This window comes from Clupea harengus, chromosome 21 (assembly GCF_900700415.2).
Source record: "Clupea harengus chromosome 21, Ch_v2.0.2, whole genome shotgun sequence".
Lineage (NCBI taxonomy): Eukaryota > Metazoa > Chordata > Actinopteri > Clupeiformes > Clupeidae > Clupea > Clupea harengus.
In genome coordinates, this window is record NC_045172.1 from 470,633 (window position 1) to 542,721 (window position 72,089).

General features: G+C 42.4%; 1 protein-coding gene across 1 annotated transcript; it reads right to left on the bottom strand.

Annotated features, from left to right (window-relative positions):
• Positions 1-10,554: 10,554 nt before the first annotated feature.
• LOC105896548 (coagulation factor VII-like) lies at positions 10,555-36,052 on the bottom strand. Its single transcript, XM_012823316.3, has 8 exons — positions 35,903-36,052; positions 35,414-35,577; positions 29,191-29,215; positions 21,756-21,869; positions 20,824-20,970; positions 19,169-19,260; positions 18,094-18,214; positions 10,555-11,217 (listed from the first exon to the last, which is right to left on the bottom strand). Exons 1-8 carry the CDS (start codon positions 35,994-35,996, stop codon positions 10,658-10,660), a joined length of 1,317 nt encoding a protein of 438 aa, XP_012678770.2. The 5' UTR covers positions 35,997-36,052; the 3' UTR covers positions 10,555-10,657.
• Between the last annotated feature and the right edge of the window lie 36,037 nt (positions 36,053-72,089).

Consider the following 72,089-nt stretch of genomic DNA (forward strand, 5'->3'; position numbering starts at 1 on the left):
TGTCTCATGGATTAAAATTTTATACGCCCACCCTTCCTCTTCCATTCTAACAAATCAAGAAAGGTCAACTCCATTTCCATTACATCGTGGGACGCGCCAGGGCTGCCCCCTTAGCCCGCTCCTCTTTGCGATTGGTATTGAACCCCTTGCTATTAGTATCAGGCAGCACAGCTCTCTTGAACCCATTCACCTGGGAGATGTGGACCACCATCTATCCTTATATGCAGATGATGTTGCAATCTTCATGTCACAGCCTCAACAGTCTATTCCCATTCTGTTAGACCTCATGAAGTCATTTGGAGAAGTTTCTGGATACACAATTAATTGGCAAAAAAGTGAATTTATGCCTCTTGGGGATAACCATGAAGCAGAATTTCTGCATAAACTCCCATTTAAAGTTACAGACAAGCTGAAGTACCTAGGAGTTACCCTTCCAAAGGATCCTAAATTAATATTTAAACTGAATTTCCATGAAAAGGTGGAAAAACTAAAAGGAGATATTGGCAAGTGGCGCACGCTGCCGCTCTCTATGGTGGGTCGTATAAATGCTATCAAGATGGTTTCACTGGCAAGATTCCTATACCTCTTTCAGAACCTTCCTATTTTTCTCACAAAGTCATTCTTTAAGTTACTAGACTCAATAATCATGCCTTTTATCTGGGGTTTTAAAGCTCATAGAATATCAAAAACTCATTTTCAAAAACCCAGAGAGAAAGGTGGATTTGGGCTGCCATGCTTTCAGCATTACTACTGGGCGGCAAATCTTAGAGCTCTTGCCTTCTGGGGTGATGGCTACAACCTGGAGATTTCAACAAGCACCCCTGCATGGGTAGCCATTGAAAAGAAAGACATCAAAGACAGTTCACTCCCAGCTCTTCTTTTTTCAACACCTGGGCTGCCCAACACAAAAGTGAAAAATCGAATAATTATTAATTGTTTGAAAATATGGCAGCAAATTAAGAAGTGCTGCAAGTTACCCGGTACCTCCATCTATGCTCCAGTGTGCCATAATCATGCATTTCCCCCTGCTCTCTCAGATGCAACTTTTTATAGTTGGAGACAAAAAGGCATCGTAGTTTTAAAAGATTTGTACATTGACAAACATTTTGCCTCATTTACTCAACTAAAAGACAAGTTTGCCCTTCCACAAACACACTTCTTTAGATACCTTCAGGTTAGAAACTATGTCCGCCAAAACCTGACTAAATTTGAATCTCTCCCTGACGAAAATAGGATTTACAGTTTCTGGCATGGCCCGCCGGATTCAAAATGCTTGATTTCAAACTTTGTCAGGGTATTCTCTGAACAAGTGAACTATGCCACCCACTCTTTGAAAAAGGCTTGGGAGGAGGAACTGGGTCTCCAGATTGATGACATGGTTTGGCAGGAGGGTCTCAGCAGAATCCAATATTGTTCTATTAATGCCAGACATCACTTAATCCAGTTTAAGGTTATGCATAGACTCCATTATTCGAAAACCAAACTACATAGAATATATCCTACTGTCTCCCCTTTGTGTGATCGATGTAAAGCTGCTGACGGATCCTTAACCCACCTTTTCTGGACATGTCCAAAGCTGTACGTCTTCTGGTGTGGAATATTTAAGTGGTTTTCTGAAATGTACAACTGTGTGTTCAAGCCTGAGCCAGAGGTGGCACTGTTTGGCTACTCCCTGTCTCTATTGCCTCAAAGTATCCCAGTACAGCACACCATCATGTACGGAATGTTAATTGCAAAGAGACTGATTCTAATGCTGTGGAAGTCAGAAACAGTGCCACTCTTCAAGACGTGGCTATCAGAACTTACTTCTCTATTACATATGGAGAAAATCCGATACAGTTTGACAAACAATCTTAAACAATTCTACAAGATCTGGCAGCCATTCTTAGACCATCTTGCTCAATTTGATGGAGATCTTGAGCAGCTATGAGACTCACAATAGGCCACTTACCTCTTCTTCGATGTATTTTGTGTACTAGTGATGCATCAATACATTTCATTGTCTTGAGTTGTACGCCCTGTCTGTTAGTTGTGTTTGTTTGTTTTTTGTTTTGTTTTTTATGCCTTTATTTGATTTGATTTCAATTGTCTTATTTTTCTTTCTCTTTTAATTTCATTTTGGTATAATTTCTTACTTACTCCTAGTATTTGTCTGTTTGTACTTAGAATTACCTGAAAAAACCTAATAAACATATTGTAAAAAAAAAAAAAAAAAAATGTTCAACTTATTAAGACCGACTGAAGCGTTTTTATTATGCTGTTTTAAGAAATTGTGTCTTAGACCCCGTTTACACGATGGGAAAACGCATATATTTTCATGTGTTTTGGCCTTTCATTTACACGAAAACGGAGGTTTTATCACGGAAAACGATCATTTCTAAAAACTCCGGCCAAAGTGGAGATTTCTGAAAACTCAGTTTTTGTGTTTGCGTGTTAACTAGGTCAAACGGAGTTTTAGGTTCTCAAACGTCACAGTATGTGACTAAAAATGCATCACATCATGTGAGCGTCCTATGTTTACAGTTAGTTTGCTTACTGATCATGGATGCTGTTAAGGTAGTGCTCATTTATACCTTAATGCAAATGCCTGTTTGTATTTACAAACACAACTGCTTTTCTATATGGAGGAGCAGAGGCGAAGAACTGCACGGAGGTCAGCAGTCTTTCTACTGCTTTCACTCCCAAGACGTAGGCTACATTGCCTGCCAAAAAAAAGATGTTGTGTGTACGACGTTATTTTTGAAAACGGAGGGGCAGAAATATTCGTTTCTGTAAATACCCGGCTATGTGTAAATGTGGTCTAAAAGCTGCTTCCCCATGTCTCTTTGTCCTGGCTTTTGGAACTGTTAGAAGTTCAGTGTCGGAGGACCTCAGGGATCTACTGGGTGTGTACCTTGAGAGCATGTCTGTTATATATTCAGGTGCATGACTATGGAGTGATTTATAGACTAGTAAGAGAACCTTGAAATCTATTCTAAAGCTAACAGGTAGCCAGTGCAGTGATTTTAATACTGGTGTGATGTGCGCTCTCCGTCTTGTTTTAGTGAGGACTCGCGCTGCTGCATTCTGTATTGTTTGTAGTTGACTAATGGCTTTTTTTTGGTAGACCAGACAAAAGCGAGTTACAGTAGTCTAGCCTGCTCGTGATAAACGCATGCATCAGTCTTTCAGTGTCAGCCTGAGCGAGAAACGGTTGCACCTTAGCAATGTTTCTTAAGTGATAAAAAGATGTTTTAATTATATTTTTTATATGGGTTTCAAAATTGAGATCTGAGTCAAATATGACGCCTAGGTTTCTGGCTTGGTGCTTGGTGTTAAGTGCTAGTGTTTTTAAGTGTGCAGATAATTTCTCTTTTTCGTTTTTTTCACCAATGTCTAATACCTGTTTTATCTTGGTTGAGCTGGAGAAAGTTTTGTGACATCCATACATTTAGATCAGAAATGCAATTTACAAAACAATCAATAGAGCTGTGTTGTTGGGTGTTACAGAAATATAGAGCTGGGTGTCATCTGCATAGCTATGATAGTCGATGTTGTGCCTCCTTATTACACTACCAAGGGGTAGCATGTATAGACTGAAAAGTAAGGGCCCTAAAATGGATCCTTGGGGGACCCCACAGGTTATACAAATGTTTTTTGAGTTGCGGTCTCCGAGGGCGAAAAAGTATTCCCGGCCAGTTAGATAGGTCCTAAACCAGTTTAGGACCGGACCAGTGAGGCCATCTAGGAGCATCTAGGACATTTTTTAACTGTTTAAAGACAATTTTTCTCCAGGATTTTGCTTAGAAAGGGAAGGTTGAAGAAGGGTCTAAAATTGTTTAGAACTGAAGAGTCTAAATTGCTTTTCTTCAGGAGGGGTCTCACCAGGGGCAGTTTTAAGTTCTGATGGGAAAATACCTGTAAGCAGGGAACAGTTAATAATGGCTAGAATGTCCTTAGACAGAGTCAAAGATGGTCTTAAAAAATGTGGTGGGAATGGGATCAAGAGGGCATGTAGACGGCTTCAGTTGTGACACTACTTTGCTCAGCATTTCTATATCAGCCAGTGCAAAAAAGCTCATACTGTTACGGCATGGTGGAAGGGGATCAGAAAACAAGACATTTGGAATTTCTTGAGCAATATTCTTCCTAATGTTCGTTATCTTATCTTTGAAGATTGCTGAAGAAGAATTTCAGGTCAGGTAAAGTACCCAACACGCTTTACAGGTTAATGCCTCACACACACACCAACAGTGGAGGCTACTATTCAAGGTGCCAACCTGCACATCGGGAGCAGTTAGGTGTTTGGTGTCGTGCTCAAGGACACACGAATTAAATATAAATGTAAAATGAAAAGGTTTCACACGCCTTAAATCAGTCGAATCAAAGAGTCTCTTAACGGCAGTTTCGAATCATTCCCAGGGGTCATTTTAAGTACATTATGTTTCGTAGTGCATATTGGAGCATTTAAAACAGCCATCAGCAGAAATTGTAATTGGCTCACTTTCAAATCAAATGCAAATTAAGATGTTTTGCAAGAGAAGCCTCAGCATTTACGGCAATAGCAGGCGGTGAGCACATCCTTCCTGGAAACATCAACTGTAAAACTGCAAACCTCAACATTTCAACGCAGTTTACTAGCTGGACTACTTTGGTAAATTAGCTGTCCTGTTAGCCCTTGGTACGCTAACACAAGGCAGCTTACACTGATAACGTTAATTCTGCCCATATTACGTGTAACTGACCACAGCACAAGACAGTTATTGAATTGAATTCGCCTATTCCGTTTGCGTTGGTTTGATATCAGCAAACAGCCCTAATAAGTTTATCACATACATTGCATACTAGGTAACGTCCTTGCATGCCTTTCAGCCTTGCCATGGGCATGCACCTCCATGATCCACACTCGTGGATCTAATCTAAACATATGCAAAACCCACACATTAAAATACAAGGAACGATTAGCATGTTATGCTGGCTGCTAGCGCAGAGTGTGCTTTTAACATTGCTTATTTTAAGTGGCATTATGCAGTAATTGTACTTCAGGGTTAGGATAAGCAGTTTTACCTTAAAATAACAGCTTAAAAACATTGGGGCGCTACAATGACTTTTAATATGGAGAATAGGCATATTACTGGTAAATGTAGGTTTGCCTGAAGCCGCCCGGTTTCTACTGTCTGCCGAACTAGTAACTCAGAGCTACCAACTCTCACGGTTTCGCCGTGTGACACACACTTTTGCATGTTTTCACACGCACTCACGCCACACATCCAATATCTCACGGTCAGATTTTGGGCCGAGAGGCGTTCGTTCCTTTTCAAACTCCCCGACGGTAAATGGCGCTAAGGAGCGCATCTGTAACGCTATTCGCTGCAGACATCCTATTTACTCCAAAGTCTCGAAGTAATAGCGACAGCAGCAGAGTTACAAAGAGTTACAAAGAGAGACAACTGCGGGAGAAACTCGCGAAGAGAATCCATCGCTGAAGAAAATTTTCATCTCCAATCTGAGCAGAGACTAGGTATGTTAATGACATGTGGTTCAATTCAGTACTCACTCTCTTATAATAATAATACAACTTTATTTATATAGCACCTTTCATGCAAAAGAATGCAGCTCAAAGTGCTCTTAAACTTTAAATCTTGAAAGAAAGTATTCGTTTGTGTTTGTTCGTGTGAACTTCATTTTGTGTGGTGAATGTAAACTCAGTTGTCATAACAAGCAGCAGGAGAGCACCTTGTTAACCTCGTGGTATACTGCATGCTCAAATCATCATAGCAGGGTTTATTTAGGCTGCTCACATAGCATTTATCTTTTTATTTACAGGCCAAAGAAAAGGACTCACTCTGAAGACTTTTCCAAACTGCACTTTGAACAGGTAAGATGTATTCCAAAGAATTTAACATAAAGACAGGAATAATGAGGTATGTTCACTCCTAAACTGCACCTGAGTTATTCTTATATGGCTTTTCCTCGAAGATGTGTATGAACTGCTGCTGGTTGATGACAATATACCTATAACTTAACAACCTGTAACTCTACGTTCATAAATAGGTTTCCCCATCTCCTCCCATACCATGGGCCAGAGGAGCATGACCACCTGGGTGAGGAGTTTCTGAATTATCAGACCATGCCAACAACCTCCCTTCAGGACGAAACTGAGATGGAAAGCTTCTGGGCTGGAATGGCAACACGGAAACATAAGGTATACATTTTTTTTGTCTTTCTTTTTGGCAGGTGTGGCTTGGCTACATCTGTTGCTATTATTGATGCATGCATATATTGTGTCATACATGATGCAAACTATGCATGTTGTCATAGGCGGAGATCCCGGGGGGGACGTGTCATTGGAAACAAAAAACAAAACATTTGAAAAATATAGTAATATGAAATAAAAATACGACGACACAAGCCGTGCTAATTATAGACGTAAAACTATGTGTTTTTTTAAGTGTTGAAAAATCATGTTCCCCCTATTCCTCAAAATGGGTTGGTTCACATGCTGTTTCCAACGGGCAGGGCTACCGGCAGCTCCGTGTTTCAGTTAATCAGCCCAGTAGCCTACACGGTCAGATTGTCAGACTGTTTCCTCCTCTGTCCCCTGTCGCTGCCGCTATGATACACGATATCTAAAGAGATTTACCTCATTCTCGAACGCAGTAAGAACATGTAAAGAAGAAGTTTTTTTTCTAAACTTCATTTACGAAGTTCCAATCGATATGCACAAGTATACATGAGTTTATTAATGGATTGGCATGACAACGTGAACGTTTGCCGATTACACACGCATGCCGGTAATTATCACCGTTAAGATAGCTAGCTAGACAGTCTAGGACACTGTCCTGTCAGGGGCAGGTTCATGCTAGTTAATAAACGTAGGTCTACATCTCAGTGCCTCTCCAGATTTGTTAAATGATCTGAAGGTAAATTAATGTCATCTTTTCCTGTGGTCCATTAACTATGCTGGTATTACGACATGGGGTGGCAGTGGTACAGGGGGTAGAGAAGTCGTATTACAATCAGGAGGTTACTAGTTCGATTCCCTGTCAAAGTGTCCATGAGCTCTTTTATAACTTATTTTGAGCATCAAGTTCTCTTGAACTTTAGACATTATTTGTCTATAAATAAATATTTCGTGTTAGTACATTTAATGCTGTTTAGAGAATTCTAAAATGCCTTTCTGTTTGGAAATGTGATAAGAGAATTCGGTATTTAGCAGTTTATGCTAGCTTTTGTGAAAGCAATTTTTTCATGTCCCCCACCGGAATTACTCTCGGAAATTTGACCATGTATTGTCCCCCCCTACAATAAAATGGGATCTCCGCCCCTGCATGTTGTATCTGAACTTTGTTACAGTATACTTACAGTATTAATCAAAACAAAATATGGTATGTTTTTCTATTTTGTTCTTTGTTCATTTTCAATAAGTGGCAGGAGCCAAAGAATTTGAGAGTCTTGCTGCTATCGCCAAGCTGGTCCTGGTGTTGCCACATTCGAATGCAGATGCTGAGAGGGTGTTTTCAGTTGTGGGACTGAACAAAACTAAGGCCAGAAATAGCCTGGCATTGGATGGCACCCTGTCTTCAATAATGGCCATAAAGATGGCTGACCTGGAGCCCTGTTTCAGATGGGAGCCCCCCTCAGAGGTCATCAAGGCCTCCAAGAAGGCCACAGGCCAGTACAACCTTGCCCACAGATCTTAGAAAATGACTAACCAGGTTCTGATCTGCATCTGATACCTCATATTTAGTTATTTTTGTCATATGTTGATCAATTTTATTGCTTAAAAAGGCTAGTGTTTAAGCATTTTATTTGTTGCACTTTTTTGTTTGACGGAACGTGTGGTGGGAGGCTTTGAATAATGAAAAATATTTCTCCCTAACTAATCTTGTGTCATTTTTTTGCTCTTAAATTAAGTGCTCATAAATCATTAAATACAATGATTAACAATATAGGTTAGGTTTCAGTTAAGAATTAGTTGAATACCATTGTAATCAAAATGTCAATCAACCTACCTTGGTAAAATCTTCACAGGTCTATTAATTAGGCTATATTGTGGTACATAGACAGTCATTGAGGCACAAGAATAGTTTTCTGGTTGAATGTTCAGCTCAAGTCTAAAAGGCCCTACAAGTCATGATCAGATGAACATGAATCAGAATAAGTTCAGGTATTGCACATCTTTAGCATACCACCCAAAAATCCACTAGAATGCAGGAAATAACATCTACTTAAACCAAAATGTCCTGGGGTGGACCTTCAGCTATGTCTTTGCTTCACAGAATGTAACCAATGTTGTCCATCTCCAGTAGGCCGCCTCTATTAACGACTTTGGGCCCCACAAACCAACAGAATGCAGAGCACAACATGGGTACAACGCCAAATTAATTCCAATTCCCTGATATTTGAGCCACCAACGTGTGTGGCTGCGTGCGCGGCAAAATGTTGGTCACCCCCGACAAAATCTCACTCCAAGGTTTTTTGAAAAGTTGGCAGCTCTGCTAAAGCTAACGTAACATTCATCTGTTTTGAAACTTCCGTCTATAATAAAAAATCTTTTCACGTCAGATTTGCTCATATAGTCTATTGCTGACACTTTTAAAAACTGTTTTTTGAAAAATGGTCTGATGCAAATAGATTAAACAGTGATAGATTAAAGTGTGGCTTGTTAATGTCATCCCTTTCCTAACAACAGATAGATAGATACATTTGTATTAATCCCGTTAGGGAAATTCACGTGGAAAAGGAGCAAGGTAATAGGAAGAATATTTTTTTTTTTAAACTGGAGAGCTGTTATAACTGGCTGCCAAACTCACTGCGCCATGGCAAACTATTCAGTTATTAAATAATGCCGGTTGTGTCCGTTGTTCTGGCTGGTCTAATGATGCGATCACGTGGGACAATCCGATTAGGTATGCGGATAGCGTGCAGACGAACACCAACAGCAATCGGATTCGGAGGTTACTCACTTTGGACCCCCGATTCGAGGGAGTGCGGATACAGTGTGCGGATACAGTGCGTTCGTCTGCACGATAGGGCTATCCGGACTCGGGGTTCACCGGGTTCAGACAAACTAGAGTCCGTCTGCACGGGGTGTGAGATTCCTCACACCTCCACGAATACAGGCCTCTGACAGATGCTCACAGCTGGATCTCTCAACTGTTGTGGAAGTTCTCTGGAACCAAAGGTAGCAGACCGAAACATATTCATGAAGGGATGGGGCTATGGGGTGACACCTGTTGCAATGGCTGACCTGATGAGACATAGGTGAAGCTTTTGAGTGAAACCTCTTTCTCTCTCTTAATGCGCAAGAATAAACAAGATTAAACCTGTTTCTTGACTGATTATACTCAGACTGTCTCCAACTAATCTTCTGTCACTAAAAAAATGACCATCAATACTTTGGGTGATTCCATGTCAGCTCCCTCAGATGTTTCTCAGATAGATTTTTATATCAGTTGGTGTAAAGTAAATCATTTTTATTTTATTTAAATTATTTGAAAATTCACCCCTAATTAAAAAGCAAGCCAGGAAACCTCAAGCAGAACCTCTTCACATAAGGGGGGGGGGGGGGGGGGGGCATCTTCTTGGAGCTGGCCAGGTAGAGCTGTAGAGATATACAAATATCACATGATAACTGATTCTGTTTTCCTGCACATCATAATCTGCCTTTTCAAAGACTGGATTGTGTTGCAGTAGGTTAAGACCAATGTGGTAGGTTAAGACACTTCATGGTGCTTGCATAGTGTCTGCGCAATTCATTCTTGCACTGAATATTCTGCAAGGCATTTAAATCATGCATGGCAAGATTTAACTTTATATCATAAACTCCTTAACTGCGCTTAAAGGCACAACATAATGTATTTGTTTGCACTGCTTGTCATTTATTCCTTTGTCAAGAGTTAGCTTGGTTTGCCATAAACTGGATTAGAGACATTGTTATTATGCTGATACTTTGTCATTTGACATCATATACCTAACTGTTTAGCTAACTAGCATCCAGGTGCTAATAGATGTTGTGTAGTGTGAAACCATTTCACACCCATAACGGCTAGTCCGACCTGTGAACATATAAATGCCTAACACACAATAAACTGAAGCCCTGATGTTCTTTTTCCTGATTTAGTAGAAAATGTCACTAATTGGAATGAATAACCAGATTTGATTAGCAAGGCTAGTTATTTATCTCCCTTACACATGGTTTAGTTTTCACTAAAGTCTGAATGAACCCAAAACCTAGGTGACGTCACTAATGACATTACATTTGAATCCATTTGCCTTAGACAACCAAATACTATGAAATACCGTTAATAATGTGAAAAATATAATATTGTATGGTGGCAACATTGCCTAGTCATACCTACAACGGGCATGGAAAGCTATAGGGAAGGTCGAATTGGAACACAGTTCTGGATCATTTCATCCAAGAGCATAGCAGCACCTTGAAGAAGCTAAACATTTTCACAAGCAACAAAATCATGTATTTTTATCTCTCATTTACTCCTTTTTATTGAAATTATTTCATACAGATAGGCCCTATGTAGAGTATATTATATATTCACACATTCAATCATACAGATTGGCCATATGTAGAGTTTATTATATATTCACACATTCAATCATACAGATTGGCCATATGTAGAGTATGAAACTTGTGTTGGGGCTTCTGTAATCGCCTTTAGTTCCTGCTCTTCTCAGCTGTCATGTGATTCTCAATCCACGGCAGGTAGTTTGCCACTCTTGTATAAATGCCATAGAAGTCAGCTGTAGCACACCCTTTCCCCCAGCTCACAATGCCCAGCAAGAAATAAGTGCTTTTGTAGCGTGTGACAAGAGGGCCGCCGCTGTCACCCTGGCATGAGTCACGACCTCCTTCCCTGAAGCCAGCACACAGCATGTTGCGGGTCACCTGCAGGCCTGTGTGGGCAACACACTCCTGTAGAGGTACTCTCGGGACTTGTAATCGCTGGAGGATGGTGGAGGGCGGTCCTGATTGTGCCAACCTACCCCATCCACTGACAGTGGACAGGCGAATAGCTGCCAGTGTTCGGCTAAAGGTACCCATCATTGGAGGTAGACAGACAGGGATGACGTAGGGGCCTAGGATGACTGGGGACTTCAGTCGGAGCAGGGCCAGGTCGTTGTCTTTAGAAGTGTGGTTGTAGTGTTCGTGAAGAAGGATCTTCATCACCCTACGCACCTGCTCTGAGCCCTCCTTAACTTCACGATTGTGTTCACCTGCAAGGGTAGCAACAAAAAAACACATTTAAACAGACCTTGTTTAAGAGTGACACTATTTTTGGGTGGAAAAAACTACAAAGATTTACGCTAAGCAAACAAACTGCAATTCCAAAACAATTAATGATGGTGTCATGGTGATTCTGATTCTGATATTGCTCACACTGGGTAATTCAAAGTGCCTTACAAATGAGCAGATAAAAGAACATTAAAACAGTAAACTGCCTTATATTATAAAAGACCATAGAAAAATGAAATAACAAATTTAAAATTGAGCTAAAAGAACATGGAAAAGGAAAACTTGAAAATGAAAACATTAAATGAATAAAAAGTAGAGTGCCTTCAATCAGTTAACGGAAAGCATCTGAGAACAGAGTGCTTTGCTAGCTATTGAACTTCAGATGAAATTATACAATGTTCATTCTGATATGCTAAATGTATCATGACAATTTGACCCATTACAATGTAAATCCATGCCTTTAGTGATTCATTGTAATTTTGAATAACAGGCCAGTGTGGGTTGTCTGGCCTCCAGCGCGTAGTACAACATTGTCTGCACTGTGTGGGGAGCTACAAAAAAAACAACTGGACACAGACCTGATGTCACGGGACTTCAGGACTCAGATAGATGGATGTTTTGGGATTAAGCAGAGTTGATTATGAATACAGCCAGGGAAAGGGGAATAGGACACAAACAGGGAGGACTAACAAACCAATGGGTAAACGCTCAGAAGTATACGTTTAACGATTTAACAAAATACTTTGATACAAAGATGATACTAAAACCTAAACCAAAATAAACAGAGTAAAACTCTGGAGTAACACGAAATCAGGTGAACGCTACTAACTCAGAAGGCTAAAGAGAATCAGAACCAAGATACACGGCGTCAAATGCCGGCAAACACAAACTGGACAAAAATTAACTAAGTGTAGGAATGTTAGTAGTAAATAAGTAGGTTTAATATGGGTTTATCTAACTCAGTATAAAACAAAGGGGTTAGGAGTATTATTTGAATGGGAAGACGGGGCTGCTTTGTCATATGATAAATAAAGGGTGGGTCTTCGAGGTACTAATAGGTTTCTGATTGGTGGAGTCAACGGGGAGGTCATAGGTTTCATTGGTTGAGCAGTCAGCCAGTGGAGGCATTAGGGGGAGTGTTAGTGCTAGGTTTAAATGCCTAAGCGGGAGATATTTTTGTCAGAGCGTCTTCGAATTCATTCTCATATTGTTGTTTAGCATCTTCAATAAACCTTACTGAAATACTCTACAATCGGCTGTCTCCACTTCGACATTTTCTGGTACCTCGCGGTAATTGTGATCGGACACCACATAAGGACTTAAACTACGGATACCACAATGGCTAGCAACGGATAACTTAGGAATGAACTCAGAACATATACATGAGAACGAGGGAAAACCAGCACGCAGGGGCGCGTAACTAAACAGGGAAAGTCACTGAGACCTGGGGTCGTAATCGCCGAACTCGGGGAGAATGCTGGGGTGGAATTCAGGTTACGTGGAGATCGCTAGAGCTTCGGAGCTTGTGTCGCGAAAGTGAAGCGCTTCCAGACGTAGCGCGTATCGAGGCTTGTATCGTTTTGCCGAAATTACGTCACTTGTGACGTCTGAAGCCTCATTTGAATCAAGTGCTTCACGTAGTGGTTCGTTCGGTCACTTTTGGCGGGACGCTTCGACTATACGATGTCCCAATTCCCATCTCGTATTCGTGGTTGTTGTTGTCAGTGGTTGGAGATTTAGCGATAGTTGGAGATTTAGATTGTTTGGTGTTGTTAGTAGTATAGATTATTTGAGTTATGGAGCCAGTTAGGAAGAGAACGCCCTTGATCCAGTTGCACAAAGCACTTTCGCCCCCTTTTCAGTGGCCTGCACTTTCACTGACTAGGTGTCCAAAAGCACTCTCACAACCCTTGGTTTTACAAAAGTACTGACCAGTATTCCAAAAGCACTTTAACTACCCTCTGTTCCAACAGCATACAGAAGGGAGTAAAGATAATTAGCAGGCGTTTTTATCCAAAGCATCGGGTTAAAATTCGCTTTGGCCAGGATTCGAAACTGAGTAGTCCGCGCTTTGAGGCGACGTTGCTACACCGATTCAAACCATAGGTCAAACTATTATTAGAAGAAAGAATAGAAAAAGAAAGCCTTTATTGTCGTTGTATTCGCCTACCATTAAAATTTGAATTAATGTAGGTACGTTTTTTTCACCATACATCTGTGTGCATGTTATTTTAGCAGGCCTTGCGCACCACAACAAATTGAACAAATTCACTGTCCCGAGAAAATCTTTTCTACACCGTATTTTTATTGACCAGCAGGTGTCACTAGAGAGCGAACGAAGCTTCGAGTAGTGAACCTATTTTCAACACGTCTGGCTGGAAAGCTTCGAAGGTTCATGAAGCTTCATTTCGCCATTACCAGTTGTAACCACGGAACTTGGGGAGAGCGCTGGAGTGGAATCCAGGGGAAGAGAAGATCGCTGGAGTGGAATCCAGGGGACGAGGAGAACACTGGACCAGATGACCAGGAGGCGGAATCCTGGGAACACTGAACGTGTCGGAAGCTGGCCGTCTTGGGACGTATCTTAGTCCATTGAGAGATGAGTCACCATGCATGAGTCAATGTGGATAGAGTTAGGAGCTGGGACCTTCTTGAGAATGCTCACAAGTGAGCAGTTTTTCCTTTCTGCTCACAAAAAGTCTTTATACATCGAGGTTGTAAAGCTTCTGCAGACCAAAAGTTAATAATTTGGCGCGACCTATACATAGGAAAGCATCTTTTTCTCATTGGGAACCTGGTAGATGGTAATGCTCTACTACCGTCGGAAGGTGGCGGTAATGCACCTAAAAGCTGAAAAAGAATGAACCAGAGACCGGACTTTATTACCATGGAAGTGCGTGGAGCTGTGAGATTAGATGCTAGCCTTCTGTACAAACCTGCCAAATAGTAGCTAGTTGTTGATATAAGACCAGCAAAACAATGTGCAGACTTTCTACTGGTAGTCTATATTTTGTCAGTCATTTTATCTAGCTTACAAACCAGCTTTCCCCAAGCTAACTAATGTGTAGCCCTGGGTCTAGCCCATTTGTTTAGTTCCGTAGCCTGGTAACCACATTGCCTGTCTCCTGTGTGAAAACAGCTTTTGTGTGTGTGTTCACGTGTGGAGAGGGGGTGTCGTATTTTTCCAATGCTCCCTTTTAATGTCTGCTTGAATTGCCCATCCCTACTTTATACAACAACTTTTAAATGACACAATGAGGTAACGTTTAATAAACCGTATTTCTTTGCTAATATGCACCAAAACAATCATCCACTCATTCTAGTGGTAGAGTATGAGTACATTAAGATCCTCAATATGCTGTAAGACCATTCTATTTGTATGCTGGCTTTACTCTCTTACTTATCTGTCTCCCTTTCAACTCCCTTTCTACACCCTGCAACCTTCATGTGTAATAGGTGTGATACATGATATAAGCATGTTGTTGCTGTAGTTTGAGCTCAGTGTTGTTCCCTGGTATATCTGCTTCTTTTATGAATGAATAGACTCGCCACATCCTGAGATCACAGAGCAGTGTTGGAGGTGAAGACCCAGGTGGTTGGCCGGTTGCACCTGGAAAATGTGAGTCGGGGAGCATGCCACTGAAACGTCATTTTGAACGCCATTTGAAGTTGGGGAGCTTGGAACAGTGCAAATTGTAGTGGTTTTAATATTACTGTTCGCTGCAAAAGACTTGACTAAAATTGCATCTTAAAGTTTTGATCTAAAAGTATGTTCCTGGGTCCAGAAATGTCGTTGCAGATGCTTTGAGCAGAGAATCGGTTGTCCCGTCTTGCATAAGCTGTCACAGAGCCACACATGGCTATCTTGAAGAATGTCAATGGTGTTGTTGATGACACTGTTTAAAATGCCTTCAACTACACTAACAATAATCAGATGATGCTGAGATCTGTCACACAATACACCCAGTGATGGATACACTCTTGACTTGTGGCCTGAGTGAAGTTATGGGAACAAGTTCAGCTGTCCCTCAATTCCAGGGTGTTGACATATCCATTCCCCACAGCAGCCTTGTAAACAAGTAAGGACAAAGATGGCACCATCTGCCGAGTCCTTTATTCCATTGAGAGATGTCAAAAGCCATCCAAGAGTGAGAGAGCAGATGAGTCCTCCAGTGTACGACGGCTCCTGAAATACTGGAACAAACTGGTCATCTATGGTGGTGTGCTGTGCAACGTGAGAAGAGACTCCAACATGGACAGACAACTTTTCCTTTTCACGGTGCCTAACTCTCTTAAGGTGCAGGTTCACCACAGGATTCATGATGCAGCGGGCCACCAGGGGCAGAGACGAACACTGTCACTAGCAAGGCATAGATTATTTTTGTTAATCTTTAGTTCGATCATGTGAAGAACGGTCATCGCTGTGTTGTTGGGAAAACACCCTTTGATAGCATCCGCACGTCAGAACCGATGGGGTTGGTCTGCATCGACCTTTGGTCTGTATCGACCTCTGGTCTGCATCGACCTTTGGTCTGCGGAGGTCAGTGACGGGAGGTCCATGGATGTGCTGGTCATGACTTATCACTTGTCCATGCGTTCCCATGTAAGATCAGTCTTCCAAGCAGGTGGGTCGAAGACTCTGAAATGACTTCATTCTCATTTATGACCTTCCCAAAAGGATTCACTCAGACCAAAGTGGTGAATTTTGAAAGCAAATTGATCTGGGAACTGTTGACCATGTCAGGTGTTGATAAATCCCAAACAACACCTTCTACATTGCTGAAAGAATCAATAGGACCATGATCAGGACTTAGCCTTCTAAGTCCAATGCAAAATGGTCTCAGATACACACAGAACACGAGACAGGCTTTGCACCTTTCAATCTCATGTTTGGTGGAGTCATTCGTCTTCCAGTTGACATTCTTTTTTAACATGTCCTCTCCGATGATGTGGTCGTGGATTACAAAGAGTTTGTGTCTAGTCTAAAGAAAGACCTGGATTGCGCAGAAACCCAGTCAGAAAGAACAGACCCGACATGCCAGACTATAGCAGGAAGGTCAAGGGCTCCCCACTTGACATCGGTGACAGTGCTTGTTGCAAACAGAGGTGAAAGAGGTCAAAGGAAAGTAGCTGACCAAATGGGAGTCTTCTCCATAAGAGGTTATGGCTGTGAATCTCTTTGGCTTTGAAGACTCTTTTGCTTATTTTGCTCTCTGTGAACTTCTTACCAGTCGACAACACGCAGTAACTTCACAATCACGGACACATGATGATACAAATGATTTGTTGGAATTTAATCCCAGGCTATACAGCCAACCCTACAGAAGAGGAAGAGGAAAAGGCAGAGGGGCAGGAGAGAACGATTAACATCTCAGACCTCCCTCCCTCAGATGGCTGTATCACTGCACAGTCTAAGGGCCTGTCATTCTCCCCCACTTATTCAGGTAGACATTTTGACACCAAGGTGGACCTTTTCCAGTTATACAGGAGCTTACACTTAAAGGTCTTGTACCATCAAAACACATAACCCAGTTGCCCACTCTACCACAACAAAAGTTATTACAAAAATATGACTGTATTTCAGGAGTTGCCTCCCTGCTCTCACACTCAACACCTGGCTTTGCCGACTCAAGGGTAATTTTTGGTGTGGTTATTTATGTTATGTGGTTGTAATTGGAATTATTGTGAGAGATGTGTCTAGTATTAAAACCTACCCTAGTTTCATAAGTTCTTAAACTACCCATGTCATGTAGCATCTTGACCTTTTGAAGACCCAACTCTTCAGAGAGCACCTCCCTTCCTAACTGGCACCTTGACTAGTGCTTAACTTGCACTTCAGCAGTTACATTCCTGCCCTTCTTTTTCTTTCTTTGTCGTTTTTCTATTTCTTATGTAAAGTAGTATTTATTGTTACACCAGGTTTTTATTGCTCTTAGCTTGACTGTTCTCTCACTTGTACGTCGCTTTGGACAAACGTGTCTGCTAAATGACTAAATGTAAATGTAAAATGAATGTATTTGTGAATGTTTTTATGTAGGCCTCACAAACGGGGCTGAGAGACAGTGACCATTCGTACTGGGAACTTGAATTATCCTATGAATTATACTACATGGAGGCACATGGGAGTGATTCAACCCTAAGTATTTGCGTTGGTGTGTTTTTTAATGACTTTAGCCCACTGAAATAAAATGTTCAAACCTAGTTTGATTGCCTGGACCTGGATGTTATGGTCATAATCCCTCCACACTTCTAGTGTGCCTGTGGATTTGGTCATAATCCTCCACACTCCTAGTGTGCCAGTGGATTTGGTCACAATCCTCCACACTCCTAGTGTGCCCGTGGATTTGGTCATAATCCCTCCACACTCCTAGTGTGCCAGTGGATTTGGTCTTAACTCTCCACACTCCTAGTGTGCCAGTGGATTTGTATGTGTATGGGTCTGGTTCCCAACCACATTTAATTGTCTCCATATGATATATGTTAATATATATCTAGCTACAAGGGACATGTGGAATACTTTTAGGCCTCGTCCAAATAATCTTAAATAACCAGCAAGAGAGTGCAATATGGCAGACATCCCAAACATCCACAGAACGGCTGCAGCTTTAAGTTCAGGTCAGGTTTCAGTTCTCACACAAAATACAGAGCCATAATGGTGTTACCTGGGTCTGTGTGGCTCCTGCCTGAGGGTTAGTTCTTAAACATGTTCTGATACTTTTAACAATATTTTGGGGACTGCCTCTAATAGAGGATAGACATCACACAACAGGACAACGCCTAAAACATCACGAGAAAATGGTGTAGAAACACTGGTGCTATAAATGGTTAACAGTGGAGAGGTATCTGCCCAGACTCACCCACAGTCACCTCTAGTTGAGCAGGATCCGTGCGCCACACACAGTGAGCTGCCGTCAGGATCCACTGAGTGTCCAGGATGATGGCTCCACACTTGTAAGTCCCACCATGTTTTAGTAATGCCTGAGATTAAAAGACAAAAGGAGTTGATTTAATTGTGTAGTTTCTTTACCCCTAAAATAACATAATAACAAAAAGTCACCCTAGAATTGAGTCCAATGCTACGTTGCTATGTTTCAGGATGGGGAATAAGTGGTGAAGGTAGCCTACATTATTTGACAGTAGGTGACCCCTACTGAAGAGTTTGTGTTCATAACACTCTAAGCCTGTCATTTCCCCATTTCAAGGTTTTCGAGACAGAATAGGCAGGCTTAGAGAATCAACAGAACAGAACCTATAAGCAGAACTGCAGAAGGTTTGGACAAAAACATGGGGCCCTAATGTCATTGATGGGCAACTGGCAATGGACAAAGCAATAAGCAAATCAGCCACACATGAACTAAAGCTGATTTACTAACTTGGCAAATTAATGAATTCCATGAGCAAGATCCTAATCACAAACATGGGTGGATCAGCACAATACTCCCACACTCCACACTCCAATAGCTTTAGTTAATGGGCGAGTTTGCGAGATGCTTTGCTCCTTGCCCGTCAATGTGTCAAACTATACACTTTTCCACATTGCCAAGACTCTGATGTGTAGTGGTGTAGGCCTGAATGTTTAATCAGTTATACAATCAATAACAATGTCCTGTGAAATATATGCCTTTACATGTTCTACAATTTATATAATCAGTTATACAATCAATAACAATGTCCTGTGAAATATATGCCTTTACATGTTCTACAATTTTCTGCTCAAGGTTTCTTCCAGTGATATTGTTTTACCCCTGTCACCTCTGTGCTTGCTCCAGGGGGGTTCAGGCTCTGGGCTCTGGAAAGCGCCTTGAGACAATTTGATTGTTTTGCTGCTATTTCAATTGAATAATAATTTGTCTTAAAGCTGTTCACAATGGACAAAATGCTTCCTAATACAAATGAATAAGTCTGATATGTTGTATATGAGACATACACTACCTGCCATGGACACTGTCCACGCGGACACACATCGCCTTTGACTATTCTGGGGCTGAAGTCCGACACCAGAGGTTTTCCACAGGCGAAAGGCACTGCGTACAAGAGAGAGTTTTGGAGGAGTAGGATAGCTTGTTAAATTTGTGTCAACTGAGCTGTGGCTTTTCTGATGGAAAACAGCAAAAATGATTAGAATGTAATAGATGTTCTTTGCATCTCGATCAAAATATATGTTAGAGTTCTTACAAATAATGAAAAGTCTACTTAATAAACAATCTCTCTTCCTGTCAAGATTTCATAATTCACATTAAGGTGGTTTTGCAAATGTGGTATCGGGTCCATTCTTCCAGCAAACATGCCCGTGCGGGCATACTATGGGTAGGTGTGGGTGTACTGAGAGGCAGTGTGGGCATACTATGGGTAGGTGTGGGTGTACTGAGAGGCAGTGTGGGCATACTATGGGTAGGTGTGGGTTTACTGAGTGGTAGTGTGGGCATACTATGGGTAGGTGTGGGTGTACTGAGAGGCAGTGTGGGCATACTATGGGTAGGTGTGGGTTTACTGAGTGGTAGTGTGGGCATACTATGGGTAGGTGTGGGTTTACTGAGTGGTAGTGTGGGCATACTATGGGTAGGTGTGGGTGTACTGAGAGGCAGTGTGGGCATACTATGGGTAGGTGTGGGTGTACTGAGAGGCAGTGTGGGCATACTATGGGTAGGTGTGGGTGTACTGAGAGGCAGTGTGGGCATACTATGGGTAGGTGTGGGTGTACTGAGAGGCAGTGTGGGCATACTATGGGTAGGTGTCGGTTTACTGAGAGGCAGTGTGGGCATACTATGGGTAGGTGTGGGTTTACTGAGAGGCAGTGTGGGCATACTATGGGTAGGTGTGGGTTTACTGAGAGGCAGTGTGGGCATACTATGGGTAGGTGTGGGTGTACTGAGAGGCAGTGTGGGCCCCATGTAGGTTAGCCACAGCAGTTTTGCCCTTTGGGGCCCGAATGTGAGTATTTTTGTGGACTAACCCTGTGGGTTAACCCATGCAGGGCCACAGCAGTCTTGCTCTCTCTGTTCTGTAGTTAATTATATGAATACTTAAAGGGCAAACTTCTTATTTACTGCTAACATGCCCAGTGTTGCATACAGTCAGAGGTCTGAAACAATGACAGTAAACTGTAAACAAGTTGTCCAAGGCATAACCGGTCCATCCCATATTTTACTAAAAATGCCCACAAGACAAGTACCGTCTCTACCTTTTGGTTTGTAGCAGCTGTTTCATATTACAGTTATGAGAAACCTGAGAAACATGTTTGAACCCGCTTATTGTTTAGTTTATACTATGTTTAACAATTGTTCTTATTCCAAAAAAGAATGAAGTAATGTTGTGGTATGTTGTTGTAGTACACCACAGGTACATATGCAAAGAGTGTGCATACTCTGGGTATGTTGTTGTAGTACACCACAGGTACATGTCCAAAGAGTGTGCATACTCTGGGTATGTTGTTGTAGTACACCACAGGTACATGTCCAAAGAGTGTGCATACTATGGGTATACACAGCTGCTATTATCAGGACCCAGACCGTAGCCAGAGGAACACTCACCTTGGGGTACACAGCTGCTATTATCAGGACCCAGACCGTAGCCAGAGGAACACTCACCTTGGGGTACACAGCTGCTATTATCAGGACCCAGACCGTAGCCAGGGGCACAGCTGCAGACATGAGAGGAATTGTGGGTCTCCATGCAGAAGTGCTCGCATCCTCCATTCCGATAGAGACAGCTATAGTTGACTGGCAACATCATGGCTTGTACACACGCACACAAACACACACCAAAAATGTTTCTAGGAGAAGTCACGATACACAATAAAAAAAGTCACAATAAAAGAAATATATTGCAAAGTAGGTTACTGATTAGAGTACTTCCAGTGTCAGTCTATGATGGCATTTACATGCATTTAAGCAATCCAATTACCAGGGAATCTGTGGTTAAGTCAGAAATGCAATAACTTAGTCACTCAAAAACCAGAGTATACAACAGGTAGTAGGTAGTCTGATTTCCCTCTCCTTATTATTTCATTCAGATTCTATCCTCCATTCAGATATTTAGAGATGTTGTAGCTCATACATGAAATCATAGGAATACTGAAGTCAGCTAATCACTGAAACTTTCAACAATCCACTTTCAAATGTATTGTAGTGTGTGACGGAAGTGATGTGTGAATTACTTGGATTTCTTATATGGTGTCTCCCAGGCCTTTGCTCCTAAGTTAGGAACTTCTTTTAGTCTCAAGATGATTGGGCCATTGTTTCATTTCGATCACAAATTAACAGTCTTTTGCTGTGCTAATTGCAGCAGAATATAACATTTCACTGGGGTTTTCAAGCAGGCACCTTCCTTCATCAGCATTGAAATAAAGCACAGTTCAAGCATTGCTTCCCAAATCCATATTGGTACCATAGAAAGGCTGCTTTTTCATTTCATTAAGGAGGATGGTTTGATGCCTATATGCCTAATCTTCATTATATTTATTTGAATTTGTATATGTTTCACTATTTTTCTGTATAAATGCTGTAAATAAATGCATTACCTTTATCACAGACCCGCCCTTCAAAGCCACTTGGACAAATACAGATGTAGGCATTGGCCTGGTCCACACAGGTGGCGCCGTTCAGACATGGCTTGGGTTCACATTGGTCCATATCTACAAAAGAAGAAAAGTCTCCTGACACAGACAACATACTCAATGGATGTCATTAACCAAAAGGAACGTGTGGATGGAAGAATTATCGTGGATGGAATAATAAGTGGATGGAATATTATGCGTTATCGACTACGCTACACTTTCATGCAAGGACTGCTCTGTGTTAGTAAGTTATCACTGGACTGGGGAAACATGGGCTAAATGTTATTCTACTGCAGGTAACGTTTTGTCCCTCTAAAAAGAGTAAATGTTATTCTTTTGATAAAGCTGTTTTCCCAGGGTCAATTATCTTCAATTTATTGTTAATATTTTACTCTTTTAGATATTAGTGTTTCTTGAAACCAACAAATATTTTACATAATTTCCTGACTTTTAACTGTGGTTTATACATTGATTTGGTAAAGTTTCTGCAGCCCTGCAGTTAATACTCGGGTCTTGGAAGTTAATAAACTAATTTGTGTATAAAAGACCTGATTGTTGTGGTACAAGTTGGGAGGACTAACCATTGGAGGTTCTATTTCGTTTTTCCTGACCGCCAGAGGCGGTGCTTACAGCACTGGATTTCCATCGCACGTACGTGCAGGTCGAGTGTTAATACCAACAAAGTCTCCTGTGACCTGGGTGACGTCGTCAATGTGCGCTAGCACAAAAGGCCGTCCCACCCAGCAAGCGACCTCTTGCATCTTCTCGCGAAAGCAGGTCGACATTCGTGATTCGAGGAAGACGCTAGTAGTTTCGTTACCCATTGTGGTCGGGGCAGTGGATATTCACCCTCCGAGAAACTGCGTTATTCTAAGTTGTTTTTTGTTCGCATCAAAGCGGGTAAGCTAACTGGTTGTTTTTCTTACTTGAAGTGTAGCCTGGACCGGAGCGGCCCCGCTCACTCGGCACAGGTGGAAATAACCCAGCTGAACGGTGTTGACGCCGGTTTTCTCTGGATATAGTGTCCTTAGTATCTTCAGTTAGACAGCTACCCGGCAGGCTACGGCCATATTAGACGAACGTTGATGGACAGAGCTAGACTTAGCTTAACAGCTAAGTCTACAGCACCGGAGTTGTAAGGTAGGTAAACTTGTTATTGTAAGTTTTGTTTGTGACAGCCGCTGTGGAGTGTGCTCGCTCCACTGCTGCAGTAGCCTGGTTTGACGCGGCTTTTTCATTTCGGAGTGTGTCTCGCTCTATGATTAAAGTAAGAGTCTGTTACGGATTTTGTTTTGTTTAAATTAGCGGTGGTTGGAAGCCACCGTTGGATAGCACAGAGCTTGAGGGTACTCGCTCTGTAGCCTGGTTTAATATATTTTGTTTTCATTCGGAGTGTGTCTCGCTCTGTTACTAAATTAGGATTCTGTTACGGATCTTTTTGTTTAAGTTAGCGGTGGTGGGGAACCACCGTCGGATTATACGGAGCCTGAGTGTACTCACTCTTGTAGCCTGTACTAATATATTTTGTTTTTCATTTCGGAGTGGGTCTCGCTCTGTGAAGAAGTTAAGACTCCTTATGAGTCTTTTGGCTTAAGATAGCATCGGTTGGGAAGCGACGACCGTCTGTCCACACCGGACCTGAGTGTACCCGCTCTCGGTCTCATTGCTAGAGCAGAGCAGGGGTGTACACGCCCTCACGTGCCTGCTAGCCCGCTAGCCTTTGAAGGCAGCCCCATCGGGCTTATACTAGTCTGGCTAAGTGCTTCTCGCTGGAAGCCAGAACTAACAGTACAGGGCAAGATGTTAACCATCTGTGCTAGCTGCCGGGCCCCTCTCGAGCCAGAGGATGGCCATATGGAGTGCCCCGCCTGTCTGGGCGTTGAGCATCTGAGGCAGGGGCTAACAGAGTTTGCCTGCATAAGGCATTGCCTTACCGACGCTGTCACCAGTAGGGAGTGCCCAGGCGCTAGATACACTCTCCACAAGGGCGTCAGAGAATTGGACATGGGACAGGGAGACGAGGCCGAGTCGTACGAGTCAGCCCCCCACGACTCTCAGACCAGCTCCCAGGATACAGCCCGGGGTACAGGGGTGGAGCCAGAGGCTGGCCAGCTTTCTATTAAGTCCACCCTGAAGGCAGCGTTGGCGCGTTTGGGGCTGGACCCGGTCCCTGTGGCGGTGCCCCCCCAGAATGCGTTTTTTAGAACCGCGGTACAGCAGACTGCCTTTGCGGTCCCACCCTCAGCTCCGTACATTGAGGAGCTGCAGAGGTGCTGGGCAGACCCCAGACAATTTTCCCACCTCCCCACCAACTTCAGGGTCCTGTCGGCCATGCAGGGTGCGTCCACCTATGGGCTTGAAAGGATGCCTAATATGGAGCCGTCGGTGGCGGCCTTAATACTGTCCCCCGATGAGGCGCTTAGGCCCCATGCTCGCTGCCCCCGCCCACAATGCCGGCTGACAGACGACCTCATTGTGAGGTGTTATGATGCAGCCACTCGTACGGCACGCATAGGGAATTCAATGTCCCACTTAATGCTGGCTCTCACCCAGCCACTGCAGGGCACAGGGGATGCGTCGGCGTCCCAGGGGTTGTGTGACTCCTCGCTACAGGCGTTTGCCTTTATGTCGAGAGAGCTCGGTAGGCTAATGTCATATTTGACTTTAGCCCGTCGCCAGATATGGGTGGCCCAATCCCCCCTAGCCGAGCCAGGCAGGAGGGCACTACGTTCTCTCCCGGTGGTCCCCGGGGAGTTGTTTGGTCAGGCTGCACAGCAGGCCCTGGAGCGCAGTGTGCAGGTCATACAGGCCAGGCAGCAGTTTGCAAGCCTTCGTCGGGGGAGCCAGACTAGACGCGGGCCCCCACCACTAAGAGCTGAGGCGCCCGCACAGTGGCCAGTCAGCCAGCCGCGGACACGGCAGTCAGAGAGGTTTCGCCAGCCAGACAGATCTCGCCCACCCCCCGCCACCCGCACACTTCGCCCTACACAGGGCGCCCAAGCCACGTTACCCCTCTAGGGACCGGAGGGGGAGAGGGGGCAGGCAGTGACAGCAGTACACCGGCGGTCGGCCGCTTCTCCAGGCAACATCTCAGGCGCTGGGAAGCGGTGACATCGGACCCCTGGGTACTGGCAACCCTGTCTCAGGGTTACAGTATCCAATTTCAAGGCCGACCGCCAAAGTTCCGTGGGGTCAAGACCACCACCGTCACCAACCCGGGGAAGGCCCTAGCCCTAGGTCAGGAGATCGGCGCTCTCCTCCAAAAAGAGGCCATCGAACAGCTCGACGCGCCTACACACGAAGGTGGGTTCTACTCAACCTATTTCATAATTCCAAAGAAGGATGGCGGGCTCCGCCCCATTCTAGATCTCAGACACTTAAATACTCATCTCAAGACACTGAGGTTTCATATGCTGCGCACCAAGGATGTTCTGCACAGCATTCGGAAGAACGATTGGTTCACGACCATCGACTTGAAGGATGCTTACTTCCACGTCCCAATCACACCACACCACAGGCAATTCCTCAGGTTCGCCTTCGAGGGTCGGGCGTACCAATTTCGGGTACTACCGTTTGGAATAGCTCTGGCACCCCGGGTGTTCACCAGGTGCGTTGCAGCTGCTCTGGCTCCACTGCAGGCCCAGGGAATGCGCATTTTGCCCTACCTGGACGACTGGCTTATCTGCTCCCAGTCGGAGGTACAGGCCCGCAGCGATGTTGCCGCGTTGATGGCGCATATCACGGGGCTAGGGCTCAGACTGAACCTCAGAAAGAGTTCCCTAGTTCCCCGTCAGCAGACTGGGTTCTTGGGCATGGCCATCGATTCGCAGGCGATGAGGGCTGTCCCCTCTCAACAGCGGGTCGACGGAATCCAGCAGCTCGTGGCGCGCTTCAGAGGACACAGGGCTCTGACCCTGAGATCCATCCAACGCCTACTGGGGATGCTAACATCAGCTGCATCCCTGATCCCACTAGGCCTCCTGGCGCTGAGGCCTTTCCAAATCTGGCTAAACAGCCTGGGCCTCCATCACGTGTGGCACAGACACAGACTGGTGAGGGTTACCACCAGCTGCAGGAGGTTCCTCCATCCTTGGAGGAGGAGGAAGTACCTGACCCAGGGAGTTCCGTTGGGCGCTATTCCTTCCCGGAGGGAGGTGGTGACCACGGACGCTTCCCAGATAGGGTGGGGCGCCGTGTGGCAGCGTCAGACGGCCAGAGGTCGTTGGAGCCCCCAGCAGAAGCGGCAGCACATAAATGTGCTAGAGCTTCAGGCGGTGCTGCTGGCTCTAAGGCACTTCCTCCCTGCGCTAGTAGGGAGGCATGTGCTGGTCAGGTCGGACAATATGTCAGCGGTGTATTATATCAACCACCAGGGAGGCACCAGATCGCTGCAGTGCTTAGGGGTTGCCCAGCAGCTCTTGCAGGAGACCCATCAGCACCTATTGAGCCTGAGGGCTATGTATTTGCCCGGCACTTACAACAGAGCCGCAGATCTCCTGTCCCGGGGGAGCCCCGACCCAGGGGAATGGAGACTCCATCCAGATGTGGTACAGGCGGTATGGGGTCGATATGGCAGGGCAGAGATGGACCTATTCGCCTCTCGAGAATCGACTCAGTGTTCCCTCTGGTTCAGCCTCTCGGAGCCAGGCCCGCTAGGCCGGGACGCACTGGCGCATACATGGCCGAGACGGCAGCTATACGCTTTTCCTCCTCTGCCACTAATTTGGCCCACCTTGCACAGGTTGGAAACAGAGGAGCACGAGCTACTACTAATCGCTCCCCGGTGGCCGGGGAGGGTATGGTTCCCTAGGTTGCTCCAGCTGTTGCACGGGAGACCCTGGTGCCTCCCAGTGAGGAGGGATCTACTATCGCAGCTGGGCGGCCAGATCTGGCATCCAGATCCGTCTCGGCTACAGCTCTGGGTCTGGCCCCTGAGGCGGTGGTATTCACCATTAACAGCTCGCGGGCACCCTCCACCAATGCCCTCTATGCTAACAGGTGGAAGATATTCACGGAATGGTGCCAGGCACGGGGACAGGAGCCAGCACACTGCCCCCTGCCAGCGGTACTACAGTTCTTGCAGTCACTCCTGGATCGGGGACTCACGCCCTCCACCATCAGGGTGTATGCTGCTGCCATCTCCGCAGGGCACGTTCGGATAGAAGGCAGAACTATCGGGTCCCATACCCTGGTGACTCGGTTCCTCAAGGGGGCTCTTCGACTAAGACCCCCACAGCGGAGGCAGGTGCCCCAGTGGGATCTCCTCCTGGTGCTACGAGCACTCTGTGCAGCCCCGTTTGAGCCTTTACAGATGACGGAGCTCAGCTGTCTTTCAATGAAGACCGCTTTTCTTCTAGCCATTACGTCAACAAGGCGAGTAGGGGAGTTACAAGCCTTGTCAGTAAGCACGGATTGCCTGCAGTGGCATCCTGAAGGCAAAGGGGTCACCCTGTGGCCGAACCCCGCCTTCCTCCCAAAGACCCTTTCCTTCACATTTTCCAACCAGCCCCTCAGCCTGGCAGCTTTCGAGTCCACCCTGGCGGAAGAACAGGGCCTGAGCGCAGAACTGTTGTGTCCAGTGCGCACCCTAAGGACTTACGTCGCAAGAACGGCAGCTTGCCGTCAGACAGACGCATTGTTTGTCTGCCACACAGGGCCAAGAAGGGGTCAAGCACTATCCAGACAGAGGCTCTCTAAATGGATTGCAGAGACGATCCAACAGGCCTACAGGCACAGTGGCTCCCCAGCCCCTCAGCAGGTCCGAGCCCACTCCACGAGGAGTGTGGCGACTTCATGGGCGTCTTTGAGGGGGGTTCCCCTCAGTGACATCTGCAAGGCAGCCTCCTGCACTTTTACTAGGTTTTACAGGGTGAATGTGGTATCCCATAACCCGGTCGCGGCAGCGATACTCCCTACGCCGTTACGGCATCTCTAGAAGCTGGTAGGCACTCCTCATGACTTTGTTGGTATTAGTCATCCAGTGCTGTAAGCACCGCCTCTGGCGGTCAGGAGAAACGAAATAGAACGAAGGTTACGTATGTAACCACGGTTCTATGAGTTTCGGATGACCGCCAGACCTTGGCAGTCACTCGGAGTTTGCACGAGAAGATTGTCAAGAGGTCGCTTGCTGGGTGGGACGGCCTTTTGTGCTAGCGCACATTGACGACGTCACCCAGGTCACAGGTGACTTTGTTGGTATTAACACTCGACCTGCACGTACGTGCGATGGAAATCCAGTGCTGTAAGCACCGCCTCTGGCGGTCATCCGAAACTCATAGAACCGTGGTTACATACGTAACCTTCGTTTTATCCCTCCACAACAAACTCGTGTCATGACTTTGGTCCAGTCAAGGTCTATCAGTATCTGACTAATCAAAGTCGCTTACGTGATTGAAACAGCCAGCACTAATCATGTCCATCTCCCTGGAATGGCATGTTTTGAATGCGGATCTCATTTGCGTAGTAAAATCATCGCAAAGGACCATGCATGGAACAAAAATGGATAAGTAAACAAAACATAATGTACTGTAAGCTACAGGTTCACCAACAACAAGCGCAATCAACAACTGTAGTTAGGCTAGTATCGATGTTGTATGATTGTTATCGATGTTTGCTAGCTACAAACACTGGTTGGTGTGATGTGATTCACTGTGCACCATTTACAGTAAGGAGAAGTCTATAATGTGTGCTCACAAATGTTTGAAACATTGCTTTGAAGAAATCTACTGTGATGGCCCAGCTGGTGAGCAGTGCCCCACAGGACTAAGAACCGCTAGACAAAGACAACCAAGAGGCGTGGTGTCCACTGTTTTACCTCGTAAGGCCAGGCTCCCACAATACAAAACGTTTGTTTTGCATGCTGAGAATATACAAGTCATTTTGCACCATTGTTGTTCAGAGTATTACTTATAATATATATATATATATATATATATATATATTTACTTATTATAATATTTGTACAGGTTTCTTACTTACACATATTACTGATACACACTGTGATTTCAACCTGTTAGACATTCATCCTGATTATAATGCAAAAGTCTACCAAAATCATAGTGAATTTCATTGGAATTTTGAGAATTTCCAACCCAAATATCAACCCCCCTCAAAATCATAGTGAAAGATGGCAATCCATTTTTGGATATTTTAATTTAATTGGTAAGCATCTACAGTTTTGTATGAATCCCATAGACAATATAATTATCAGATAATTGATATCTGATTATCAGATAATTATATACTCCATCAACATTAGTCATGAATGTACATAAACGAATGTCCTGATTTAGATAAAGAACAAATCTTTTCTTGATTTCATAGTGTATGTTCATTGACTAAATGTAATTATTTTAATTAACTTTATCCAATACTAAACACACACATAGACAGCACATACCTGAATATCTTTTCCAGAACTCATTCTGCAACATAAGGGTGGAACATACAGAGAAATATATTACCTCTCTTAACTCCAAAGATCTAAGAGAGTGATAACTGATGAACACACATAAGAAGACTAATCTGTCATTCCACTTTATGTGAAGTGAAAGGCAACCTACTAGGATACCTGGCTCTATCTGCTCACGTTGTCTCTTTTTCTTTGCCTCCTACTCTAGACTATATCCACTGTAGGAGATATGCTTACTGCTTCTCATTCCCACTAGCAGAATATATGGGTCACTATCTGTCAAATATGATTGATGGCCTATTATATTTGACGACCTGCCCATCAGTTTTTGATTGGTAGCTGTGGTTTGATGGATAGTCAGTTAGGTTGGCTCGTAGTGACTCTGTGCTAGCATGTTTGAGTCAAAGGTGTGACGCATCAGCCTTCCTCTCATGACTGTGCTGATGACTACAGAGATGCCTGTGTGTCAGGAATCCCCCAAAAATGTAAATCACTCTGTGCGATTTGATGGAGGTGTTTGGACAACTATTGATCACCTAGAATGGCACCTGTTCTCTCTATTAAAGTGGCAGGGAACATATGACTGGGGCTTGCTGCTGATATATATGTGTATGTGTGTGTGTGTGTGTGTGTGTGTGTGTGTGTGTGTGAGAGTGTGTGTGAGAGAGTGAAAGCGAGAGGGAATTTGTTATTCCTCATCAACTAATCAACATTTCATGCAACACAGCAACTTGTTTACCATAAAAGAGTTGATCTTAGTGGAATGTGCAGATGTGTCTGTTGTAATACTTGTTGATCTTCATTCCACCGGTGATCTCAAAAGATGCATGAGGCCTGCTTGGGAACTAAACTTGGAACTGAGTCAGGCTAGAGGTTGGTATACTCAGTGCCCATAGGGTACTATAGAATTTAACATTCAACACCTTGCATACAAATCATGAGCAAATTTTTGGATAGAGTCGCATATTATTTAGTTTAAGGTGACCAAACTTGTTAAAGGTTGTTATAGGAACTAGTGTTTTAAGTTCAATGTACTTGATCATTTAATAAGTTGTAACTAAAATTTTAAGTTAAATTAATTCTAATTACATTTTCAATTTCTCAGTAATTATCAATGGTAGTAGTTAGTATGACTTAAAAGTTTTGTTTCGTATCATATGTCAAACTGATGGGGGGGGACTTATTTTGTCAACATTTAGCATTATAATAGATACATAGATAAAATATGTTGACAAATACAGGCTTTTCCATACCATATAAAAGATTCTGCCTTTGTTTTCATCACCAATTCTGATTGTTAGACCCGAATGCTTAAATAAGTATTCATAATTAATCTCTCACACACGCTGTTTGTTTGTCGTGAAAGTGTGTATGTGTGTCCTGTCAAGCCATATGTTGGATTAAAGTATGTAGTACCACCCAGAAACATTTGAAATGGTATCCAGAGGTCATATAACCAAATGGATACGGTGCAGACCTGTGTGAGGGTTGTGCCAAATGGTCGTGACCCCAAACAATAGTATAGTTATTTTGGTGTTTACTACATTTTAAAAAGGATCAGATTTCTGGCAAAACACACTCTGAACAACTGAAAAACATAAATTGTGTAACGACAGAAATGATGATCAAGGGGTACTGAAAAGACTTCTTTTATATCTGACATTAGTCAAATCAACCTAGGCCTTGAGGTTTCACTAAATCATGGATTCATTTTGGTTTGACCAGGGTCGGTCCTTCCTACAGGCGACAAAGGCGGTTGCCTCTGAAGATTACACTGACAAGTGTTATAGGCGTAATATGTGGGCGGGGGGGGGGCGTGGCGGCGGCGGTTAGTGATCTACCCTGATAATTTCACATATTGAAGTGTTATAGGCAGAATATGTGTGCAGGGGGAGGGGGCGTGGCGGCGGTTACAAACATGGAAAAAAAAGGTACGGGACTGTAAAATGTTGGCCTGTCATAATATACTACACTGTGTAGAACTGTTAAGAAGCTTGGATTTTTTTTCGGGGGGGGGGGGGGGGGGGGGGGGGGGTTAGTAGTGAAGCTTGCCTATGGCGCCAAATGTGCTAGGGCCGGCCCTGGGTTTGACATCCGCGATACCAGTTTCTGTGTAGCAATAAATACACAGTGCTTACGTACTTTGTCTTTGCACAGACTCAAACATGCTCAAGTCAAACGTGCAGAACTCATACAAACATTATAGAGGATTGCATTCAGTAATGTTCACAAACAGGACATGTTCTACTGATCCATGCATTTGGCTAAAACCTGTAAATATAAACGTGTCATTAGTCACATACATCGTGAATCAAGTAATTACCATTAATCTCTAGAAAAAAGAATATCAGCTGGTTTGGCCCCTGACTCGCCACTCAGAATTTTCTGCTGGATTTTGTGGTCAGGATTGATGAGTCGATTATTCGTAGATGTAACTGTGTTTCAAATCAATGATGGGGGGTTTGTCGATACGACTGTGTTTTGGAATTTCTACACACTTATCTGAGTGTAAGTGTGTAACAGCGATGTACTTATTTAACTTGCCACTTCTTTGACTTTTTAATTTGACTTTCCTTATTTAAAAAAAAGCATAGCATGTGTACTCTTTTCTTGTTGTACTTGTAAAAAAAGTGGTTCAACAAACACGTTCTTCGTCATCTACAATCAATCAAAATAAAAAAATGCAACAACTTAACACATTTGCTTATGTTGAAACAACAAATATTTTAGTCAAGTTAACATACTTACCTTTTGTTGTGACAATGAATACTAATCTTGACGTTTGCTGACGTTTTTCAGACCATTTAAGCGTAAGCTAATTAAAAATGGGTTTATTGTAGAGCTGGCAGCTTGCTCGAGGAGATTCATTTTTCGTGCTCTCTCACCGTCATACAAGGAATGTATGATAGACACAGTGGTGCCCCTCAACAGTAAATCGTAAGAATTGTCCCCTGAAGCAATTCGAATCACCTCAGTCAGCCCACCGTCCTCAACTATTGATGGGCCGACAGTCACCGGCAACCCAAACTGCTAAAGCATTGGTAACCTTTTCACGGACTGGTATAGTTATTTTCCTAGAGAGGTCGTGGATTGTGGGTTGGCGACCATCTAACCTGGGACTGCTTTCGATCGGGTGCTTTGCATTAAGGTGAAAACTTAAAGACGAGCTGCTTCTGTGATAGCTTAATTCAGCTTGACATACAACTTTAGTTTTGTCGATTGTTCCGTCATTTTGCCTCTTAAACAAAAACGTTACGCCCAACAATCCCTCAGCTCTCTCCATCTTCAACTACCGTCTCGGTCTCTCCTATCTAACTGACTGCAGGCACACGGCGGTTTTGTGGCAGGGGTCAACGCACACCGGAAGTAAACAAAGTTGAGTAAACTGCGTTAAAATATTTTGTCTAGGGCTGTCAATCGATTAAATTTTTTTTACTAATTAATCGCACATTTTGAAATGTATTAATCGCGATTAAAAGTTTTTTTTTTCCCTTAAGACTAAATCTTATAAATAAACAAGTAATCACTTCAGACAGCGTGTATTTTAGACACTGTTGTTTAATTGTATTTTTTTAACACAATGTTACCCTTGACGGTAAATCGTAAGAATTTCCCCTGAAGCAATTCGAATCACCTAAATCAGCCCACTGTCCTCAACTATGTTGATGGGCCGACAGTCACTGTCATCCTAAATGGTAACCTTTTCACGGACTGGTCTAGTTATTTTCCTAGAGAAGTCGTGGAGTATGGGTTGGCGATCATCTAACCTGGGACTGCTTTCTTTCGGGTGCTTTGCATTAAGGTGATAGCTAAATTCAGCTTGACAAATGCTACATACAACTTTAGTTTTGTCGATTGTTCCGTCATTTTGGCTCTTAAACAGAGACTTTCCGCTCAACAATCCCTCAGCTCTCTCCATCTTCAACTACCGCAGTGGTTCTCAAACTTTTTCTGTCATTCCCCACTTTGAACAAGGGGGGCTATTCAAGCCCCACCTGTCCCTCATCAGTCTCTTAAAATGGTAGGCCAAGCCCCCTACTTCCGGGCTATATTGCCCGAGGGGACACAGGTTCAAGTCTGGCCTGATGTAATTTCCCAATGCTCTCCCCACCTCTTCTCCGCCTCGCATCCTGTCATAACTTCATGTCCTATCCAAATAAAGGCATTAAAAAAAGTATTTTTTTTAAAGTTGCGTTAAAATATTTTATCGCCTTAATCGCGGCCGCATTAATCGCATAGATTAACGCGTTAACGCTGACAGCCCTAATTTTATCGCATTAATCTCGGCCACAATAATCTCATAGATTAACGCGTTAACTTTGACAGCCCTAGTTTATTGTCAAGTTACATAAAACATTAAAGTTGAGTTGAAACAGCCTATCATTTTTAAAGCTTATTTCCCCTAGATTTTACCCTCTTGCAAGATAGAAGCCAAAAGTCTTAGTTGCTTCAGATCCAGTTTTTACCATTTTAAGGCGTTCAGTTTTCTTTGTAGGTGGGCACAGATATGATTTATTTCAAAATGTTTGCTTTTGGGGAACACAGGTGTGTGTGTGTGTGTGTGTGTGTGTGTGTGTGTGTGTGTGTGTGTGTGCACATTATTGCTAAGTTAGAATGAATTGTGATAAAATCTGATCTAACTTTGACTACAACAACAAGATTAGCTGGTCCTCAAGGCCTACTGATACATCCTTTTGGACACACATGTAACATTACTGTCTTCCATGTCCTGTTTTGTTTTTTGACAGTGTAAAGAAATACTAAGGATGAGCAAAATATGTTATCTGCAATTTCAACTGAATAAAGAAAAGAACATCTGTATAGCATGTAAGGTACAGGTCTTTTTGCTTTAGTTGCTTAACATTTGTGTGACTTGTTTTTGTGTTATTGGTTACAAATTAAAATGCTAAGAGATTCACATTCATAACTTTAAATGTTATTTGTATTTATTTATCTGTAATTGGGGCACCCAAATGGCCAGAAGCAGCCCTCTAGCCTACAATTTATTTATTTTATTTGGTTTATTCAGAATGTGATTTACTTGAATGGACAGATGGCTAGGTTACATTGTGTTTATTAAGACAAACATTTTCAAATTGTATATTTTGGACATAAACCCACATTTGAATATAATACATATGTTATTCACTACTTGAGTACTAATTTTATGAAATACATGTTTACTTTTAGTCAAGTAACTATTTTAATGGGTGCTTTTACTTCTACTTGACGTCACTATTATTAGGGGTGGGTAGAATAACTGTTAAGTTCTGTTTGTCCTGTCAGGATTTTTCAAGACAGGCCGGCAGACTATACATTATCCCTTTATTGAGTGCCAGCCATTTACACATAACTATACAAATAAATGCCATCATTGGCATGGTTCTTAGGTTCATATTCTCATGTAACCATTTAATAGTAACCTTACAAGCACAATATACACCCACAATGTTGTAGTACGATCAATATTTACGCATTTCTGCCTCTGACTCTCTGCTTGCGCTATTTACCTCCTGCCTCCCCCTGTTATACCTCTCTACCAGTGTGGTCTCAAGCAGATGAGTTCTCCCCCTGTTATACCTCTCTACCAGTGTGGTCTCAAGCAGATGAGTTCTCCCCCTGTTATACCTCTCTACCAGTGTGGTCTCAAGCAGATGAACTGGATTCTGCTCAAGGCGTCTTACAATTTAAAGAGTTCTCCCTTTTTTAACTGGATTCTGCTCAAGGCGTCTTACAATTTAATGAGTTCTCCCTTTTTTAACTGGATTCTGCTCAAGGCGTCTTACAATTTAAAGAGTTTCCCCTGGCCACCATCTCCTATGTGATTGCTCTAGGAGGTTCAGGCTTTTGGCTCTGTAAAGCACCTTGAGACAATGGCAATTGTCAAATGAATCAATAATACATTCATAAATATGTACTTCTGAGGTAAGTGCAGATTATCACAATTTACAAATCTTAAATGTATTTCTAACCCCAAGTACATATTGTTACAATGTGTTCCCATAGCAACACTAATGAGGCTGCTGACAACACCAATGTCATGGATTTGTTACCAAGGGCCAACATGTAAGGACATAACAAGTACATTGGACATTCCTGTCCATTCCTTGAAATAGTTATATTTAAAGCTAACAAATGCATTTTAAGATTAAGATTTACCTGATTACGCAGCTCTGAATATAATTAAAAATATGTAAACATGTTTATTCACCAACTGTTCTGGGAGGGAAAAGATCTCCTGTGCTTCTTCGTAAGAACAGCGCTCCTCCAGGCACTCCCTCTCCAGGTTGCCCTGCTTCAACTCCTCGAACCAATAGTTGGCACGCCGTGCCCTCTGCAGGAGGACCTGGCTGGCATGTGGTCTGTTCAAGAAGACTGAAACCCAAATCCAAAGTAAGGAGAAGAAATAATAAATATGTACAAAATAATCAATAGAAAACTAACTTGGATATGTGGACAGACAAGCAGGGAGACGAGAAAATATGAATATATTCAGATGGTCAGGTAAATAAGGTCAAATAATCAGAATTATGGTCAATCTCGACATGAATAACACTTGTTATTGTATTGTTATGTGAGTGACAGTGGCATCAAATATAGACTGACTACTCCTACTAATGCCACAATATTCAAACAGGCAGGCCACCCCCACAACTACGAAGTAAACGTCCGGCAATTCTAGAATAGATATTGTTCTTACCTCCGGGTAACCCAAAGCAGGCTGGAAAGCTAAAGAACAGCAGAAACCACCGGAGCAGCTGACTCGCCTGGACTCTTAAAGCTCTGGACTCCATTACTCTGTTCTCAGCAGGCTGTATGAGCACGATCAAAGGTCATCAGAGCTTCCCCCTAATGCTAAAAAGCACACATCAGCCTGTGTACACACACAGGCACAAAAATAGGGATAGGATTTGATTTTGCTTTGAACAGCAGGAGGTGCTGTGATGACCAAAATGACATTTCTCTGAGCTGATGGACAGTGATAAAGTATGATGGGCAAATACTTCTTCTCTGTCAGTATGACCTGTACGAAGTCACTGCTTGTCAAGCTCTGAAGATTTGGCTGTTGTTAACCCAAGTTCAAGAAAATAATCCTGTGTGGGCCAACTGTGGATTTTGTACCATCTGTTATCCTCTGTTTTTTGTTGTCCTGATACAACTTAAATTAATTCATTTAAAATTAAGTTAATTTGAAAAATTAATAAAAAGCCAATACATAAAAAAAAACTCTCGATCAAAATGTCCAGTAATAATGCTCATATAAAACTGCATAAACAGGACATTTGTGTTTAAAGACTCCCTCCAGTGAAAATCTAATTTTGAACCTTGTTGGCCATGGCCATATGGTGCTTTTTATATGATACATGACATATCATGAGCGAAAAAAGCAGTCAACGCCATGACTTAGTATTTCCAGCCTGGAACTGTAGTGTGCCAATGATAAAAAATACAGAACCAGACAGCCTGGGTTTCATGCACCAATCTCATCAATTTACAGGGTGATTAGAGCCAGTCATTTTATTAGAGCCAACGTCTCTGTCATACTGTTCCTCTGGTGGCATGTCTTTAAACGTCTCTGTCATACTGTTCCTCTGGTGGCATGTCTTTAAACGTCTCTGTCATACTGTTCCTCTGGTAGCATGTCTTTAAACGTCTTTGTCAAACTGTTCCTCTGGTAGCATTTCTTTAAACGTCTCAAGCAGTTGAATGAATTTTCCGCTGAAGCAGTCGAGCTGTGATTCCACTATCGGGCCAGTGAGAGCTAGGGCTATCTTTGGGCCAACCGGGGCTAACGGCCTGAGGCGAGAACAAAATCCATTTGCGTTTCTACTATCAGGCCTATAGCCCCATAATATTGCCCTAAAACTCTCCCATAACATTCCGCCTTGGTGTAAACATCATCCAATCGCCCATTTCACAAGCGAGTGGGAAGCTCAAGTTGAGAAACGCAATAAAGTCTGGATGCCAGGTAGGGCTGGGCGGTATGACGGTATATACCGTGCAACGGTAGAAATGTGTCTACCGGGAGAGATTTGGCCATACCGTTTCAACCGCGGTATACTCTTTGAAATCCAATCGATTTATTTTTAGATAATGACCTCCGAACTATACATCATCCCTCTTATTATACAGTAACTCGGCAGCAGTGAAAATAAAGAAATTACAGACCTGCGAATGTTGGGGTGGCCCTTTCAAATCAACGGAACTTTTTTGAACATTCTGAAGAGCCGTATTATACGATACCCAGTACAATTTTTAAGCACATAACCGGCAAGGACTGTCATGCCTACTTGTTGAGTAATCCTCGACTGTTGGGAAAGATTCAATATACTGAAAAATATGGACTGAAAAGTGTCTAGTGTAGGCATTTATTTGCAGATTCTGTTCCATTTTTCTCAATGATGGTCAAATATTAGTAGTTAAAGATGCACTATTTCGATAGTTTAGATTTCTTTTCAGTATTTCAAAGTGAATGAGCTGTGAGAGCACAAGAACAGTGAGCGTCTGGTACTCCACGTAGATCATAAACCATTAAATATAAAAACGACTCAGTGAAATCGGTTGAGAAATATAAACGCTATAGTGCTTTTTATCCAGAAAACCGCAGCTCCATCATTTAATTGCATCTGTTTAGGCCAGTCATCACCTCGTCATCACGTTAGCACGTCGCAGCAACGGGCTGAGGCGGTCAATGGAGCGTCTATGTATATATGTCTTTGTAATGGCCAACTTCTTAATTTTCTTATTTTAATATGTGGCCATATAAAGAAAATATCATTATTGCGTTAACATATGGACACACATTGAAAAGAAAGTTTTAACACTTGAGTTATCTTCTGAAAGTACATTAAAGAACCACTGAAACATAAGCACTGGACTAAATGCCACAGAAAGATTTTTCCTTTTTTTTTTTACATACACTTTGCCTTAATTTTACTATTTAAAGATTCAATGGATACTGGCCACTATTGCTTAGGCCAATAGCCTATTGAGGCAGTATTGTTTCTGCACCTTAGTGTTCTTAAGGGTCAATAAATAAATGTCTGTGGACACATTTCGCCACCGCTGAAGTGTCCTCTTTATTCAAAAACCCAAATCTGGTCACCCTACGTATAATAAACCGTGATATATACCGTAACCGTGATATAAAATTACAAATACCGTAATATAAGATTTTGTTCATATCGCCCACCCCTAATGCCAGGTGTTTGCAAGTACAATAAAGCACATGGAGCCGTAGTATGAACAGCATGGAGTTTACTGAACTGCTGTATAAAGTCGTGTGGTTCCGGTCCAAAAGCATTGAATACACAAGCCACCGCTACGTGGCGCAGTTAACCCAATAACACCAGGCACCTACAACATACAGCCGAACAAGTTCAGAAAAGGAATATAATTGAAACCGAAGTGGCAGTTTACTGATTCTGATCTTGGTAGGGCTGTCAACGAATATTCTAAATTCGAATTCGAATAGTTATCAAAAACAGAATTTCGAATGCGAAAATTAATATTCGAATGTAAAAAAATAAATAAAGAAAAAACCCGGAGTGACTGTCTGCTTTGCTGGTGGGCGCATGCCTGAGGTCAGAGACAGGTCACAGGAGTCACACTGTCTGGCACAGCGTCACTGCTGACAGTTGACAGTTGAAGATGGCAGAAAGTGGAGAACCCAGCTTGACCACAGCAGAAAAAGTAATATTAACCCCCAAAAATCTAAAGAGTGACGTATGGAAACATTTCGGATTTTGGTTAGTTGATGGGAAACTTGTTGAGCCTACAACTAAAGTAGTGTGTAAGCTATGTAAACAAGAGTTAGTGTACCATTCAACGACAAGCAACTTGAGGCTACATCTCCAGAATGTGCACCCAAGAGAATATGGCATAAAATGTGGAACTTTAGCGAAACGTCTGGATACTATTTTGCGCCGCCCGCCACAAGTTCGTTGTCTGCGGCACGACAGGAGGCCTGCACGCAAAAATTGACTTTGTTCGTATGCAAGGACATGAGGCCGATCAGTGTGGTGGATGATAGGCTTCAGGGAGTTCTGTGAAGCACTGGAACCGAGGTACCGTATCCCTAGCCGTGGAACAGTCACAAATAGAATTGTATAACAGCACCTCAGACAAAATAAAGAAATGAATCAAAGACCAAGATGTGGCTCTTACCACGGACGGGTGAACATCCCTAGTGACAGCATCCTATGTAACAGCCACGGCCCATTGGATAAGTGATGATTGGGAAATGCATAACAATGTGCTAAGAACAAAAGAGCTTAAGGTAAGCCACACTGCAGAGAATGTAGGCGAATGCATTCAAGAGATCTTGGACGTTTTTGATTTACAACGTGGATCTGTGATTGCCATCACAACGGACAATGCCATAATTACGTGAATGCAGTGGAGAGACATCTTCAAACGGTAAATATACCATGTGTGGCGCACACAATAAACTTGGCTCTGCGTAAAGGGTTCGGGGTCAGAGCCATTGAAATCCCCGTTAGTAGGCTGAAAGTGGCGGCCTCACATTTCAGCAAATCTTCCGTCGACAGATACCTCCTCGAGCAGAAACAACAACTTTTAGGATTGAAAACGGAGGTCCTTAAACCCTTTAAAGTGGCAACAGAGGCACTTTCAACTGACAAATATCCAAGCGCGTCGGCTGCCTTTAAAACATGTTCTGCTTGCTCAACTGAACAAGCGAACGCCAGGCGAACCAGAACCACCTGCATTGTCCGAGATGAAGACAAAGATCATCACAGATCTGGAGAAGCAGTATAGCGAGGGAAAGGATGTGTTTATGCTGCTTAACAAAGCGAGTTATCTGGATCAACGCTTTCATCGCCTCATTCATTTAAGAGGAGCAGAGACGGCAGGTGCAGGTGGCTATACTGGAGGAGATGAAACAAAATGTGGCAGGCAGTGAGGCCGCTGCCGGACAACCCCATGATCAGCAACCCGCTGAGAAAACTGCTTTAGCTGCTATGGGGTGCACGGACAGCCCAGACCAGGACATCAATCTGCTGCTTCAAAGAGAGATGTCAATGTATGAACAAGAGTCTCCAATACCTGCTCAACAAAATCCTCTCATGTGGTGGAAAACTTTGGGCTCTGGGAGATACTCTCACGTCGCCCAGATGGCAAAGAAATATCTTTCCATCCCTGGATCCTCAGTCTGCTCTGAACGCGTCTTTTCCTCCGCTGGGAATATAGTCAATAAAAAGAGATCAGCACTGGCCCCTTCAAATGTGGACTGTCTTGTGTTTTTGGCAAATAACCTGTAGGCCTTCAGGCCTAAGACCCGACAGTGCATTGAAAGTTCCTGACAATCCGTGACAATGGATTAAATTGCAGTTTTCCCCCCTTTTTTATACAAGCGCCAAGAATGTAAGTAGACTCTTTCGTTTTTAATAGCACTATTTTTTATGAACCTCAGGATAAAAGTTCTTTGTTGTCACATTTCTCGGAATTGTGTGCCTCATTTTATTTAACGTTAATGTTCATTTAAACCGCTATGCGCAGAGAGCGCGACGGTGCGGGGGAGAGAGAGAGGGAGGTTCATTTGATTTCAACCCAAAGGTTCAGGCTTCAAGCCCCACTTCTGCCATTGTACATTTTGCCCCAAATGGTGGATCACAAACTTCCTGTCTGACCAGAGGCAGCACTTGAGGCTGGGAAAACACGTCTCTGACCCCCGGTTCCCCTCAAGGCTGCGTTCTTTCCTCTCTACTCTTCTCCCTCCATCCATCAGCACATTCCTGCATAGACTGCACAGCTCTTTCATTCTTCAATTTTCATTTTTTCCATTAACATATTCTGTAAATGTTTTTATATATTTTATATATTGTTTTTCCTATGTTTGACTCCCAACACCCAAGACATTTGAGAATTGAGATTTTTGGATTTCAGAATCAGAAACGTTTTTTGGGCAAGTAGGTTAACTAACACCTACCAGGAGTTTTCTATGGTACATTGGTGCAGCAACTGTTGCTCAGTCCCAATCCCACATTTGGAGTGCCCAGAGGAGAGGAAGAGTGACTGCCAGCAACATCCACCGAGTAGTAAATTGTAAGGCAGATGGCGCTTCAGCCATAAGTACCATCATGCAGTATGACACCAAGAGCATCTCCCGCGGTAAAATGGGGTACTGAGCATGAAGACACTGCAAGGGGTGAGTTTTACCGGCAGATGGCAACATTACACACCAACTTTTACCTTAAACGCACAGGCCTTGCCATCTACCAGCCTTACCCATTCCTTGCTGCATCACCTGATGGGATCTCAACCTGTGTGTTAAAACGACTGCCCCCACCAGCTGCATCCAGCTGTGCACCCCACTGTGCGGGCCACACGGGATCTTGGGGTCTATTCGCTTTATGCAGAACGCCCAACGTTCGAACCGGAAAACCGTTCTAAACAGAGCTAATCATTTCCGCTTCTCACTTCCGTACACAGGTTGACAGCAGCGGTAGGTTATCTCCTCTAAGGTAACTTCTAAGTGTCGCCTATTATAATATTTTTTGAAATTTCTGGTCAAACTTTAGAGCATTTGTTTTAATTAAAATGTCACGATTGGTAAAATATCAAAAACGGGAACATCTAAACAACAGCTTTTGCTGTGTGCCGAGCTGCTCTGTGTCGGGGAGATTTAACTCCATCGTAAGTTTCCACCAGTTTCCGAAGGATGAGACAGTCAGGGTGATATTGGTCCGAAACATTAGGCGTGATCATTGCGTTATAAGGAGACACACCACTGTCTGCAGTCGGCATTTTATGCCAGAAGATATAATTGAAGGGGGCCGACGCCGTTTGAAACCCCGGGCGATTCCGGTGTTTGCCTGGAACAACTTCAGCCTGCCGGTCGCTCGACCAAGCGTGTGGCAGAGGAGACAGCGGCAAGAGGAGGATGAAGGTGGGGATGAGGAGCTGATCGATGCCAGCGTGTCTTTGAGGTGTCACGACTATGATAGCAGACCCGAACCTTCTTTTCTGGACCTGGCCTACGAAAAGATTAACGCACAGCAGCAGGCCATCTCGGAGCTATTTCAAACAAAGCCAGAAATGAATTCTAGACTAGGTTGAAACATTACGTTGTCTTTATGAGTGTGTGTTGGGCAAGCTACTTAGAAATGTTAGTGAGCTAAGCTGTCAGTTACTCTGTCATTAATAAAGCTTCACTACACAAAAGCTACCACCCAAATGTAACAAGCTAAGTTACACAAACACAGCCAAAGTAGTTCACTACACAGGACATCATGCACTACTTCATGGGAGACATTTTGAAAGTTGCTTGCTATTGTGCTGCTCATGATGTATGGCTACAATCCAACATGGTCTTACAATGAATTTCCCCCCCCCTAGATTTGCCGGCTACCGGCATTTCAATGCATTTAGGTTGCATCAGGTTGAACCTGTCACGAGGAGAATTGTCCGTGTTGGACAGTCATCCACAGTTTCTGATACGACTGCTGACCCGCCACGTAGACCAAACCGTTGTCTACCACTGATTGATGAGCTGTTCCTCTTTTTGGTCTATCTGTCTCTGGGTCTGAAGGAGATGGATCTGGCGGACCGCTTCAACATACATCAGTCAACTGTTAGTAGAATAATTAGAACCTGGGCTAATTTTCTGTACACAGTTTTGGGTACTGTGGGAATTTGGATGGCCCCTGATGCAGTCCGTGCCATGATGCCTAGCGAGTTTGAAAGGTACTCTGACACACAGGTGATAGTAGACTGCACTGAACTAAAATGTCAAACCCCTTCCTCACTCCTTTTGCAGAGTGAGATGTACTCCCAGTTCAAATCTCATACCACAGTAAAGGGAATGATTGGTGTGTCCCCACACGGTGCTGTCACCTTTGTGTCAACACTGTACTCAGGTTCTATTAGTGATAAAGAACTGTTTAAGCAATCTGGAATCATCCCTTTACTAGATGAAGACATGGCTGTAATGGTTGATAAAGGCTTTACAATTGCTGATTTAGTACCGGGCAAAGTACACAGACCACCTTTTCTGGGAAAGAACTCTCAGCTGTCTTGTGAAGATGTTTTAGCTACTCAAGAAATTGCGCGGCTGAGAATACACGTGGAGAGAGTGATTAGGCGCATCAAACAGAATAAATTGTTTGATTCCATCATCCCTCTGAGCTTTTTCAAAATTAGGTCTTATGTTCCCACAGCTCTGTGTTCCCACATTTCTAATATTCATTACAAAATTAGGCCGTATGTTCCTACAGTTCCCACATTTCTACCCCTGCCTGGTAGTTAAGGGTTCACCATTCCGTAGCTGGCGATTTGAAGGAGCTAGCTAGCCTCCAAACTCTAACCCTAACCCTAGAACATAGGGCTGTGGGAACATCGGGACTAATTTTTCAAAATAAATCTGGGAACATAGGGCCTAATTTTCAAAATTGTCAGTGAAAAAAAATCCTTAGAAATGTGGGAACATAGGGCTGACCCCGTATCAACCAGCTTTTTGCAGTAGCCTGCTTTCTATCAAATTACCAGAACAAGCCACTGGTCAAGGCTTGGGCCAAATAGATTATCTATTGTGCATATTGCAAATACATTAGTACATGAAGTATAATTGAAACATGTTTGCAGAAAATGATTTTAATTTTGTCAAATAAATGTTGTGCCAAGTACCTAACGTCTGTTAGAAGTCTGGTACGTGGGCATATAAATATTGACAAAAAACCTGTCTGCCTTTTCTCTTATCACTTTTGTCACCTCTGGGTCAACTATGATTCGTTGAACTAGCATGTCTTCTTGGGCACAAATTACAAAGTCACACCATGTCATTCCTGTTAGCATAAGTTGCCCCTGCACCTGCCAGTAATAGATGTGCATGAACCTGTGACAAGCTGCTCTGACACTCACAGTACCTGTCAACCTGTCTTTGTTTGACACTGGTGGAAAAGAAGATACAGCATCCATTCACTCATTCATTTATTCATCACATTTGTCATAATACAAAGCAATGAAATCTGAAACACCTGCCAGAACAGCAGACATTAGACCTAGCAGCTATAGTCGATACATTAGACCAGCATAAACAGGATATCGTATTAATTATACTGATGCAGTCTTCATTTGATAGTGTTAACTGTCTGTGATCAAAAATAAAAGGCTAAACTACTGATCGCATACAAGTCTACAACTACTGATAGTTAGCTAACGCTAAAGGGTGCTGTCATGGTAAAAAGTGACCGGGTGCCAAAAAGAGCCCGGGTGATGTAATATTGGCTTTCGAACGACTCTTGAGTGACAGTTGCTATACCAACGTTAGCATTACGTCACCCGGGCTCTTTTTGGAAGTCAGACTACCTCAATAACGCGATTTACCCCAGAGCATCTCGCATTATACTTCGCTACCTGAGACCAGCTTGCCTGTATTTTACCTGCAATAAACCATGTGCTTGATGTTTGACTGTGTTAGGAAAGTTGTTGACTCACAAGTTTGTTATAGTGTCAAAGTAAGTAAATTTCAACCGGTTAAATCGCCGCTAGCATCTCGTTAGCGATTAGCAATTCCTCCGTTAGCTGGGGCACATTATTTTGCTTAGTGTATAGCTAGCAAGCTAGTATGAACTCTCCCAAGTTTTTCTAAATAGGCCTATATCAACAAATAATGGTAGATCTTAAATGATTTAAGATGTTACATGAACAAGCACCGTACCGTATATTATTTAAGATGTGAGCAAATTAACTGGCTGGCCTGCTAAAAAGGTAGATGAACAAGCACCGTATATTATTTAAGATGTTAGCAAATTAACCGGCTGGCTTGCTAAAACGGTAGATAAACAAGCACCGTATATCAGTATATTTTCTCCTTTTTATAAAAACGAATTTCTACTCTAAACAATTTCAATTGAAATGCAAATGATGATGTAAACGGCTAAAATGGAACACTTAATTTACCGGGTAAAAATGTGTTTAGCCACAATATATAGCGATTCAAAAAGTAGTATTGACTGCAAATGTTGATGTACAGGATACCGGCAGGTGTAGCTAAAACGGAATACTTAATAGTTTTAGGCACAATATTAAGTGACTAACAAGTAGCTGGTGGCTTTCGAACGACTCTTGAGACTGACCAAAAAGTGCCTGGGTTACGTAATGCTAAGCGTTACTCGTCACTCAAGAGTCGTCACTCAAGAGTCGTTCGAAAGCCAATATTACATCACCCGGGCTCTTTTTGGCACCCGGTCACTTTTTGCCATGACAGGGCCATTAGCGAAAGCTACATACCTTCATAATTATGAATAAATGAGGAGGCGTAAAACTTAAATCCCTTGTCTAACAGAGTACTCGGGGCTCTGGACGTCCGTTTGGCAATACTATGTACATCGGAAATTGTCATACGTGGTAGCTCCTGTAAACACTGGCTGTAGTAGGTCGCCATAATAAGCTCGCCTGTGTTTACCTCAGCAGCGGACGGCCGGAAGTTGTTAACCCTGTTTTGTAGAACCCGGAAGAATGTTGCGCATATCCCCTATTGGGAGGTCACCCAATCAGTTGATCCCAGGAGTCCGTGGGGCTCGTAAACAGTGGAATTTCACTGACTGATCTGGTCAACACAACAGTTTCTAAACAGTTTCAAGGCTACCCTTTATTTCATGTCTGGACATGCCCCGCTCATCCCCCTCACATTATATAAGTCCGACCCTCCGATGGCCAAGTTGTCGGGTACAAGAAACTGGAGTTGGAGAGGTCGTTGTCGAGGAGTGTGTTTGGACAATTCGGGTTACATGCCATTCCATTTCATCATTGCCGTGCGTCTATAAGATAGTGAGTGTTCTGCTGTTATATGTATGTTCAGCTATTAAGTGTGTTAATATTAGTTAGCATTCACTGTCTTGCAATAGATCATTCATATTACTGTCATACCAACAATTTACTATTGATAACTGAGTGTTAGAATGTTCACCGTTACGGCACGGCGGCAAGGAACATATCTTCATCTAATTCATAACATTCATCTTGTATATATCATATTCATTCGGGTTGTATATAATGGTTCATTTTTATTGTATTTAATTGTTAATATTTGTATATATTTGTCATTGTATCATTTCATAGAAACCACGGATAACTCATTACACCGTTCAAACACGGATTCATGTGTGACAAGAATCCTTTTACACGGATTACTTTCACTTTCATCAGTCATTTTGTATGCATTCTGCCAACAAGGCTTGCGTGTGTTTCAATAAACATCATTTACATCCGTCGTCATTGGGACATTGACATTATTGTTCTTAACGGACAAACCTGTGGCGATTGTCACCTAAGCAATCTACCAGCATACAGTCCTTTTGGGATTTATTCCATTCAATATTCCCCTATTTTATACTGTGACTGTCATGGAGAAGTACTTCTGGAGATTAAGTGTCCTTACAAATACAAGGACTTGACTCCTGCTGAGATCCTACAAATCCAAGATCTAACCTTTTGCTTGGATACACATGATGATCTGAAGAAGTCACATCAGTACTGTGATCAGATACAAACACAAATGCTTGTCACCAACTGTACACAGTGCAACTGTGTTATTTGGACAGAGCCTGGCCTTGTCATAATGAATTTGTCACGAGATGAAGATTGGATCACTCATTTGTTGCACCAAACTAAAGTGTTTGTTGAAACACATCTCATCCCAGAACTGCTGAAGAAGAAACTAGAAACAACTTTCAAATGACCAAAATGAAGTTATTTGCACTTGCAGCAGACCCAAGTTTGGAAGGACCATTCTCTGTTCCAGTGAAAACTGCAGTGTTAAACTGTACCACTACAGCTGTGTGGGTATCAAGAGAAAGAAACATCAGTGGCTATGCGACATATGTAGAGGCCTTGAATAACAATGTATATCATTGTACAAGTGACTGTAAATACTGTGTGTACTGTACAAATGACTGTAAATACTGTGTGTACTGTACAAATTACTGTAAATACTGTGTTTACTGTAAATGCTCTTTGTACTGTACAAATTACTGTAAATAATTAAATATTTGTATTTTGCTTTCAAAGCCATTTTATAATAGTGTTTGGCATAGCTCAATTTTGTGCAACAAAAAAAAAAGACAGACAACACTTGGTGCTAAAATAGATATATCAGGTAATTAGTTTAGGTCTAAGATTGCTTAAGGCACAGCAAACGGTCAAAATGTCACTGGAGAGAAGAACAAGGGTGAGTGGCATAGTGTTTTTGAGAATTTTAAAAATCTTGATGCGTTCAATGGCTCGCTCCACGTGAATACGCAGTGCTGAGAGCTGGCGGGCCCTCTCAACGTCATGACCAGGTAGCTGCTTTCTCCCCTTGAGGAATGGAGGCATGACCAGTGTGGCACCACATTTAGCCAGTTCTTCCGCAATCAAAAAACCCCTGTCTGCCATAACCTGATCACCTGAATTGATGTTAGTGTACAAGTCAGACTGTGCACTGATCTCTTTGTCAGATATTCTTCCTCCCCACATTTTTTAAACAAATGATATGGAGCCATAAGGTGTTATACCTATTAGAGCCTTGAGTGTGTTGTGATGTTTGTAGTTTGACCAGGTCTGGGCTCTAGCCCTGAGATTGAACTGCCTGTCGATGAAAAACTCAGTACAGTCAATGATGACTACACATTTTTTTAAACCGCTTCTTAAACTTCTGTGGCATGTTTTTGCAAAGCACCTCTGCAGATGGCCAGGAGATCAAAAAAACTGAGACGGTGGGCAAGGACAGGTATCATTTCATTAATGACGTTTGAGACGCATGCAGAGGACACCCCAAACCGGTCCATGTCGCAGCTTCATTAATGCAGAGCTACCAACTCTCACGGTTTCGCCGTGTGACACACGCTTTTGCATGTTTTCACACGCACTCACGCCACACATCCAATATCTCACGGTCAGATTTTGGGCCGAGAGGCGTTCGTTCCTTTTCAAACTCCCCGGCGGTAAATGGCGCTAAGGAGCGCATCTGTAACCCTATTTGCTGCAGACATCCTATTTACTCCAAAGTCTCGAAGTAATAGCGACAGCAGAAGAGTTACAAAGAGAGACAACTGCGGGAGAAACTCGCGAAGAGAATCCATCGCTGAAGAAAATCTTCATCTCCAATCTGAGCAGAGACTAGGTATGTTAATGACATGTGGTTCAATTCAGTACTCACTCTCTTATAATAATAATACAACTTTATTTATATAGCACCTTTCATGCAAAAGAATGCAGCTCAAAGTGCTCTTAAACTTTAAATCTTGAAAGAAATTATTCGTTTGTGTTTGTGCGTGTGAACTTCATTTTGTGTGGTGAATGTAAACTCAGTTGTCATAACAAGCAGCAGGAGAGCACCTTGTTAACCTCGTGGTATATTGCATGCTCAAATCATCATAGCATGGTTTATTTAGGCTGCTCACATAGCATTTATGTTTTTATTTACAGGCCAAAGAAAAGGACTCACTCTGAAGACTTTTCCAAACTGCACTTTGAACAGGTAAGATGTATTCCAAAGAATTTAACATAAAGACAGGAATAATGAGGTATGTTCACTCCTAAACTCCACCTGAGTTATTCTTATATGGCTTTTCCTCGAAGATGTGTATGAACTGCTGCTGGTTGATGACAATATACCTATAACTTAACAACCTGTAACTCTACGTTCATAAATAGGTTTCCCCATCTCCTCCCATACCATGGGCCAGAGGAGCATGACCACCTGGGTGAGGAGTTTCTGAATTATCAGACCATGCCAACAACCTCCCTTCAGGACGAAACTGAGATGGAAAGCTTCTGGGCTGGAATGGCAACACGGAAACATAAGGTATACATTTTTTTTGTCTTTCTTTTTGGCAGGTGTGGCTTGGCTACATCTGTTGCTATTATTGATGCATGCATATATTGTGTCATACATGATGCAAACTATGCATGTGGTCATAGGCGGAGATCCCGGGGGGGACGTGTCATTGGAAACAAAAAACAAAACATTTGAAAAATATAGTAATATGAAATAAAAATACGACGACACAAGCGGTGCTAATTATAGACGTAAAACTATGGTTCACATGCTGTTTCCAACGGGCAGGGCTACCGGCAGCTCCGTGTTTCAGTTAATCAGCCCAGTAGCCTACACGGTCAGATTGTCAGACTGTTTCCTCCTCTGTCCCGTGTCGCTGCCGCTATGATACACGATATTTAAAGAGATTTACCTCATTCTCGAACGCAGTAAGAACATGTAAAGAAGAAGTTTTTTTTCTAAACTTCATTTACGAAGTTCCAATCGATATGCACAAGTATACATACGTTTATTAATGGATTGGCATGACAACGTGAACGTTTGCCGATAACACACGCATGCCGGTAATTAACACCGTTAAGATAGCTAGCTAGACAGTCTAGGACACTGTCCTGTCAGGGGCAGGTTCATGCTAGTTAATAAACGTAGGTCTACATCTCAGTGCCTCTCCAGATTTGTTAAATGATCTGAAGGTAAATTAATGTCATCTTTTCCTGTGGTCCATTAACTATGCTGGTATTACGACATGGGGTGGCAGTGGTACAGGGGGTAGAGAAGTCGTATTATAATCAGGAGGTTACTAGTTCGATTCCCTGTCAAAGTGTCCATGAGCTCTTTTATAACTTATTTTGAGCATCAAGTTCTCTTGAACTTTAGACATTATTTGTCTATAAATAAATATTTCGTGTTAGTACATTTAATGCTGTTTAGAGAATTCTAAAATGACTTTCTGTTTGGAAATGTGATAAGAGAATTCGGTATTTAGCAGTTTATGCTAGCTCTCGTGAAAGCAATTTTTTCATGTCCCCCACCGGAATTACTCTCGGAAATTTGACCATGTATTGTCCCCCCCTACAATAAAATGGGATCTCCGCCCCTGCATGTTGTATCTGAACTTTGTTACAGTATACTTACAGTATTAATCAAAACAAAATATGGTATGTTTTTCTATTTTGTTCTTTGTTCATTTTCAATAAGTGGCAGGAGCCAAAGAATTTGAGAGTCTTGCTGCTATCGCCAAGCTGGTCCTGGTGTTGCCACATTCGAATGCAGATGCTGAGAGGGTGTTTTCAGTTGTGGGACTGAACAAAACTAAGACCAGATATAGCCTGGCATTGGATGGCACCCTGTCTTCAATAATGGCCATAAAGATGGCTGACCTGGAGCCGTTTCAGATGGGAGCCCCCCTCAGAGGTCATCAAGGCCTCCAAGAAGGCCACAGGCCAGTACAACCTTGCCCACAGATCTTAGAAAATGACTAACCAGGTTCTGATCGGCATCTGATACCTCATTCTTAGTTATTTTTGTCATATGTTGATCAATTTTATTGCTTAAAAAGGCAAGTGTTTAAGCATTTTATTTGTTGCACTTTTTTGTTTGATGGAACGTGTGGTGGGAGGCTTTGAATAATGAAAAATATTTCTCCCTAACTAATCTTGTGTCATTTTTTGCTCTTAAATTAAGTGCTCATAAATCATTAAATACAATTATTAACAATATAGGTTAGGTTTCAGTTAAGAATTAGTTGAATACCATTGTAATCAAAATGTCAATCAACCTACCTTGGTAAAATCTTCACAGGTCTATTAATTAGGCTATATTGTGGTACATAGACAGTCATTGAGGCACAAGAATAGTTTTCTTGTTGAATGTTCAGCTCAAGTCTAAAAGGCCCTACAAGTCATGATCAGATAAACATGAATCAGAATAAGTTCAGGTATTGCACATCTTTAGCATACCACCCAAAAATCCACTAGAATGCAGGAAATAACATCTACTTAAACCAAAATGTCCTGGGGTGGACCTTCAGCTATGTCTTTGCTTCACAGAATGTAACCAATGTTGTCCATCTCCAGTAGGCCGCCTCTATTAACGACTTTGGGCCCCACAAACTAACAGAATGCATAGCACAACATGGGTACAACACCAAATTAATTCCAATTCCCTGATATTTGAGCCACCAATGTGTGTGGCTGCGTGCGCGGCAAAATGTTGGTCACCCCCGACAAAATCTCACTCCAAGGTTTTTTGAAAAGTTGGCAGCTCTGATTAATGTTAAAAAAAGTTGATTGTCCTTGGAGATAACTCTTCTTTCTGAAATGAACCGTGAAATTAAGGTCAAAATCCAGGTAAATACAGCAAAATTTGGCAGTCCAGAATAAAATGAAAATAATTTGTTCTCTTTCTTGTCCCCGTCTTCATCACTGTCTGTGACAATGAAGGTCTCTGAAGAAATGGACAAGTTTGACACCTTCTCTTTGAAAAAGTCTTGCTCTATTCGCCTCTTGCTGTAGACTCATCCTGTTTGTACCCTTCATTTTCCGGGGTCATCTCTGACCTGGGCTCAGGTGCAGCAGCATAAAAGTCCAGGAGCCTTCTACTCACTGCTCGTTTGTACCGACCCTGTGTGTCTGCTGCTCTCTTAGCAGATGTGTTTGGACTAGAGTTGGCCAACTCAGGTCCCAGGTGTTGTGATGGAGCAAAATCAGGGTGGTCAGCATCAGGGTTTGGCCGACCTGCATTATAAAAAAAGATTACCGTGAATCCTCAAATAAAGACCTGGATTCAATTAGAGGCCGGGCTTCAGATAGTAGCTGGGGGCGTGGTAGATACGGACAAATAAAGGCCGGGCCCCGTATACAAGCCGGGGGTAAAAAAAAAAAAGGTACCGGTAGCCTATTTTACTGTAGCCTACCAGCATCAGTCCAGCACAAAGCAGACATCACAATTTAATTGAATGCATTTCATAAATACATGTTCTCCTCATGTTTAATGTTGTTGGCTAATTTCATGGCTGTTTGCAATAAAAAAAGAAATGTTTCAGCCTACAAGGCGAATTTGTTATTATACAGTCACTTGCCTAAACGATAGAAGACATTCCTCCAAAATACCTCTTTTTAATGATTTTGTTGCCGTTTCGTGATTTCCGCTAAGAAAACCATGTTCTTCAGGCTAATAGAACTTTAACGTCCCAGGTGTTGCGTATTAACCCATTACTTGCTGACATCAAGTTACAATGACTTTCCGCTTTGTTAACTGACAGACTTCTTGCGGAATGATATGAAAGATGTGAATTAGAAACACAAAATCCGTTGCCAATGACAGCGGTCATTAACTTTTCGAGGTGGTGAATATCAAGAAATTACAGAGCTGCTAACGTTGGGGTGCCCCATTCAAATCAACTGAACTTTTTTGAACATTCTGAAGAGCCGTAAGAAATAAAGGCCTGGCCCTAATACAAGCCTGCCCCAAATACAAGCCGGTGCGCTGTGCAGCCTAAGTAAATAAAAGCCCCGGCTACTATTTGAGGATTTACGGTAAGTTACCGTATCAAAGCCAAGCCAGAACACTATGTGTGGTTTGTTTATGTTGAGTTATGTGTTCTCATCTGTTGTTATTTGTATTCCTATTGTGTTTTGGAAATAAAGTAATGGGACTCTTAATTTGACATATGAAAAATCTATAAGAACCCCTGTTCGTTTCCTGTGTATCTCACTCTATGTTTTCACTTGGGCGTTAATCGTCCCGCTCTCATTGGGAATGAATGGAGACGATATCCCGTCTGTTGAGAAACAAAACACCTCCGCCGCCCTTTCAAAGTTGACGATTGTTTAACTTTATGCAAATGTGGACCACGCGGTAACCAATCAGTTCGGCGTATGTGAGAATTGGAAGCCGACGTTGTGCAGAAGGGCGGGAGTAATCAAAAAAATCAAAACAAGATGGCGGAGTCTCTGGATTCTGTTACTGAGAAATATTTTATGTGAATAAAGGGGTTTACACGACTTTTTATATGTCTACATCGACTCTGTTTGTTGTTTATAAACATGAACGCTGTCAGGGCAAGTATATTGTAGGTCTTAACTGAAGCTCTCAACCGTTATTGTTAGCTTGCTGCTAACACTTTAATTGAAGATCAATGTAGAAGCTAGTTGCTAATAAGTTACATATAACAAGATGGCGGGGTCTCGGGAGTCTGTTACTGGAAATATTTCTATGTGAATAAAGGTGTTCACACGACTTTTATAGGTCTACATTGACTCGGTGTGTTGTTTATATACTACACGAACGCTGTCAGGGCAAACAGAATATTGTAGGTCTTAACTGAAGCTCTCGACCATTATTGTTAGCTTGGCGCGTTTACCGGTACTTGACAATTAATAAAGATGGAGATAGAGAAATTGCGGAGTATAAAAACTCATTGAAGAGGTCGGATGCATGGAGGAAAGTTGCAGCGATTACCGGTTACGAAGGTGAGTTTAATTTTTGCAATGTTTAATTTGCTTAACCTTCATTTGGCCGGTTGCCAGTGCTAATTTTATACCTAACCTTGATTAGAGGTCAACGGCTTGACCACTGCATGAGCACACAATGACAAACTGCAATTACATTACAATAGATTATTGTCGTTGCTCAAACCAGTACAACGAAATACAGTTTATCATCTGACCAGTAGTGCTATCATAGGAAAGTACTAATTTAGTTAATGTGCTCATTTTAAACCCAACCCTGACTCCATAATAATGCTAATTCTGACAGTAAAATACTCATGCAATCTCTACAGTAAAAATGAACTAATAGAAGGAGAAGCCGTGGGGATATTTTGATTTAATATTTCTAATCTCTCTCCCTCTATGTGTGTGTGTGATATTTTCTCATAGACAAAAAGTGCATTAAGAAGTGGAAGGGTCTTCGTGACTCGTACATGAAAGAAAAAAAAGGAGAAGGAGAGGACCAGGAGTGGCGCAGGGCAGACAGACAGACCATAGGCCGTGGAGGTACTTTGCAGTGATGGGCTTTCTGGCTCCCTTCGTTGAACAGAGGGACACCACGGGGAATTACAGCCACGGAGGAGGAAGCAGATCCCCTGCCAGCCAGTCAGCAGGCACTGCCACTCCAGGCCCAGAGGAAATCCAATCTGTTGCAGAAACATCCGAGGATGAGGTAGAGGACCCCGAGTGTGGTCCTTGGTACCTCCAGCACCCCCCCTGGACCACCAAGGAAGAGAGGCAGAGGAAGGGCGCAGGATGAAACGTCATTTGAGGACAGGTTACTGGCTGCGGTGGAAAAGCAGTCAACCCCAACCCCTGTCCCTAGTGAGAATACGGTTACTGAGCCATGCCACAGACACTGATGTTCAGACAGTACTGTGAGATTAAGTGTAGTAAGATAATAAACAACTGTTAATGTACATTTATACTTTAAGTCATCTTTTTATATGAATGACGGAAACATACTGAATTATCAACATAGATAGAGGAGAACAGATCGTAACAGTTTATTTACAACAACGGGACTAGCACTCTCACGCTAGCAAGCTTGCACGATATCCTACCCAACTTTATGCTACTTTTATGCTACCCAACAAAAACGTTTTATAAATTACCTGTGAGGAAATGTCTTCCGCAAATCCGGTCATGAGTGGTTGGTTGCCAGCCTGTCCACAGTTTGGTACCGTTAGATGCAGCGAGACCCTAAACGTACTAAGGCTGGATCTGTGCTAGCGTTATCCAACTGTCTTAGTCTCTGTATCCAGAGGTTCCGTTGGGTCGATTTAGATTTTACCGTGGGAAAACGGAAAAAGCCTAAACCTAATCCTTTACATGCCTTGGTACATCTGGTATTACAACCCCAAACACAACACGTTTTCGGCATGATGTTAATCGATTCGTAAATTAACTACTATAAACTACTATGTTATGCTACTATGCAATGCTACTATACTAACGGCTGTTGACAGGATGACAGTTAGCCACCCGGAAGTACCTTGGCAACCTTTGTTTACAAACATTCTGATTAGGCCTATAGAATCTTCCATTTTCGCAGTCAGGGTCAAATATAAGTGTAGAAGGGGACTGCTCAATATTTGGACTCCTGTAATGTAATGTGAGGAAGCAAGTCTGGGCTGGAGACCAGAATCGGAGAGAAGCACTGCCAGAACCTCTTGGATGTTGATGGAGATTCTTGCCACCACATCCATAATGCCGCCAAACAGTTTGCTGCCCCCTTACGCCACCCTGAGCAGCTCTTCACTGACCTTCACACAGACCACCAGAAGGCTTCAGACCAGGTAAAATACCTGATTGAGATCTGTGAGTTCATGGGCATTCCGGGGACATACGGTTTGTGGCACATTGGTGGCTTTCGGCTTATGATGTGGGGATCAGCACTCGCCAAATGTTGCCTGCATACATGGTGCTGTACTTTGGATTCCTCAGTCGGGCAGACCAGACCCTTTACAAAGACGCCCTAGAGGAGATCTACAAGGACGTGGTGTTGGTGAGCAGGTGAAACAACCGTGGTGGGGCTCATCTCAGGAGGAGGTGCAAAGGCTGTATACATGATGAACAATCTTATCCTCAACACCTCAGAGACAAAAGAGCTGTTAGTCGACTTTAGGAGGAAAAAATCGGACATGCAGCCTATTGTCATCAATGGGGAGAGAGTGAAGAGGGTATCGGACTTCAGCTTCCTGGGCACTCACATTGAGGAGGACAAAAAACACCACTGCACTGCTGAAAAAGGCACAACAGAGGCTGTATTCCCTGAGGTTACTCAGGAAGGACAACTTAAAAGAATAACTGTTGGTGTCCTTTTACCGCTGCTCTGTGGAGTCAGTGTTGAGCTATGGCATCTCGCTGTGGTTTGCCAGCTGCACGGCAACAGAAAGAAAGGCACTCCAGAGGGTCATTAACACAACATAAAAAGTTATTGGCTTTTCTCTTCCACCTCTAGAGGACATCTACAAAACACGCTGCCTCAGGAAAGCCCACAGCATCCTCAGAGACTCATCACACCCTGGTCACCACTTATTTGAACTGTTGCCCTCAGGGAGGCGCTTCAGGACCATCAAAGCCAAAACAGACAGGCTGAGAAACAGCTTCTATCCCAGAGCTATCATCGCACTTAACACTGCACAAACCTGACGTGTATTTGTCTCTCTGTTGTGCAATATATCTTTTGTTTTTACTTGTTTTTATCTAAACTGAGTATTTGTGTAGTGTAAATCTGTATAGTTCAGTCTATATTGTTTTTGTTTTATATTTTTTAACTGCACTTAGTCTGAGAGCTGCTACCTCAATTCCGTTGTACTTGTGCAATGACAATAAAGATATTCTATTCTATTCAGTGGTTCAAACTGCAGGCAGGAAACGTGGCCGGTGCCAGGTCTGTCCCAACAAAAAATTACTCCAAGACCAGCAACCCCTGTGTGAAATGTGTCTGCAAGGAACATGCATGCACTCTCTGCACATCATGTGTACTGTAGTGCAGAAAAAAGGCTGGAATGTACCTTCTGGTGGCCTGAAGGAAAAATAATATGCTGTTCATATTCTGTCAAACTCATTTTAGTGACTATGTAACTTTGTTTTTTACTCTCTCACACATACATATTCGCATACATAGCACTTAGAGTACCGTAATTTCCGGACTATAAGCCGATACTTTTTCCCCGCGCTTAAACAATGACGCGGCTAATTTATGTATTTTTCCCGCTTTCACAAGCTTAAAGCCGCCAAAAAACAGGGCAAAAAAACCCATTCTGTGACGGTGCTCAATTTTTTGGCGGCATGAAGCTTTCATTAGACCAATGAAATTGCCGAACGGGTTAAGGTGAAACAATGTCACTTTTTAGTTTACTGTTTAGATTAAATCGAGCGCGCTCAAACTTCCCATCATTCTGATTACGGTAGTCATTTTGTCATGAGGGTCATCATGGCAAAGACACAGAGAAATGCATATGATGCAGCTTTCAAGTGGAAGGCGATCGATCTGGCTGTTGGAAAAGGAAATAGAGCTGCTGCACGGGAGCTTGGTCTTAATGAGTCGATGATAAGACGTTGGAAACAGCAGCGTGAGGAATTGACTCAGTGCAAAAAGACAACTAAAGCTTTCAGAGGGAAGAAAAGCAGATGGCCCGAACTAGAAAATGAGCTTGAAGACTGGGTCAACACACAGAGAGCAGACGGCCGAGGTGTTTCAACTGTGCAGATCCGACTGAAAGCCAAAACAAATCGCCACCGCAATGAAGTTTGAGGATTTTAGAGGTGGACCATCGTGGTGTCTCAGATTTATGAGACGTAAAGGCCTGTCCATCAGGGTACGGACGAGTCTGTGTCAGCAGCTCCCTCCCGACTACGAGGAAAAAGTTTCAAACTTCCGCAAATTCACTGATGCAAAGATAGCGGAACATTCCATTGGCCCGCACAACATCATAAATATGGATGAGGTTCCTCTGACGTTTGACTGGGAGCGTGCCTATGTTCCCACAGCCCTTTATTCCCACAGCCCTATGTTCCCACAGCTCTGTGTTCCCACATTTCTAATATTCATTACAAAATTAGGCCCTATGTTCCTACAGTTCCCACATTTCTACCCCTGCCTGGTGGTTAAGGGTTCACCATTCCGTAGCTGGCGATATGAAGGAGCTAGCTAGCTTCCAAATTCCAACCCTAGTCTTAACCCTAACCCTCAAACAGATCATATTGCCACCTGGTGCGATGCTCTTTTCGGTTGATATTGATTCCCTTTACACTAACATTGAAACTCAGTTGGGTCTTGAAGCAGTGCGAGAGGTCTTTAATAAATACCCTGACCCCACGAGACCGGATGAGGCTCTCCTCACACTCTTGGAATTAGGCCTCACAAAAAAATGATTTTGAATTCCATTCCAAATTTTATCTCCAGGTCCATGGAACTGCTATGGGCAAGAAGTTTGCTCCGGCCTATGCCAATATTTATATGGCAGGCTGGGAGCGAACTGTCTTCCCCAAAGGCAGCAAATTACCAGATTTCTATGTACGGTACCTGGATGATATTTTCGGTATTTGGAGTCACTCGATAGCCGATTTCGGTGATTTTATTGCGGTCCTGAACAACCATCATCCCTCTATCTCCGTTAAGTACAATCTCCAACGGGATAAAATGAATTCTTAGACACCGAGGTTTATTGATAGGAAGGAGAATGGAGAGGGCAGTCTAGGAACGAGGGTATTCTTTAAGTCCAGTTACCATCCGAAGCACACCTATCGGGGAATTGTGAAATCACAATTAATAAGGTACCATAGGATTTGCACAGTAGCGGAGGATGTCGAGTCGGCTACCAGGACCCTGTTCCAAGCCCTTAGACTTCGGGAGTATAGTAGGACTTTCCTCCGGGGTATTAAAGTGGCAGGCAACAACATTTTCAAAAAAGGGTTGAGATTTGGTAGAGAGGACAATAATCACCATCTGGTCCCCTTGGTCTCTACCCTTTCTCCAGCTTCCTTGACACTGAATTCAAAGATTAAAAGTAATTTGAACCCTTTGGTGCCGCCCCGTGTTAATATCGTTCCTTTTGGAACGATGACGTTTTGGTGCAATGACAACGGAAAATATTTTTTTTTTTACAAAAGCCTCAAGACCTATCCAATCAGATTGCATGCTTTTAAAATCAATTTTATTGATTGGTTAGTCCCACAGAGCTTGTCAAATCAAGCTACGCCAGTTACGTGACTTTGAGGTTAGAAAAACAAACATGGCGTCCGCAAGTAAGCGACACCTCAGTGAACAACAGCGATTTTCAGGACAAGCAGAGGCAGCATTTCTAATGAATGATGAGTGACCAAGAAAACAATGTACACGGTGGTATTGGATGGATTTCTAGTGGAGAAAAAGTTTGAATTTCACCAAGGATTGGAAGGAGAAAGCGCTGGACAAAAGTACTCTCCGACTCCGTTTCTATCACAAGGTACGTTTCGTCGTAAATACACACACCCAACAAGTAGTCACTGCAATGCATGCTTTCCTCATTTGTTTCTCGGAGTAAATAATACACTTTATCAAACCTTTGTATTTAGTTTTGTGTTCGGCTATCAACTTGGCTAGATTTGTAGATTTATAAGACATTTGAGGGTGAACATTCACATGTGTTTCGTTTACTGCAAAGCTGTAGTATGCACCTTGTACTAATAGCAAACAACATGTTACCGGGTTTTCATTTAGACGTTTGAAAGGCATAAGCAAGCAGGGACTTACAAGAAATTTAGAAGAAAAGATAAAGGAGTATTTATTTTTCTGTCAAGATAATTTTCTAACCTAATTCATGAACAATTTTGACGGTAACTTATGGTTTTAGTGTAGTTAGTTAGTGTAGTTCTGTAAAATTTTCGTTGTTGATTTGAGACTTCAAGGTTTTGTGTGCTTGTAATTTCACGCCTGTACAATAATATGTGTATATATATATATATATGAGTGTAAAAGCAGAATAGAAAATGAACTGTTCCTTTTTCTGATCAATTGATTGTCAGCTTAGGTAATGGCAATATTAGCCACGAGGAAAGCAGCGGTGAGGGTTCTCCTGAAAATCTGGCAGCCAACCCAAGACCAGCGAGAGGGAGTGGTGTGAGACTAAGAGGGAAAGGGCCAAGAGGCCTACAAGCCAGGAGAGTTGGACCTTTTTATATATTGACAAATTCCAGATCTGGGCTTACTCTTCACCATCAACGGACACATTTTGAAAGGGCTGATGCAGAGCTTTGCAGCGCTCCTTGAAATGGTCAAGGAAAGTTCTGACTTCTCAGCTTATCATTTCCATCCTAAGCACTGGGGTCCACTACATGTAACATGGCCATCAGGGCTTTGAGCCGCTCCCGTGACATGGTAGACCTTGCCCAAAACCCGTGTTCCTAGCCTAGCTTAGCTGCAAAGTTTAATTGATCAAAATCAGCTCACCAATAAAAAGCAGTCTTGGTTTCAAAATGATCACAACCACTTGTGTAATGTTAAATGGCTTCACATAGACATTAAACAATCCTAAGAGAAATAATGGGACATAAACGGAGCAAGGGCTGATGTCAATGTAATGTTAGCGAAGTAGGGGTGAAAAGCCCCTCCCTCCCCCTTGCTAATATTTAGTCTCCGCTGTTCGTCCAAACTAAAGTCAAATCTATTCTTGAGATTCCCAAATTTAATATGATAATGTCACACACTGAGATTTAAAGACAGGGAAAGCAGTTGTTCTTCCCTCTGCTTATGTAGGTCAGCAAATGTATATTACTTGAACACAGTATTATATTGGACTTTTACTTTGACGTCATTCAAATGTCCGTCTCGAGGGAAAGGCAACAGTTGTGACAGTTAGCTAGTACATCTGTTAGACAGTTATCTCATAGTAAGCCTTGTGTTATGCTTTTCCGTACACCCTCGAAAACAATGACTAAGTTTTCTCATACTGTGATAAACATGTTTAATTGACCTAAGTTTAATTTCTACGAGTTGTGTTAGTGTTAATTAATAGTAATTTACGTCACTTTCTAATATAGCGAAAAGACCATTATTCATTCATAATTACGTTAATGGCTAACGTTAGCACTTGTTAGCCAGCTGTGCAGTTTGCTGTAGTCTTCCATTTTTGCCGCCCCGTGGGCTCTCGCGCACGCCCCCTTCATTGAGGCAGAGGTACTGTTTGCCTCCTTTCTGTGCTTTTTCACTGCGGGTTTATGTCAGATCAGCAAGGCTGAATAGGTTCTACACATACGTGAAATACATTATTGACAGGACATGCGCAAATTCAGCGATTTTGATCATAAAATGGAATCATACAGAAATTACATTTATAGCACAGAACTGTAATGATGAGTATTATGCTTTCCGTAACAAACAAGAAAATTCTAAAATTTAGAGAAAAAAAAAATTCTACACACAGATGAAGCAGATACAAGCTAGAGAAAGTGGAGCTGCATATCGGAAGAAAAATAAAGGAAAGGATGAGTTATTGAAGCATAATGAAGGATCTTTGTTGAAGTTTGTAACTCAAGGCGAAAGTCAAAATGAAATTCCACCGCGCAATGACGATGCTCTGAATCAGACTGCTGAAAGTGAAATGTCTGTGAATGTCAAAGACGACGACTTACTTCAGGTTGCTCAAAGTGAAAGTGAGGTCCATCAGCATCCTGAAAGTCAAAGTACCCATGAGTATGTTTCGGATGAAGAGGAAGACAATTCATATCTTTCATCACCTACTTCAAACGACAACAATCAATATGGGCCTGCTCATAACAACCCAATCAGATGTGACAAAACCGAACCTCAGCAGGTGGACTTGACAGATGCAGCTCTGTGGCCAGAATTTATTAACGATGATACACGTATGATATTAGTACAGCAAGGTAGCTCCATTGTTCAGCATCTGAATAGTGCTTTTTCTGAGGTTATTGTGATAAGGAATGATGGCAATGTGTTTAAAAAATGTAAAGGAGAAATAAGAAAGATGTCCCGTGAATGTTTTTTTTTTTAAACTTTACGGAATGGAGAAAAAATGCTTAGGTCGTGGATGATTTATTCTCCTTCTAAGAATTAATTGTACTGCTTTTGCTGTCGGTTATTTGCACAGGGGGGCAAATCAAGTTTCGCTTCTCATAATGGGTGGAACAGTTATTGGAGATTAAATCCCAAAGTCGAAGAGCATGAGTCGAGTCAAACTCATTGCATGGCGTTTACACAATGGAAAGAACTGGAAGTCAGAATTCGTCTAGGTGAAACGATTGACAAGAAAGAACAGACAATTGTCAAAGAGAAAGTGGAGGGACGTTCTTATGAGATTGGTGGATATTATCAGATTTCTGGTCAAACTCAATTTGGCCTTCAGAGGTCATCGTGAAGGAATGGAGGACAAAGACATCACTGAGTGTAATGATTCAAAAAACAGAGGGAACTTTTTGGAGCTAGTGGAATTTCTTTCAAAATAGGACACCGTCTTGAAAGAACACCTCCTTCGAATCAAGATGAGTGACAAGATGACTGTGTCCTATCTATCGCCTCAAATTCAAAATGAGTTTATTTCTGTTCTTGGAGAAAATGTGAAAAAGAAAATAGTTGAGCAAGTTAAACAGGCAAAATATTTTGCAATGATCTTTGATAGCACACCAGATCTATCTTGCACGGATCAAACCAGTCAAGTGCTTCGCTATGTTTTGATTGAAGGCACTAGTGTGAATGTGGTGCAATCATTCGTTGAATTCATAGAAACAAAAGGAAAGACAGCGGAGTACATCTCACATATGATTTTAGAGAAAGTTAACGAGCAGGGGATTGATGTTGCTAATTGTAGAGGACAGGCTTACGACAATGTGGCTGTGATGTCTGGCAAGCACAATGGGGTTCAGAAGCGCATAAAGGATATTAATCCAAAAGCTGAATTAGTTCCATGTTCGAACCATTCACTTAATTTAGCAGGTGTCCATGCGGCTGCTGTTAGCACAAATTCAGTGACGTTTTTTGAAGCTGTGGAACGATTGTTCACATTCTTTTCCTTTTCCACTCATCGATGGGATGTGCAAATAAAAGTCACTGGTCACGGTGTAAAAAGAGTGAGTGAAACGAGATAGAGTGCAAGAGGACAAGCAGTAGGTGTAGTGAAAAAATACTTTCATGAAATCATCGATGTACTTGAGCAGCTTATGGGAGTAGAAGAGAACATAGTGACAAGGTCAGAGGCTGGCCTGATTTTGAGTTCTATTCAATCCTTTCATTTTCTATGTTTTCTGAGTTTCTGGGGGACAGTTCTCAAGGAAATCAATGACACACAGGTGTATATGCAGACGTTTAACCTTGATATTCATCAAAATGAAATTAAGATGGCTTCACTCAAAGCATTCTTAGCTAATAGCAGAAAACAGCTGATTGAAAATTCAATCAATTATGCCAAAAAAGTGTGTGGTGACCTCGGCATTGAAGAACAGAACGTCGTGTTAGAAAGAAGAAGAGAATGGCAGGGGAAACATCCAATGATGTTGGACTGACTTTTGAAGCAGAAATGAAAAGAGATTTATATGCCTCAATCGATAGTGTCACTCGAGAGATAAAAGACCGATTTGAGCAACTGCATCTTCTCAGCCAAAAATATGATTTCCTCATAATAAACAATCTAATCGATGAGCAATTCGAATTCAAATTTGAAGAGGAAGACGTCAACATGGCAGAAGTCCAGATCGAGAGGAAGAGACTGAAGAATTTTGTTATGTTCTCTAAAGAGAAAAATTGGAAAGAAAGGCCTCTAGAACTCCTAAGGTTCATCGTCAAATTTGCTTTTCAAAATTCGGTGCCAAACTTGACAATATTGCTGAGAATATTTTTGACTGAAGCTGTCAGCGTGGCTAGCTGCGAGCGGAGTTTTTCTAAATTGAAATTGATCAAGAGTTACCTTCGCTCAACAATGAGCAATCATAGGCTCACTAATTTAGCAATTCTTTCTATTGAAAGAGAATATACCGAATCACTTGATGTTGAAGAGATCATTAAGGACTTCGAAATTAGAAAAGTTAGGATAAACACCTAGTTGTTCATTGATTTTCATATTTGGATGGGGGGGGGGGGAGTGTGTGTGGGGGGCAGTGGCGGTTCTACACGGAGGTCTGGGGTGGCCCGTGCCCCGTAGACATATCCCTGGCCACCCCGTGCCGACCAAATAAAAAAAATATGAATTTATTATGATTTTACACCCGAGCGCCAAAAGCAGAACTAATGCGACGCAACAGTCTACACGGGTAAATTAAAGCGGCGCACCCAAACACTGTAGTTTGCCAGGTGTGGTGCTCGTCGAATGAGAGCTCATCAACTACTATTCATGGATACCATGTGACGTCACTGTGTCTAAGCGCCGCCATATTTGTGTCCAACACGGACACAGTAGTCTAGCTGTGCGCCGGTCACCCACAGAAAGTTCAAATGCCCGGGATATGTTTTGCTGTTAGATGCGACAGCTGTCGCCAAAGAAACCCAGATATACAATTTCGTTATATCCCAAAAGATTTAGGGAATGACTGACCTGTTAAGTGAAATGTAGCACGTTGATACAATCGTGAATAATTACTGTGTCTTCTTAAAGCTAAACTCTCCTGAGCAAGCTAGAGTGCTAATAGCTAGCGAGCTGTTTTGCCCTTTCCTAAAGGCTTCAGCTACAACTCGTCAGCCCATATTGGCACTCTTAACCACCACTAAAATAACACGGTTGATAATCGCTGTTTTAATTACTTACATGACCTGTGATCACATACATATTTTTCGCAGCCAATAATTGATGCCTTTTCCAAATATCGCTGTCCTTCTGTCTCATTTAGATGTGCTATCAGCTACAGCTCGCTAACTTGCTCAGGAGAGTTTAGGTTTGATAAGACACAGTAATTATTCACGATTGTATCAACGCCAAAAACAAATCCTAAAGGAGACATCACATAAAAAAGCACATGCTTAGATTTTAGTGTGAATAGCAGTGGCGATTTTAGCCCGAAATTTCTGGTGGGGCAATTTTGTATGACGATATGTTTGTTGTCATGACTGTTGGCCAGCTAACCAACCACTAGAATTAAAAAGTCTAAATTTGAAGAAACTAAAAACAGAAAACAATACTATTATTATTATATTATTACTATATATTATTATATATGACTACCTAGCTACTATTGGTTCAAAAAAAATCTTATAATTTTGATGTGCCCCTCTGGTTAAACACTGGCCCCTCCTTGGCCCCCCTAGTAAAAATTGTCTAGAACCGCCACTGGTGGGGGGGGCAGGTACGGATACATATGTTAGTTGTTAAGAGTTTTTCTTATTTGTATTACTTTCAGCTTTTCACCCATTTTAGACTTTGTTATTGTTATGTTTTAAATGTGTAAATACATTGTTCAATCAATAAATTAAATGTAAATTTTTCATATACGTGTGTATAACTTACTCATCACTTGTATCCTCAGCTGGGTCAAGGCGAAGCTCAAAGTGGATAAGTTTGTACTCACCGCCTTCTTTAAGGCGTTATTTTAGTGCCAAAACTCACACATGCGAAGAAACGTCGTTTCAGGTTTTCGTAAGCGTGATTTTCTTCTGCGCACTCAATTTTAGCAGCCCGAAAGGAAATTCAACAACTGCGAGCGCAGAGACTGACATACGCTCTCGCGAAAACTTGATCTGCTCGCTCGAATTTATCATACGCTCTCGCGAAAACTTGATCTACTCGATCGAATGCATGACTTTTGCCACTGTGTGGGCGGGAACCAAAGCAGGACGAGCTCTTCTCTGATTGGTCCTAATTTGACATCAGGAGAGTTAGTCATGACAACTGTTTAGCTACATATGAAAACTGATATTTAATGACAAACTGAAGTAACGGTATCCATTAAACCTGTTTTGATTCAATACTAGTGGTGATTGTGGCATTTGACCCACGATCACTTTATTTACTCCAGGAAAAAGTGTCAGTTCTCGTGACAGTCGATGTTATCTGCCAGTAGGTAACATAGCTAGCTACTAGCTAGCTTTAATCTTGCTGCTAGTATGAAGTGTTGAGCACTACACAGTAAACAACAGTCATTTCAGTCACAAAGTTCATTTTATTGAATTTGTTCATCATTCTTACAGTTAGCCCTTGTAATTGCGAACGTGGCTTGTCCTCTCATGTTATTACATCTTATTGTTTAGCTGCTAGCTAGTCCTGATCTAAGATTCAGAAGATGCGCTAGCAAGAAACCTTTGCTTGCTAACTGTTGTAGCTAGCAGTGTTGAAAGCAGTGAAAACACCCTGATCATGGAATAAATTACATTAAAACATTGAAGTCAACTTTGTTGTAGCTAGCTCTCGCTGCTGAGTTTTCAGTTAGCAAGCAAAGGCTTCTTGCTAGCGCAGGAATCTAAAGCTAGCTAGTAGCTAGATATGTTACCTACTGGCAGATAACAGCGACTATGTCCGAGAACTGACTCTTTTTCCTGGAATAAATAAAGTGATCGTGGGTCAAATGCCACAATCACCACTAGTATTTAATCAAAACCGGTTTAATGGGTACCGTTACTTCGATTCGTCATTGTTGTGTCCGGGTGGGGGCACGCATTAAATAAGTAAGAAGCGTTGGAGAGGCTAATAACGTAACTGATATTTATTTACTAGTAAGAACAGGTAGCCCTGGCTCATCAAGGAGCGCAGAGTGGAGTGAAGGCAGAGTCATAGGACAAGAGAGTGAAAGAGGAGAGCGCAGCCTCTTTGTAGTTCCCCCATGACCTAAAGGATCATGGGAGCTGCAGTGGCAATATGCATACACAACATTCCTCCCCGGAAAAAATGTAACCTGTTTAACAACAGTGTTATTCTTTACATTATTACACATTTGTTTTATCTATGTATGAACAATAACAAAAATCAATCACATCAGGAAAGACAGACTTCCTAGTTCTAAAATTCTCAATCAATATAATTCATTCCCACATACAAAGTTAACTGTTCCGGTGCTCGCCGGACTCTCTGTGGTCTGGTGCTTGGTGGTTCATTCACACTCTCATTTTTATTAATTCTGTCATCAGAAATCTCATCTCCTTCCAGTTCAAGACTGGGTACAATCTCATAATCCATGTTGTCATACAAATGTTCAGCAATTTCAATATTTTCTGCATCTAGGCTGGGCCACCAAAAATGGCTCCTGGCTAATGCCTTTGTCCTAACAATGCCCAAATGTTCTTCATGTAGTTCTTTTAACATCTGGCGTCTTAGTGTGGTAGGTATTGTTACTCTTAACCCCCATAGAACACAATCTACTTCTACACTAAGTTCCTGACGTCTGTTCCAGTATGGTTTCAATTCATCATCAAACATATGTTTAGGCCAGCCACTCTGTGTTAAATGTCTCACTCTGGTAAGTATCTTGTCTTTATCTGTCTCTTTCTTTATGTCTTTGGCTGACACAGGAATTGACTCTAACCATGACACTCTGAATTCAGGGTTGCTTAGTGGTGCTGTCATGGTAAAAAGTGACCGGGTGCCAAAAAGAGCCCGGGTGATGTAATATTGGCTTTCGAACGACTCTTGAGTGACAGTTGCTATACCAACGCTCGCATTACGTAACCCGGACACTTTTTGGTCAGTCTCGAGTCGTTCGAAAGCCATCAGCTACTTGTTAGTCACTTAATATTGTGCCTAAAACTATTAAGTATTCCGTTTTAGCTACCCCTGCCAGTATCCTGTACATCAACATTTGCAGTCAATACTACTTTTTGAATCGCTATATATTGTGGCTAAACAAATTTTTACCCGGTAAATTAAGTGTTCCATTTTAGCCGTTTACATCATCATTTGCATTTCAATTGAAATGGTTTAGAGTAGAAATTAGTTTTTTTTAAAAGGAGAAAATATACTGATATACGGTGCTTGTTTATCTACCGTTTTAGCAAGCCAGCCAGTTAATTTGCTCACATCTTAAATAATATACGGTGCTTGTTCATCTACCTTTTTAGCAGGCCAGCCAGTTAATTTGCTAACATCTTAAATAATATACGGTACGGTGCTTGTTCATATACCTTTTAAGCAAGCTAGCCAGTTAATTTAATAACATCTTAAATAATATATGGTGCTTGTTCATCTACCTTTTAAGCAAGCCAGCCAGTTCATTTGCTAACATCTTAAATAATATACAGTGCTTGTTCATCTACCTTTTTAGCAAGCCAGCCAGTTCATTTGCTAACATCTTAAATAAATTAAGAGCTACCATTATTTGTTGATATAGGCCTATTAAGAAAGACTTGGGAGAGTTCTTAGTAGCTTGCTAGCTATACACTAAGCAAAATAATGTGCCCCAGCTAACGGAGGAATTGCTAATCGCTAACGAGATGCTAGCGGCGAAACCGGTTGAAATGTACTTACTTTGACACTATAACAAACTTGTGAGTCAACAACTTTCCTAACACAGTCAAACATCAAGCACATGGTTGTTTTGCTTGGTTTATTGCAGGTAAAATACAGGCAAGCTGGTCTCAGGTAGAGAAGTACACTGCAAAAACTGCTTTTCTAACCTAGGGTTATTATTAGGGATGCACCGATACCACTTTTTTACAAACCGATACGAGTACGAGTATTTTTATTAATGTACTTGCCGATACCGATACTTCTTAGATTTGGTCTCCATGAAAGTGCAATTAATTTGGAGGCAGATTTTATTTTATCCTCTGCAGATTATGTCAAGCCTATAGTACAAAATTAACAGAAGGCTATCCCAAGCCAAAAATAAACAGAGCTTTCTGGTTTTAACACACAAAAAAAGCCTTCAAACAGACAACATCATCACATTAGACAAAATGCAAATATAACCAGATAAAGGCAATTCAATTGGCTGCATAGTTAACAACACAGTCTGCTTAACAAAAAGTGAACAGAACTATTACTGGATTAGCACAAGAGCACATTTCAGTTACAAAAGGATCAGAAGAATCTCCTGCTCAAGTACACAAACAATCATTTGACCCATGTGGCACAGTCTTTCTCTCTCTCTCTCTCTCTGCGTGCGCGTTTTTTTCTTTAGCAAGACGTCAGTTAAGATTGGTTGCTTCGGTCTTGCGCCACTAGCATCAGTGAACACTGTTTTTGTTTCAACCCGCTCCACAGTCGCGCATCTACACAATCTTTAGCTCATAAAAAAGAACGAGTCGTACTTAGCTACCAAAAAAAAGTTCGTCGCTGACTTTCCAGTCAATTTTTGGTGCGTCTATGTTTTATGCCGAACTAGTTTCTTCAGAGCGCACAAGGATCTTGGTCGCGAGTGCTGGCACTTTGACACGTGATCGTTCTACACCAATGAGGTAGCTGCTTCTTGTCAACAGAATGGCAAGATGGCGGCTCCCGTGGTTAGATTCAACGTTACCGATAAAGAGGAAAACACCCGAACATCCTCAAAAGTGGGCTAAATGGATTCTAAATAGTGCTGTATACATAGCCGCATCCCATAAGAACAATGAGGCAAATATACGATAATGTTATGCTTATGTTAAGTCATTTAGATCAAGTTTGACATACCTGGGAATACACCTTACTGACGATCTAACATGGACTGTGAACACCCAGCACACACTGAAGAAATCAAGGCAAAGACTGTACTTCCTACGTCAGCTGAGGAAGTTCAGAGCATCAGCACCCATCAGCTGTGTGTTCTGACAGCATCATCACTTGGTATGGGAACTGTACAGCCTGTGACTGCAGTGCCGCATCATCAGAGCACCTCTCCCTATTCTGCAGGAGACCTACAAGAGAAGACTACGTACCAGGGCCCAAAGCAGGGGTCGGCAACCCTTTGTATCAAAAGAGCCATTTTGGTATCTCTCCCACCAAAAAAAAATCATTTGGAGCCGCAACATCTGTGAGGCGCGAGCGATATTTAGATTTTACATAGTTCATATTTGAGAAAATCTGCTCGCATAAGTATGTGGATCCAAAGATGGACAGGACTCCAAATGCATATGGTAAAAGCAATAGCCTACTTGACTGTAAAAGGAGCTTGTTATCGTTCATCAAACTATAATGTTATACGTACTGAAACGTTAATATTCAACACACGGTAGGTCTACCACAACATTTATTAGCTTGCAGCTAAATAACATTTTGACTACGAACTTTAATTTAATCCTGTAAACACTTCTCGCTCAGTATTCGTTCGTGCACTTGGCTGTCAATGGGCAAAGCTGCTGATTGGCGGTTTACTGGCATGTCCCGCCTCCTGCCTGTGGCATGTACTTCCTGATGCCACATACCACCAGTTAAAGATTTAGATCCTACTGATTAGCCACATGCAGAGGCCAAAAATCAACGGAGCTTTGTCATTCACTCCCTCCACCACCCCCCACCCCCCCGACTCGGAGTCCAGCGCGCGGCTCACGGTAGCGCAATTGCGGCCCCTCGTTTAGTTGACGAAATATAAAAAAATATATATATATATATTAAAGTTGCAGGGAGCCATGGCAGAGGGGCTAAAGAGCCGCAGGTTGCCGACCCCTGGCCCAAAGTATTGTAAAGGACTCCTAACATCCTGACCATGGACTTTTCAAAACACTGAGGTCAGGCAAACGTCTCTGCTGCTACAAGACCAGAACAGAGAGACTGAGGAGGAGCTTCTTTCCTCAAGCATTTCGTATCCTGAACACACACAATGACTACATGCTTTAGGTTAGTATTTCTATGTATGTGACAAATAAACCTCCTTCCTTGTATCAATAAAAGGCAGTAATTGTACTTATACCAACGACCATTTGTTCGTTCGTTCATTCATTCATTCTTCCACAAATGAAAACAACACTGATGAACCATAAAAACAATCTTTATGAAAAATATGAAATATGATATATAAAACTGTACAAAACTAAATAAGAAATAACAGATTAAGGACACTCAGTCCTCACTGTCAGTGTCAGGAGAGTTATCTTCCAGTTCCTCAGTTTCTTTTGTGTTGGCACAATTACAGCAACGACATAAGTCTGTGTAACACAGTCCTGCAGAAAAACAGGAACATCTTCCTGTCTCACAGGCACCTTTGCAGCCGCAGTGTATCACATGCAAAACACTGTCAGGGGCCGGATTTCTGGTCATCCAGGTGCAAGGTCCCATCCTCTATTAGCCAACCACATTCAGCAGGTTATGGAGCACTTATATTTTGTTTGCTGATGACACCTTGGTAATGTCAATGATACGTGTCCTGTTGCCAGTCCCTGTGAAAACATATAAACTGCATGGCAAATCTGTCTGCACACTTACAGCAATGACTGCCACATCAGTGTCAGAGCTCTTGATAATGACAGCTTTATGCTCCCGTGCAGCATGTTGTGCATGTAAAAACAACAACAGGTCTTCAACAACACGAACAGACTGTACACCCTCCTTAACAGTCACACAGTGACATTGATTTGTATGTGCGATGTACAAGCAGAGGTTTTTGCCCACTATTGTAAGGTCTGCATTTTTCCATGCAACATACAGGAATTCGGCAAGTGCTTCCTTATTTGTTCCTTCTGAGAGAAACTTTTTCCATTGGGTTGGGGTCCTCTGATCCGGGTCAAAGATTTGTATGCGTTGTGACCCTGCATCAGCTCTACGTGACCGCTCTAGGTTTTTGATACTGATGGGGGAAATCACGAATCAGCCTCTTTTTCAACATATCCTGTCTGCAACACAACAAAACAGTGACAATTAAGAGTCACAGGAGTATCATGAAAAGCAGAGAGTGGTGGAGGTGGTACAAGACATTACAGGCTAGAACCTATCTGCCATACAGCACATTTAACACCAAAGATGCCCAAGAAAGGCACACAACATCACTAACCGCACGCACGCACACACACACACACAGCTCAGCTATTCTCCTTGTTGCCAACTGGTACATGTCTGTGCAAACAGCAAGACTTAAAAACAGTTTCTCAGGCCTGTCACACACATGTTGTGTAAAGCTGGACTTGCACATGACAAATAATAAGACTTGAGAGAAAAATGCATTGCAGTTACCTGTAGTTTGAAGCATCAAGACCTTCATTTGCTTTCACCAGTTCAATGAAGGCCTTCCTCAGCTGGCCCATTCTCAGCACCTCTTGGTTGACAAAGCAGCCTTTGGCGAATGATCCTCTCACAGAATATCTTATAGCCGACATCAAACGTGGGCTCATTCCTAGAACACATATGAATGAGAAGGAAAGAAATGAATAAGTGTTGTGATTGTGTGCACATACAACAGAATGCAGATTGAATGTTTACTTATATAATGTTAAGTTAGTAGCTCCTTGAAATGCAATATAATAAATAACTTACTGTTCTTTCTCTGGTTTTTCAGGCCTCGTCAAAAACCTGGTGTACTGATTATAACAGCCTTTGTGGTACTGCACCTCCAGAGCCACACAGTCTTTGTCTTTTATATGCAAAAGAATACTTTGATCATCCTTCAACTCTGCAGCTTCCTGCAATTGGCCTTAACAAAACAAAAAGGATAACTCAATGAGTTCTCACACATAATTGTACCTTTCAGTCACTCAACCACAGTGTGTGTGTGTGTGTGTGTGTTTACCTGCTGTTAATGTTTCAGCCTTTGACAGAGGATCCCTTTGTCGTTTGCCTGCTCGATTGATG

Bases quoted from the DNA above. Each gene is read 5' to 3' on its own strand.
- LOC105896548 (XM_012823316.3), bottom strand. From the start codon at position 35,996: ATGGAGTCCAGAGCTTTAAGAGTCCAGGCGAGTCAGCTGCTCCGGTGG. The intron at 19,261-20,823 runs GTGAGTGTTCCT...TCTTGTACGCAG, and splicing joins TAGCAGCTGTGTACCCCAAG to TGCCTTTCGCCTGTGGAAAA. The intron at 18,215-19,168 runs GTAGTGTATGTC...TTTTAATCTCAG, and splicing joins GTGGACAGTGTCCATGGCAG to GCATTACTAAAACATGGTGG.